The 72,089-nt window shown below is 35.2% G+C and overlaps 1 protein-coding gene across 1 annotated transcript; it reads left to right on the top strand.

Moving 5' to 3' along the window:
* Positions 1-15,239: 15,239 nt before the first annotated feature.
* Positions 15,240-57,743, top strand: PPP1R3A (protein phosphatase 1 regulatory subunit 3A). The gene is made up of 4 exons (XM_032753501.2): positions 15,240-16,034; positions 52,182-52,240; positions 52,336-52,460; positions 54,372-57,743. The coding sequence occupies exons 1-4, from the start codon at positions 15,253-15,255 to the stop codon at positions 56,769-56,771; spliced, it is 3,366 nt and encodes a 1,121-aa protein (XP_032609392.1). The 5' UTR covers positions 15,240-15,252; the 3' UTR covers positions 56,772-57,743.
* The last annotated feature ends 14,346 nt before the right edge of the window (positions 57,744-72,089 follow it).

Here is a 72,089-nt window from a genome sequence, read left to right as displayed (position 1 = left end):
AAAATTAACAAAGATATTTAGGACTTGAACTCAGCACTGGTTCAAATGAACCTGATAGATATCTACAGAACTCTCCACCACAAAACAGCAGAATATACATTCTTCTCCTCACCACAGGGAACATACTCTAAAATAGAACACATAATCAGACAAAATGCTCCTCAGCAAATGCAAAAGAACTGAAATAACAACCACTCTCTTAGACCACAGCACAATAAAAGTAGAAATCAGGACTAAGAAATTCACTCAAAACCGTACAATTACTTGGGATTCAATAAACTGTCCCTGAATGACTTTTGAGTACACAATGAGATTAAGAAAGAAATCAAGAAGTTCTCTGAAACTAGTGAGACAAGACGTACAACATGCCAGAATCTATGGGACAAAGCTAAGGCAGCGTTAAAAGGGAAACTTGTAGCACTAAATGCTCACATTAAAATGTTAGAAAGATCTCAATTTAACAACCTAAAATCACAACTAAAATAACTATAGAACTGATTTGATTTGGCTGTCTCCCCTCCCAAATCTCATTTTGAATTGTAGCTCCAATAATTTCCATGTGTTGTAGGAGGTACCCTGTGGGAGATAACTGAATCATGGGGCCAGTTTGCCCCATACTGTTCTTGTGGTAGTGAATAAGTCTCACAATATTTGATGGCTTTATAAGGGGTTTCCCCTTTCACTTGGCTCCCATTCTGTCTTGTCTGCCACCATGTAAGACAAAACTTTTGCCTTCCATCATGATTGTGGAGCCTCCCCAGTCATGGTTTTTCTTTATAAACTACCCAGTCTCAGTTATGCCTTTATAAGCAGCATGAAAATGGACTAATACAGTAAATTGGTACAAGGAGTGGGTGCTGCTGTAAAGATACCTGAAAATGTGGAAATGACTTAGAACTAGGAAACAGGCACAAGGTGGAACAGTTTGGAGAGCTCAGAAGAAGACAGGAAAATGTGGAAAAGTTTGGAACTTCCTAGAGACTTGTTGAATGGCTTTGATCAAAATGCTGATAATGATATGGACAATTAAATCCAGGCTGCGGTGGTCTCAGATGAAGATGAGGTACTTGTTGGGAACTGGAGTAAAAGTGACTCTTGCTATGTTTTAGCAAAGAGACTGGCAGCATTTTGCCCTTGCCCTAGAGATTCGTGGAACTTTAAACTTGAGGGAGAGGATTTGGGTTATCTGGTGGAAGAAATATCTAAGCAGAAAATCATTTGAGAGGTGACTTTGGGGTCAGGCACGGTGGCTCATGCCTATAATCCCAGCACTTTGGGAGGCTGAGGTGAGCAGATTATGAGTTCAAGAGATCGAGACCATCCTGGCCAACATGGTGAAACCCCGTCTCTACTAAAAATACAAAAATTAGCTGGTTGTGGTGGCATGCACCTATAATCCCAGCTACTCAGGAGCCTGAAGCAGGAGAATCACTTGACCCAGGAGTCGGAGGTTGCAATGAGCCAAGATTGCCATTGCATGCCAGCCTGGCGACAGGGCAAGACTCTGTCTCAAAAAAAAAAAAAAGTTCAGAAAATTTGCACCCTGATAATGTGATAGAAAAGAAAAACACATTTCATGAGGAGAAATTCAAGTTGGCTACAGAAATTTGTATAACTAATAGGAAGCCAAATGTTAATCACTAAAACAATGGAGAAAATGTCTCCAGGGCATGTCAGAGACCTTTGTGGCAGCACCTTCCATCACAGGCCTGGAGGCCTAGGAGAAAAAAAATGATTTCATGAACCAGGGCAGTGCCCCCCTGTGGTTTGCAGCCTAGGAACTCGGTGCCCTGCATCCCAGTTGCTCTAGGCATGGCTTACAAGGGGCGAAGGTACAGCTTAGGCCATGGCTTCAGAGGGTACAAGTCTAAAGCCTTGGCATCTTCCATGTGGTGTTGAGCCTGTGGGTCCACAGAAGTCAATAATTGAGTTTTGGGAACCTTTGTCTAGATTTCAGAGGATGTACGGAATTGCCTGGATGTCCAGGCAGAAGTTTGCTGCAGGGGAGAGGCCATCATGGAATACCATTGCTAGAGCAGTGTGGAAGGGAAATGTGGGATCAGAGCCCCCACAAAGAGTCCCCACTGGGGCACTGTCTAGTGGAGCTGTGAGAATAGGGCCACTATCCACCAGACCCCAGAATGATAGAGCCACCAACAGCTTGCACCATGCACCTGGAAAAGCCACAGACACTCAACTCCAGCCCATGAAAGCAGCCAGGAGGGAGGGCTATACCTTGGAAAGCCACAAGGACGGAGATGCCCAAGACCAAGGGAATCCACCTCTTGGAACAATGCGACCTGGATGTGAGACATGAAGTCAAAGGGGATCATTTCAGAGCTTTAAGATTTAGCTGCCTCACTGGATTTTGGAATTGCATGGAGCCTGTAGCCTGTTAAATTTTGGCCAATTTCTCCCATTTGCAATGGGTGTATTTACCCAATGCTTGTAACCCCTTTGTATCTTGTGAGTAACTAACTTGCTTTTGATTTTACAGGCTCATAGGTGGAATGGACTTGTCTTGTCCGAGATGAGACTTTGGACTGTGGACTTTTGAGTTAGTATTGAAATGAGTTAAGACTTTAGGAGACTGTTGGGAAGACATGACTGGTTTCAAAATGTGAGGACATGAGATTTGGGAGGGGCCAGGGCAGAATGATATGGTTTGGCTGTGTCCCTACCCAAATCTCATCTTGATTGTAGCTCCCATAATTCACACATGTCATGGGAGGGACCCCATGGGAGATAATTGAATAATGAAGGTGATTCACTACTGCTGTCCTTATAGTAGTGAATTAGTCTCATTAGATCTATTTATTAGTCTGATGGTTTTATAAGGGGTTTCCTCTTTGCTTGGCTCTCATTCTCTTTTGTCTGCCACCATTTAAGATGCTTTTCACCTTCCACCAAGACTGAGGCCTAACTAGCATGTGGAGCTGTGGGTCCATTAAATCTCTTTTTCTTGATAAATTACTCAGTCTTTGGTATGTTTTTATTAGCAACATGAAAATGGACTATTACAAGAACCAAGAGCAAACTAACTCCAAAGCTAGCAGAAGATAAAAAATGACCAAAATCAGAGCTGAACTGAAGGAGATTGATACATGAAAAACCATTAAAAAGATCAACAAATCCGGTTGGATTTTTGAAGAAAATAATAAAATAGACAACTATCTGGAAAAATAAAGAAGAAAAGAGAGAGGATACAAAGAAACAGAACAGAAATGATGAAGGGGATATTACCATTGACCACACAGAAATACAAATAACCATTAGAGAATATTGTGAACACCTCTATGCTCACAAACTAGAAAACAGAAGAAATTGATAAATTCCTGGACACATACACCCTCCCAAGACTGAACCAGGAAGAAATTGAATCCCTGAATGGACCAACAATGAGCTCCAAAATTAAATCAGTAATACATAGCCTGCCAACCAAAAAAGTCCATGACCAGATGTGTATTAGTCAGTTTTCATGTTGATGATAAAGATGTACACAAGACTGAGATGAAAAAGAGGTTTAATTGGACTTACAGTTCTGCATGGCTGACGAGGTCTCAGAATCATGGAGGGAGGTGAATGGAACTTCTTACATGGCAGCAGCACAAGAAAAATTAGGAAGAACCAAAAGCAGAAACTCCGGATATACCCATTAAATCTAGTGAGACTTATTCACTATTACGAGAATAATATGGGTAAGACTAGCTCCTATGATTCAATAACCTCCTCCTGGGTCCCTCCCAGTGGGAATTCCAGGAGATACAATTCAAGTTGAAATTTGGATAGGGAGACAGCCAAACCGTATCATTTTGCCCCTGGGCCCTCCAAATCTCATGTCTTCACATTTCAAACCAATCATGCCTTCCCAACAGTCCCCCAAAGTCTTAACTAATTTCAGCATTAACCCAAAAGTCCACAGTCCAAAGTCTCATATGAGACAAAGCAAGTCCCTTCCACCTATGAGCCCATAAAATGAAAAGCAAGCTAGTTAGTTCCTAGATACACTGGGGATACAAGTACTGGGTAAATACTGCTATTACGAATGGGAGAAATTGGTCAAAACAAAGGGGTTACAGAGCCCATGCAAGTCTGAAATCCAGTGGGGCCATCAAATTTTAAGCTCCAAAATGCTCCCCTTTGATTTCAGGTCTTACATCCAGGTCACACTGATGCAAGAGGTGGATTCCCATGGTATTGGGTGGCTCTGCTGCTGTTGCTATGTAGGGTACAGCCCCCCTCCAGGCTGCTTTCACAGGCTGATATTGAGTGTCTGTGGCTTTTCCAGGTGCACAGTACAAGCTGTCAGTGGATCTATCATTCTGGGGTCTGGAAGACAGTGGCCCTCTTCTCACAGCTCCACGAGGCAGTGCCCCAGTGGGGACTCTGTGTGGAGTCTCCAAACCTACATTTCCCTTCTGCACTGCCCTAGCAGTGGGTCTCCATGAGGGCCCTGCCCCTGCAGCAAACTTTTGCTTGGGCATCCAGGCATTTCCATACATCTTCTGAGATTTAGGCAAAGGTTCCCAAACCTCAATTATTGACTTCTGTGTACCCACAGGTTCAACGCCACATGGAAGCTGCCAAGGCTTGGGGCTTCTACCCTCTGAAGCTGCAGCCCAGGCTGTATGTTGGCCCCTTTCATCCATGGCTGGAGTGGCTGGGACACAGAGCACCAAGTCCCTAGGCTGCACACAGCAAGGGGACCCTGGGCCCAGCCCACCAAACCACTTCTTTCTCCTTGGCCTCTGGGGCTATGATGGAAGGGGTGCTGTGAGGGTCTCTGACATGGCCTGGAGACATTTTCCCCATAGTCTTGGGGATTAACATTAGGCTCCTTGCTACTTATGCAAATTCCTCAGCTGCCTTGAATTTCTCTCCAGAAAATGGTTTTTATCTTTTCTGTTGCATAGTCAGGCTGCAAATTTTCCAAACTTTTATCTTCTGCTTCCCTTATAAAACTGAATATCTTTAACAGCACCCAAGTCACCTCTTCAATGCTTTGCTGCTTAGAAATTTCTTCTGCCAGATACCCTAAATCATCACTCTCAAGTTCAAAGTTCCACCCCTCTCTAAGGCAGGGGCAATATGCTGCCAGTCTCTTCACTAAAACATAGCAAGAGTCACCTTTGCTCCAGTTTGCAACACGTTTCTCGTCTTTGTCTGGGACCAACTCAGCCTGGACCTTATTGTTTGTATTGCTATCAGCACTTTGGGCAAAGCCATTCAGCAAGTCTCAAGGAAGTTCTGAATTTTCCCACATTTTCCTGTCTTCTTCCAAGCCCCCCAATCTGTTCCAACCAGTTGCAAAGTCACTTCCACATTTTAGGGTATATTTCAGCAATGCCCCACTCAACTGGTACCAATTTACTATATTAGTCCCTTTTCACACTGCTGATATAGACATACCTGAGACTGGGAAGAAAAAGAGGTTTAATTGGACTTACAGTTCCACATGGATGGGGAGTTCTCAGAATCATGGTAGGAGATGAAAGGCACTTCTTACACGGAGGTAGCAAGAGAAAAATAAGGAAGAAACAAAAGCAGAAACCCCTGATAAACACATCAGATCTCGTGAGACTTATTCACTATCATGAGAATAGCACTGGAAAGACTGGCCCCCATAATTCAATTTACCTCCCGCTGGGTCCCTCCCACAACACGTGGGAATTCTGGGAGATACAATCCAAGTTGAGATTTGGTTGGGGAAATAGCCAAACCATATCAAGATGGTTTCACAGCTGAATTCTACCAGACGTACAAAGAAGAAATTGTACCATTCCTGCTGAAACTATCCAAAACAATTGAAGAGGAAGGACTCCCCCCAAATTCATTCTATGAGGCCAGCATTATCCTGATACCACAACCTTGCAGAGATACAACAATAAAAGAAAACTTCAGGCCAATATTCTTGATGAATATTGTTGCAAAACTTCTCAAAAAATACTGGCAAAGCAAATCCGGCAGCACACCAAAAATCTTATCCACCATGATTGAGTAGGCTTTATTCCTGAGACACAAAGTTGGCTCAACATCTACAAATCAATAAATGTGATCCAAACAGAACTAAAGTCAAAAACACATAATTATCTCAATAGATGCAGAAAAGACTTTCAATAAAATTTAACATCCCTTCATGTTAAAAACGATCAATAACATAGGTATTGAAGGAATAAACCTCAAAATAATAAGAACCATCTATGACAAACCCACAGCCAACATCACACTGAATGGGCATAAGCTGGAAGCATTCTTCTTGAAAACTGGCACAAGGCAAGGATGCCGTCTCTTGTCACTCCTATTCAATGTAGTATTGGAAGTCCTGGCCAGGGCAATCAGGCAAGGGAGAGAAATAAAAGGCATCCAAATAGGAAGAGAAAAAGTCAAACTATCACTGTTTGCAGATGACATAACTCCATATCTAGAAAACCCCATAGTCTTGGCTCAAAAGTTCCTTCAGTTGATAAACAACTTTAGCAAAGATTCAGGATATGAAATCAACAAACAATAATCACTAGTATTCCTATACACCAACAACAGTCACGATGAGAGCCAAATCAGAAATGTGATCCCATTCACAATGGCCATGAAAAGAATCAAATACCTAGGAATACAGCTAACCAGAGAAGTGAAAGGTCTCTATAATGAGAACTAAAAACCACTGCTCAAAGAAATCAGAGATGACAGAAACAAACAGAAAAACATTCCATGCTCATGGACAGGAAGAATCAATATTGTAAAAATGGCTGTATTGCCCAAAACAATTTACAGATTCAATGATATTTCTATCAACCTACCAATTATATTATTCACAGAATGAGAAAAAAACTATTTTAAAATTCATGTGCAACCAAAACAAAGCTCAAATAACCAAGGAAATCCTAAGTGAAAAGAACAAAGCTGGAGGCACCATGCTACCTGAAACTCTAGTATAGGGTCAAACTCTAGTATAGGGTTACAGTAACCAAAACAGCATGGTACTGGTACAAAAACAGACACATAGACCAATGGAACAGAAGAGAGCAGCCAGAAATAAGGCTGTACACCTAAAACCATCTGATATTTGACAAAGCAGACAAAACAAGCAAGGGGGAAAGGACTATCTACTCAATAAACGGTGCTGGGATAACCGGCTAGCCATATATGGAAGTTTGAAACTGGACCCCCTTCCTTACACCATATAAAACAATTGACTCAAGATGGATTAAAGACTTAAATATAAAACCCCAAAGTATAAAAACCATGGAAGACAACCTAGGAAATACCATTCTGAACATAGAAACACTCTGTACATTTGTTTAAGTTCCTTATAGATGCTGAATGTTAGATCTTTATCAGATGAATAGTTTGAAAATATTTTCTCCCATTCTGTAGGTTACTCTGTTGATAGTTTCTTTTGCTGTGCAGAAGCTCTTAAGTTTAATTAGGTCCCATCTGTCAATTGTTGCTTTTGTTGCAATTACTTTTGGTGTCCACTCTGAACAAAGATTTCATGACAAAGACACCAAAAGTAATTGCAACAAAAGCAACAGTTGACAAATGGGATCCAATTAAACTAAAGAGCTTCTGCATAGCAAAAGAAACCATAACAGAGTAAACAGACAATCTACAGAATGGGAGAAAATATTTTCAAACTATGCATCTGACAAAGGTCTAATAAAGAACTTAAACAAATATACAGAATAAAAGCAAACAACCCCATTAAAAAGTGGGCAAAGGACCTGAACAGACACTTTTTAAAAGAAGACATAACATGCAGCCAAGAAGAATATGAACAAAAGCTTAATATCACTGATCGTTAGAGAAATAAACATCAAACCCACAATAAGAGAGCATCTCACACCAGTCAGAATGACTATTATTAAAAAGTAAAAAATAAAAGGTGCTGGCAAGGCTGTGGAGCAAAGGAAATACTTATATACTGTTGGTGGGAGTGTAAATTAGTTCAACTATTGTGGAAAACAGTGTGGCAATTCCTCAAAGACCCAGAAACAGAAACACTATTCAACCCAGCAATACCATTACTGGGTACATATCCAAAGGAATATAAATTGTTCTATTACAATGATACATGCACACATATGTTTATTGCAGCACTGTTCACAATAGCAAAGACATGGGATCAGCATAAGTGCCCATCAATGGTAGACTGGATAAAGAAAATGTGGTACATATACATGATGGAATACTATGTAGCCATAGAAGAGAATGAGATCATGTCCTTTGCAGGAACATGGATAGAGCTGGAGGCCATTCTCCTTAGCAAACTAATTCAGGTATAGAAAACCAAATACTGCATGTAGTCACTTGTAAGTGGGAGCTAAACAATGAGAACACATGGACACATAGAGGGAACAACACACACTGGGGCCTACCAGAGGGTGGGGTTTTAGAGGAAGGAGAAGATCAGGAAAAATAACTAGTGAGTGCTAGGCTTAATACCTGGGTGACTAAAATCTGTATAACAAATCCCTATGATATGAGTTTACCTGTATAACAAACCTGCACATGTACCCATGAACTTAAAATAAAAGTTAAGAAAAGACATATGCATGCAGAAAATGAGTGAAAATATACATTGTCTAAATGTAACTATTAGAAATAATAAGTTTAAGTTTAAATTTAAAATGATCTTTTGATAATTCATATTAACATAAATAGAACTTTAAATTTTGCCTTTCCCCCTAATTGCACAAACCAATGATTCAAGGCTATCTGTATCATACCAAGGGATATTTGACTCTGGTATGGACTCCTTGGTATTTCTTGGCTGATGCCTTTTGACTAGGGTGAAAGTGTGGGGTAAAAAATCAGCAGAGTTTTTGATTAGCATACAAGCACTTGAGTCCCTGCCACTGAATGGTTAACAAAATCAACAAAGTCAATAGTCACAAAAGTCATTATTTGCAGGTTTTCAAGTCCAGACTTCTTTGAAATAGTGATGGATGGTCCCTTGCTGCTAAAAAAAAATTGTAAAAATCTGTCTATGATACAAGAGTCCAATTCTAACATAATAAAGGGGAGACTATGGGCAGAACACCTAAAGCCAAGTTTATGATTTCCCAATCAATAACCAAAGCTATTAGCACAAGGAAGTGAGATCCATAATGACGGAGAATTTCTGTTGTTCCCTCTCTCCATTAGATGCTAGGGTATTGAGAACAGATTCTATATTTTATAACTTACTTTGTAATCTTAGGATCTAACACAGTGCCTGATGGAGTAGAAGTCAATATACGTTTGCTTCACAAATAAATGACAACTTTCATGATAAAATGTTCATGTGTCTGCAGATTTCACAGTTTTGAAGAGATTTTCAGTAATATTCAGACATTTATACAAAGAACTTAAATGATTTCCAAGGTCACAGTTTCTTAATAATAAGCATGGCTCTAGAACTTAGGCCTACTTACTCCTAATACAGTGTGCTTAGCTATATTTTTAAATATCAAAATGCATATACTATGAGCATAAATTTTATGGGTCAATTAAAAATTTGCTAACATATTATTAGATGGTATCTGTCTTTAAGCTTATAATATATTTTCCTTCTAGGGTTAATGCTGGAATCACACGTCAAGGGAGAATCCAGTTGACCGCTGAAATTTCAATTTTCTTAAGTGTAAAATGAAGAGGTTATCTCTGATGTGTGCTTGCTAAACACCTTACAGATCTAGATTTCTGACTATATATTTGTATGTCTTTATTTTGGTCAAAATTTAAAGCACATTATACAATTCCTGTAAAATAAGCCCTTGGTGCTTGAGTATTATACTAGTTTATCTTTGATAAATTAAGCTAAACAATCTGAATACTGCCTTTGGTGGCCAAACTCTTCTGCTATAACATGATCAATTAACTATATTGAATAATTAAACTCTTCAAGAAATAAATGACACATCCCTTTACAAAGGTAGTGACCAGCCTGGGCAACATAGTGAGACCCCCATCTCTCCAAAAAAAAAATAGCTGGATGTGGTGGCATGTTCTTGTAGTCCCAGCTTCTAGGGAGGCTAAGACAGGAGAATTTCTTGAACCCAGGAGGCTGAGGCTGCAGTGAGCCATGGTCACGCCACTGCACTCCAGCCTGGGCAACAGAACTAGACCATGTCTCAAAAAAAAGAAAAAATTACCTATATCTTGCAAAGTTTCCATTCTGTTCTGACTTAACTGTGCATGCCCTATTGGTATATATGAACATTTTCAAAGAAAACTTTTCAGTGACTGACATCTGAAGAACAAATCTGTGTCTCAAACTATATTTGAAGTGATATCCTTTCACTAGTAGTCTTTTAAAATACTAAATATCAAATTTAGTTCTAAGAAATTACATAATTCATTTTTATAACTTAGATCAGTAATTCTCAAATAGAAATATAGCAGTGTCTCTGAGGGAGAGAGAGAACAGTATAAGATATTAAATTTATTAAAGGGGACATAAGCTGGAAAAGGTTGAGAGAGCTTGTCACAAAGAAAAATTATCTGGACACCCCTGGAGATCTTTCATCAAATGGAAAAAAGAAAGTTCACAAAAGTTAATTGATTTTAAAAACATAAATGAAATCTAGAACAAATTAATTTTAATGACTATTTTCAAAGAATGATTAATTTGTTAATTATGAATTCTAAAACTAGAAGTTGGCATATGTATGGAATAATATGGACAATATTGGACTGAGAGCAAGAGAGAGCTGAGTTCAAGTCAGCTCTCTGCTATTAAATAATGGAGTCCTTCATTGTTCTGAATTTATGTTTTCTTATGTGAGTATGAAGGTTCTAGCCTAGATGATTGCTAAGTGACATTAAAGTTCTACCCAATTCTTGTTATTTTTTTTTGTAAAAGCATTTTATAGCCCACACACACACTAAAATAGCACATAGTACATATGTAGAGGGATAATAGCTACAATTGTTTCCATAACTAGAACTTAAGTCCCTGACTATGGCAGACAGACTAGGAGATCATGCATTTTTTTTTTTTTGAGACCTAGTTTCACTTTGTCTCCAGGCTGGAGGGCAATGGAGCAATCTCCACTCACTGCAACATCCGCCTCCTGGGTTCAAGCAATTCTCCTGCCTCAGCCTCCCAAGTAGCTGGGACTACAGGTGCACACCACCATGCCCAGCTAATTTTTGTATTTTTAGTAGAGATGGGGTTTCACCATGTTGGCCAGGATGGTCTCGATCTCTTGACCTGGTGATCCGCCCGCCTTGGCCTCCCAAAGTGGTGGGATTACAGGCATGAGCCACTGTGCCCAGCCAGAGATCATGCATCTTAACCAAGTCTATATATCAGAATCACTTGTGAACCATCATCCTCTTGGAAAATCTTATTTGAACATCTCTCCCAGTGACTTTTGACATCTATCTCTGGTTTTAAAAACTACAGTTCTACACTCTCTCTTGACAAAACTTTTCTTTGGGTTGCAAAAACCTATGCTAACATGGGAAACAAATGCAAAATCATAATTAATTTCAAAATAGATCATTTCTTTCCTACCCATTTGTGGATAAACACAATATCTCTTATTTGTGATTCTCACTGGATCAGAGCTGATCAGACCTTAGATATTTAACTTTTTCTTCTTGAACCCATGAGAGTAGAAGATCAGGTAATAGAAACTCAGTTGGCATTGAGATAGAGTATGTATAAATAAAGAGGAACACACATATGTATTTTAAGTTATATATGTATGTATGTTATATATATAATTATATCTGCATATATTTCATACCTCATATCTTCTGTTTGCTCCTCCAAATCCACTTACCACCCTTTCCACCATCTTCCTCCCTGTTTTCTGCTGCGGGAGACTGACCTGAATGAACTGTAATAGTTCCCATGCCCTCTGGCCAATAGGTAGCTCTAGTAGGACATCATAAAAAGGGAGAATGAATTCAGTTTATTTATGCTCCCGGATCACTCCTGGCAAAGTCGTCTTCAACTGGCTGTGTCCCTTGACCAGGTCTCCAGTTGGTAAGCTCTTTATGGCACTCTTTGCTTTCAAGTTCTAATAAGTGTTCCCTTCCCTTATCCCTTGAGGATGGTAAAAGCTCTGATGCAACTGACCCCAGTTTGTCATACTAGTTCTTGTGGCTTCTCTGCCTTTACACTTTATAAATAGACCCTTGTAAATAAATCCTCCTGGAATTATCTTATTTGAGCATGCCATCTATTTCCTATTTACTGGGTTCCTGACTGATACTGTTTTTTATGTTAATGGTGCCTTTGAGAATATTTGATTAATACCAAAAATTGTGGAATGCATGGAGACTTGAGCTTTAGTTTGTAAAAAAAAAAAAAAAAAAAAAAAAAAAAAAGAAAGAAAGAAAAAGCTCTAATTCTTCTAAAAACAATATACCTTAGCAGCTGAAGAAGAGTGTGATAAATTGTGTTGAAATTGAGGTAGTGGTGGATATGAGAAAATGGGACGTTGGTCTGATCTGTGATATGGAAATAAAGCAAGGAAATGTGAATTTTAACTGAATGCAAACACCAAGTCACAAGGCTGAGGCTGTTAGTATTTCTTTTCATGCTCCAGAGACACTTGATCTGTAATATTGCATTCATCTGGGGGCAGCTCATTAACAGAAAAATATAGGCAAGCTGGAAGGAGTTCATAGAGGAGTAACAAAATGGTAAAAAGCACTGGAGGATTGACATGTGAGAAGAGATTAAAAAGATGAAATCACTCTGCTTTAGCTAAGTGGTGACTAAGGGGGAACATGTCAACTGTCTACAATTATGTGAAGGTTATAAATTCCAAAAGAAAGGCAGTGATTACTACAAATCAAGGTAGTGCTCTCTGTAAAGAGACACATTAACAAGGGAAAAGTTTAGATCAAATAACAGGACCATTTTCTAATGTAGAGCTATATTATGTCTTATAAAGCTAAGTGTTACACACTATAGCCTTTGAAAAAGACAAAAATGAAACAAATTACAAATCATTTCTTAATGATATATATGAATTCTCTGTAGCTAGATAGATTACATATCTATCCATCTATCTATTGATATATCTTAGAAATCAGCCTTTTACAAACATATGTCGGAATTAAAATAGTGACTGGTGCTATTACTATAGGTTTTGTGCTAGACATTTAACAAGAATCTTGTTTAATTTTTAACATTGTACTTTGACAATTAAGGCAACTGTGGGTTAGAACATCTGAGTAACATTCGGAAGGTCATCCAGCTAGTAAGCAGCAGAGCCAAGAAATGGACCCAGGGGTCTTCATGTCAATTCCTTTGCTAACTAACTCCTGGATAGTTAAAATATTTCAATACATTATTACATCTTAAATTTTCATTATCCCATTATTTACATGGCTATATGAACTATTTTACTAATTTCCATAAAGCATTTTGTTGCTGATTTCCTTGACTACATAGCAATGTATTTCAGGTACCTTGAAATATAGCTACTTATGGTCATCAAATCTGCAAGGCACAGACATTTCCACAGCCATTACCCATTCTTGAGCAATCCATGTGGTCACCACCCATTCTAGCTATGTGGAGGTGATAAAGCTCAAATAATTTCATTTCTTTATCCTTCTAGACACTAATCACTTATAATTTTAGAAAATAATTTCTCCATCCACTACTTTATGCAATTCAAATTACCTAATAAGTTATACCATATTAATGAGGTTTTCACTTGAAAGAAATTATGCTATTGGGCTCTTTTTTAAAAGAAAAACTAATCACATTTCACACTCTATATATTTTTTCAGTTTAATTAATAGATATTTTGCAAGAAAACCATGCTCATGTATAATATTTCAAACAATACAGCAGACCATAAAGTAAAATGAATACAGCCCCCATTCCTCTGCCATCTTTAAGTTCTGTGGATAGAAGTAAATACTGCTAACATTGTCTTTTGTATCCTTCCAGGAATTTTCTATGCACATATCTGTACACATTTTCTTTTTTTTTCACTTAGCCATTTATCTTGGTTATCTTTCCATATTAGCACATAAAGTGCTACTTTATCCTTCTAAAACATTCTATTGTATGGGTTATTTATCCAGTGCTCTTTCGAGAGGGACATTTAACAGGTTTGTAGAGATTGTTAAACACACAATTCTGTTATGAACATAGATCTGTATTTATCTCTGTATACTTTCCCATACTGATAGAGCAAATTTCTAGCTGGGGCATTTCTGGGTCAAATTGTGTGCAGTTAAAATTTTTATAGGTTTTTACCAAAATTATCATCCCCCAACTTGAGTTTTATGACATAAAAAGATGTGACAGTTTAAGCAGGCTGTTCATACTTTAAAACTCATATCAAATTTCAAGGTGTGATGGTATCAACTTCTGCTTTGTGGGCATAAAATGGCCATTTGCAAAAGAACATTTTATTCTACATAAATGTATTAGTCCTGGGTCAGGCTTACCTTTGCCCACTTATATTTGCAAGTCAGTAACACGTGTCTTATCTGTATTTTCCCATGGCTTAATTAAAATAAATGTACTAATGTTTAAAATAATGAATTTGATTACTTCCTTGTTCTAGGCTTTTGCTCAGGCTATTTCTTCTACCTGGACAATCTGCCTTGTTCCAAGCTTGCATGTCTAAATTCCACCTACCCCTTCATGCTTTATTTAAAATGATACCTTCCCCATCTGAATCATGTTTCCTTCCTCAGAACTTTCAGCACCTCTATTTAACCCTTTTGTAATAAAACTATACATTTATAAATCCCTGAAAATGATAGCTGTCATTATTAGTAGGCTCTGGATCTCTTCAGTTCTATAAATGTTCTTATCTTTTCCTGTTTGCACTTACCTGCTCCATGGATTAATTTAGTCCAAACTACATATTCAGTATTGTGATACTACTTTTATTTTATTTAAAAAAATCCACATTTCCATTTTTAACATCAACTAATTAAAATAATATTTTTATCCTAAAGTTCCAGGATTTCCAATACAGCAGAACATTATTTAAAAATATCTGTGTGGAACTTAGCTCATAAGCAAATACAACTTTAAAAACTGCCAGTTAAATCTGAAACATACTGGCGGGAGTAGCATGGATGCTATCATATTCAAGGCCTTTAGAGGGAGGCTAGCAGGGTTGCAGGCTAGCATAGTTGACACGCCATTGGACCTATTTATAGAGCTGACTTCTTTTTGCAGTGTCAACTGTAACGTTATACTTATTTTAAGCCTCAGTATCTCAAGTGTCAGCCTCTACTAGTTGTACATTTCTCTCTTATTTAATATCAGAGAGCCCAATGGAGCCTTCTGAAGTACCTAGTCAGATTAGCAAAGATAATTTTTTAGAAGTTCCTAATTTATGTGACTCTCTTTGTGAAGATGAAGAAGTTACTTTCAAACCTGGTTTCTCCCCTCAACCGAGTAGACGAGGTTCTGATTCTTCTGAAGACATATACCTGGATACCCCATCTTCAGGTACTAGAAGAGTTTCATTTGCTGATTCCTTTGGATTCAATCTCGTGTCTGTTAAAGAATTTGATTGCTGGGAATTACCGAGTGCTTCAACTACTTTTGACTTAGGGACGGACATTTTCCACACAGAAGAATATGTTTTAGCCCCACTGTTTGACTTGCCTTCTTCAAAAGAAGATCTTATGCAACAACTCCAAATACAGAAAGCAATACTGGAGTCAACTGAGTCTCCTCCTGGGTCTACAAGTATCAAGGGTATTATTCGAGTTTTGAATGTTTCTTTTGAGAAGTTAGTATATGTAAGAATGTCTTTAGATGACTGGCAGACACATTATGACATTTTAGCAGAATATGTTCCTAATTCATGTGATGGTGAAACTGACCAGTTCTCCTTTAAGATTTCATTGGTTCCTCCTTACCAAAAAGATGGCAGTAAAGTTGAGTTTTGTATACGTTATGAAACTTCTGTTGGTACATTTTGGTCAAATAATAATGGCACAAATTATACATTCATTTGTCAAAAGAAAGAACAAGAGCCAGAGCCTGTAAAACCATGGAAGGAAGTTCCTAACAGACAAATAAAAGGCTGCTTAAAGGTAAAACCAAGGTGAGGATATATCTTACAAATTTTGTTATTCGTAATCTTAAAGTTTTTATGTCATTCTTTATTTCATGTGTTGTAAGAAAGTCACTCTATTTAAAAATATACTGCTTGCTATGTAAAAAACAATGATGCCAGGCTTTAACAAGGTCAAAGCTATTCAAATAATAGCACTGTGTTATCCTTTCTACAAATGTGAGAAAAAATATGGCTATAATGCAATAGGTTGGGAGAGAAGTGCACTGTGTATACTACTTGCCTAATGAGTTATAAATTATTCCTGTTCAAACCATGAAATCTAGGTTATTCACATATAAAATTATTTACTTTGACATTTAAAGTACTTTTATTTTCAGTCGTTTTTAAATGTCTATGCTTTCCTTTGAAACAATTTTGACTAACGTAAAACTATATTTCAATATGTATCTAGTTCTCAGAAATTTGTAAACTTCTCCCAAAAGCTGCAAAGAACTTCTTAATAACTGTTTGAGCTATACAGGGATGTTTGAAGTGATACATGTTAATTTAAATTATAAAAGAAATGACCTTAATGATTAACAGAAGGACATAAGTACATCAGTTATATATGAGTTACACACAAAATTTCATTAATTATAACCAAGAATAACATTATGGAACACAAATTAGTATAATTTAGTAAAAGTCAATGGAGCAGAACAAAAAATGACCCAAATATAAATAGGGATATTCAGCTATATAGATTAGAGATTTGGGATGTGACCCCTCATTAGTAACCTTGCTGTCTTGTTAATGTGAAAAATAAGAAAAACTGGCATTCAGCTGTCTCGATAGTACATAGCTGGCTAATTTCTGTGACACTAGGTAAGTAGAGAAAACATTCAGGAGAAGTGAGACCCCTTCTGCTCCTCAGTATCCCAGAAGGAAAGTCTACATTGCTTCAGCCACAGGCAAATGTTTGATCATCCTCTGAGTGCTCCATCCTAACTGTCCCTAAACCCAAGGATTTTGGTAACTGTACCAGAAATAGTGTAGTATAGGAAATAGGAAAGATAGGAAATAGGGAAGGGAACTGTTTTGGAAACAAGACACCCAGATTTAATTCTCTAAGGGGAATTTAATACAAAGCATAAGATATTATATTGGGAAATTTTTTAAAAAATTATGCTTTAAAGGATAAATAATAACCACTAAATGCATTGTTCCAATGTATTAATAAACTAAATGCAGTATAGATGGAAGCAATTCAAACATATACATTATGTTTATTTTCATTTTCCTTTAAAGTCATTTGAAATACCGGCTTAATCAACTTCATGAATTAGGCCAACTTTCTTGGTCTAAATCAAACTTTCTTTGATTTTAACTGATGCTGTTAGGACAGAGAGTATAATAATAATCTCTACATAGGCTAAAATAATAATTTGGATGTTTATGAAATTAACACATTAGCTACACTAACAAAATAAGTTCAACATTATTTAGCAAACTAATTTATATGCATAAATACATACATATTAAATACTTTAAAAAGAGATAATCATTAGTGAATATCTGTTAAACACACTGCAACTTGCTCTATATGTTAGAGAAAACAAAATTTAGAAAATGCGCAGCATTATTGTCTAAAAGCTCATAAAAGAGGCAGTGTTGAACTCAGCGGATTTTTCTGCAATTTAATGCAGTTTTAAAATTCAAGCAATACCTGCTGAACTGTGGTTTGGATAGGGGATTCCTTTGATTCCTTTGATAGGCCAAACTTGACTGATACCAAGACAAAGATTAGCCAACTGATAGGCCTCATCTTCTACCTTGGTCATAATATTTTTGGAACTTCTCCTAGTTGAAGATAATGTAGAACTATATGTATCCACACATACATTTGTATTCAGAACAGTAATCACTGGATTCACAGCGGACACCATTCAAGTTTTAATATTGCTTTGGGGAAAAACCTGAGAAGAACTAAACCACAAAATGGTCTGAAGGCCTGTAAAGTTTCCTAATGAGTTATAAAAATGGAAAAAATCTCTCTCCCTCAAAACCACAAGTACATTTTCTGCACTTCTGTAACTTAAAAATGACCAACATAATTCAAACCACATTTTGAAAAAAGCATTTGCCTCTGGAGGAGGCATTTTATGCTGAATTTCAGTCCAACATGAATTTTTACATCTGATTTATATACCACTCAAAATGGAGTGCATAAAGGAAATCCTGACAGATCCTTAGAACAGCATGTGCCATAATAGAATATTTATACAGCTTTTCCATGATATAATTTATATGCAATGAGGTTTCAAATATTCCTAAAACTCACACAAGAGAGCATTATCAAATTTCTAAATGAATATTGCAGTTGGATTTTATTGTGAAGAGTTTGGTTAGAGAAAAACAGCACACCTTATTGGTGTTATTTTACAAAATATGTACTTGACTAAAATAAAAATGAACTAATACTTATTTGATCAAAAAATTATAGATCCTAAAATCTCCTCCTCTCTCCAAATAGTTACAGAATCTAAATGGGTCATTTCTGAGCATTTCTACACTTCCTATGTAGCTTAATTTGGAGGTTATTTCTTTCAGAAGGTAAAAACAGAATATATATATATGTATATATTTGTATGTGTATATACGTATATACACATATGTATGTATATGTATATACGTATATATACATATGTATGTATATGTATATACGTATATATACATATGTATGTATATGTGTATATACGTATATACACATGTATGTATATGTGTATATACGTATATATACATATGTATGTATGTGTGTATATATGTATATATATGTGTATATATATGTATGTACATATACATACATATATATGATTTTTTTCTTTATACCTGCAAATAGATTAGTAATAGTGTGTAATATCATAGTTAAAATGAAAATCAGGCTGCCCTAGTGTAGAGAATAACAGCTAACTTCAATTATTCTTAATACAAAAGTTAATTTGCTATCAGGGTCCCTGAGATTGTATCTTCTGAAAGTGTCAATAATCCCTTCTAATAAGTATGGAATGAACGAATGTGGAAATACATTTAGGTAGGATTTCTGTTAAGTCAATCACCCACCCAGGCATTATGTTTTCTCTATGGAGATTTTTCTTATGTTAAGAGTTTGCAAATCTCCACATTGGTGTGGGTTGTCTATTTTCTTTTGATGCCTGATAGTCTATACACTTTGGACAGAAAGAACTATGTAGAGAGAGGAGGAGGCAGAGCTTGTAACTCATAGGCATGTGGTTGAGAGTGACCCAAAGATATTTAATTGCACCGAAAGGCATGCATCATGAGGTACTTGTTAAGTATCACCACATATGCTAGCAAACTAAGCAGATTTCTGATATATCTGATGGGTTTTATTTTAAAATCAATGACAAAAATGACATTGATATAAATCACATTAAATGTACATAGACAAATAAGCTAAAATAGCATGCACAACAATATAACCCCAAAGTTAAGTTTGTAGGCTTCAGAGTTAAAGATATCTGAGTTTGAATCCAAGCTCTCCTACTTGCTAGCAATGTGAACTTGGGCAAGTTAAGCTTGTTTTTCTGGTATGTTAATTGAGAATAACCACAGCTCTATCTCATAGGAGTTGAGATTTTGGTGAAGTAATACATATAAATTTTTAGCACAGTGTCTGCACATAATAAGTTATCAGTAAATGTTAACTGCTGTAAAAAGGCAATGGTAACTTCAGGTTTAGGTGTATCTGAAAAACTGCAAGGCTCAAGCTGCACCAAATTTCTTCTCCTCTTTCCTTCCAGAGCTTCTAAATTTTCAGCTTTGGAGAGCCATTCCTTTGTCTCTTGCAAGATTTTGATCAACAAGGAAAACTAACTGAACTATAAATTTTCTTGAGATATGTGTCACTTTATATATGAATTATCTTAAAGCTGGAAGAGAACTTAGTGAATGTTAAAATTTCCACATTTAATAGATGAAAAAAATGAAGAACTAGACCAAAAGAGATAAAAAGGCATTCATTTAGGATTGAACAGACATGCATATTAATTTCAGTAAAGTTTACACTTAGTAGCCATGTGGCTGTGGGCATATTACTTCAGAGCTCAAAGCCTCAGTTTATTCACCTGTCAAATAAGGGTCATGATGTCTAGTGCCACATTGATTAAAATAAGTTTATATATTTAAAGCTTTTAATATAGCATGTTAGACACACATAAGGATATCATCAAAAGCCCTTCATCACAATTGTCCCTATTATTATCGAATCTTGTTCAGCTAATGTCCTGACTCTTGAACTTGCATTATTTCTCCATACATCATAGGTTTCCTTGTTTCAGGCTCCAAAACTTATTCAACAAATGTTTACTAAAGAACTGTATGTCAGGTTCTGAGTTGTTAGGCAGCAGTATCTAACTGAGAAATGTGGCTGGAGACAGGTGCCTGTGAAGACAAGAGGCCCCAAGGGAAAAGGCCTTGAAAAGCAGAGAGAAATGAAGGGGAGAGAGAAAACACCAAAACCAAGTTCAGATTCTCTGGGTATACAATAGAAGCCATAGATAAAAAATGAAATAAGAATTATTTCCACTTGAGGTTTTCTAGAGTATGTGACCTAGAGCTGACATTGTGTACTTACTGGCCTGGGGGGTGGTCTCCCTTCTCAGCATCTTGGCTTTTTTTCCCCACTGCTTGCTAAATGTATGTTCCTAATGGCTGGGTACACCGGTTGAGTTCATCTGGTTTTGTATTTTATTAAGTGAAACCAATTTATTATTTTAAGTAAAGAAACTGCATGATATAGGTGTTTGATGGTATTTATAACTTGGCCAGGTGAATGCAAATAAAGTCCTAAATGACTTTAATGCCAAAGAAGAAAATTGATTAGTCCTTAATTTTTGTACTGTAGGAAAAAAAACCAGGTACGTTCAGGAATAGGAAAGGGAGAACTCCTTTCTAAAACATAATTTTAAGAATACAGAGGGTTTATCTTTCAGGGTGGTAAAACTGTGATAATGAGGCCAAGAAAAGCATTGGGAAATGGGGTCTAAGATATGGCTACATTGTGTTTCAGTCAGAGCTGTTGGATTGTGAGACTTCCTTAATTTACACGTACAGTATAATCTGGGGTCCTGGAAATAGTCCAAAGAGGTGTAAATAGCCCCAGGAGGCCTTTGGGACCTCATGTATGCCATAACTAACTCGTTTGGAGTCCACACTAATTGTGGAAGCTGGGTCTGTTTAAGGAGGGACCTCTGGCAAGGCCACGTGGAAACATAAAACACAGCTGTGCAGGGCCCATCAGGAGGGTGTTTGGAAGCAGCCAGCTGGTTGACAGCGAGGCGCCAACTGGCTTCGAGTTTCCTTGGAGGTCCACCAAGGCTTCATGGTTTCCTGGTTTTGTGGAAATCCATACCCCATCCTAGACTTTCCCTAGAGTGGTTTTGAAACTTTTCTGAGAGAAGAGGAACAAAAGGGTATCCTCCTTCGGGGTGTCTCTCATGCTGTGGCTGAAAGGAGTCACTATGAATGCCATGCCTCAAATGGATCCTCTGGGATCTCTGAGATCCTATCCCTCCCCACCTGAAGCCCATCTGTGGCCTGTAAAAATAAAGCAGGGCCCACTATTTCTGAGCCAAAAATGCTCTTGGCAAAAAAAAAAAAAAAAAAGAAAAAAAAAAAGGAAGAAAAAAAAGATGGCACCGTTACGAAGTAGGCCAACTTAGTTTTTCACCTTCCTCCACTTCTGCTAACTGTGACTCTCATCCCTATTCCAGGTTTTTACCCCTACCCCTCAGCAGGAAATAACACAGGGGAAAAGACCTCAAGGGCAGATATCTGAAGTGGATCCGATTGCCCAGGGCCCTATCAAACTTTAAAAATCCTCTATAATCTGACACCTCATTTTGTAACCCTGCCTAAAATTTACATATATGTGTTTGTGTATATATATATATATATATATATGTGTGTGTGTGTGTGTGTGTGTTGTATGTTTATATATGTATGTACACACGCACACACGTATGAGATTTTCCTTCTTAAATGCAGACCCCTCGAGCGTGGCAGGAGCTATTTCAATCTTATACCCATTGAGGTCAGTTGCGCGGAGGCACTTTGAGTTTGGATTGAGAAAATGGAAATGTCTGATTTTAGAGCAGAGAGCACTACAGAATACAAGGTAGATTTAAGTACATTGTGATAGGGTTCCATAGTAGTATAAGACTCATGGGGTCTGGAGTACATGTGTATATGGAGGGTGGAGAATTCCAAAAACATTGAAGCATAATGGAAACAGCAAGAGCTTTAAAGTAAGACAAGGCCTTGAGGCTTTAATTCTAACTAATTACTATCTGCTTGTACTTGGATAAATTATATTTTGTATCTATTTTATTCAAGTGTAAAATAGGGATAATAATTTCTACTTGGCAGAGTTGCTATGAGGAATACATTAGCTAACACATACAAGTATCTATTCCAGTTGCTGACATTTTGTAGATACTCAAAATGGTAGTATTAATGACATTGGTGATAAATTCCACATTTTCCAATCTTGTGTATGGCTAGTACTATGCCCGAGATTAATGGAGAAATGCTGTTTTCCCTCATTATCATTCCTGCTACCAGGACCCAGCCTAAAACAAATAGTTTCAAAATTAATCACGTTATGGTTCAATAAGTCTTGGGGGACTAGCCAGGGAGACGAGTATTTATAGCATTGCTTCTATGGGAAAATGATTTCCAAATTTTAGCAACTTCTGGGTTACAAAAAAAAAAAAAAAAAACTTTGGAACATCACCTGTTCATAAATTGGAAACTGAGGACATGTTTTTTCTTAAGGTAGCTCTTCTGAAGATGGTTCTTTTGGACTAAATAACTGAGTTGATTGCACACAATTCACCTTATTATCCCTTTATGCCTATGAATAGAAGATGAAATTGAAGTTTATATAATTCTCTTCTTCTAAGAAAATATATTATGCAACATCAAATTTCGGTCATTCCTCTGTTTTAAAGCATTCTGTGTACCCCAAAACTATAAGAAAAGGAATATATCTCTTTTCAGAGTATTATCTCTCAAATCTTTGCCGGTGTCCATTCTGCTGCTTTAATAGCTTTACTAGGTTAACTAGCATGGTAGTGTTATTATCTGTTAAATAAAAATAACAGCTGGTTTTGAAGCCTTAATCATGCAATCCTGCTGTTTAAAGATCTTATGATAAAAAGATGAAAACAATGAAGTCGCTAAATTTAACTGTTATACTGCATTGCTCAGGGACAGAGACCAATTAAACAAACCTGTCTTAGGAAATTCTAAAATTCCCTCCACACCAAGTTACTCTGAAAATGATCTGTCTGTGTTGTACATCAGCACTATTCAAGTCACAACTATAAATTGAATTTTAATATTGTAATGGTTGTCCTATGTGTAGTCATGGTTTTGATTTTTATTTACACCTTTTGAAATTTGCAGTAGTAAAAAGGATTCAAGTACCCTCCCCATTGATATTTGTAAATTATACTGAATAGTGAAAATGCTTTTCCTAATTATGTGAAAACATTTCTTAGCCCATTGACACCATCAGAATACCATCCGTGGTATTTGGAGAATTAAGCCATGGTACAAACCTAACCTATTGACTCTAAAGCTGTATGAATAACCTCCAGCTGATTTTCATTTTTAAAAATTACTGTGGATGTGTTAACACAATTACAAATCACATAGAATTGCTAAGATAAATTTCAGTTTCACAAACTATATTTGAAATACAAAATATAGTCTATCAACCTCACCTTTTGAAGATTAATATTTATAAATAATTTTATAATATGTTAAAACAACTTAAATCTTGTAAGTACTTACCAATAGAAAAATTGAAGTTTTAAAAAGTCACATTTAGCTGCAGCAGAAAATAGATTATATTGTTTACATATAATCTTAAGTAGGTGCATAAGATTACTGTGTTTATTGTGTTTAGTATTTAGTGTAAATATAGTTATAATTATTGTTTCCAATGTTAATACAGTCCTTGATTTCTGAACAGTTTATGTTGAATCCTTTTGTAGAAGAGACCATCTAATTCTGTCCTTTGCTTTTAGCAGTATTCAGAAAACACTCAGGTTAAATTGTTATATAGTTTCTTCTTAATCATCTTGATATGGTTTGGCTGTGTCCTCATCCAAATCTTACCTTGAATTGTAATAATCCCCACCTGTTAAAGGTGGGGCCAGGTGGAGATAATTGAATCATGGGTTTGATTCAATTATCTCCACCTGGGGCGGTTTCCCCGCCCTACTGTTCTCGCGGTAGTGAATAAATCTCATGAGATCTGATGGTTTTATAAATGGGAATTCACCTGCACAAGCTCTCTTGCCTGCTGTCATGTAAGACCTGCCTTCGCTTCTCCTTTGTCTTCCGTCGTGATTGTGAGGCCTCCCCAGCCAAGTGGAACTGTAAGTCCATTAAACCTCTTTCCTTTATAAGTTACCTAGTCTTAGAGATACCAGGTATCTCTTTATTAGCAGTGTGAGAACAAACTAATACGTATCTCTTGGGAAGATTATGTTCTTCATTAATGTGTTCTATCAGAAAAGTTCCATGACTTTAATGTAGCCACTTATACTGTTCTGTCTTTAGTCATTTATTTACTGTTTCAGTTGAATTAAATGTTGGAATCCCTATCCTTATACATTAAAATCAAGCAAAATTATATTGTTTCTCTCACAGACTTCTATTTTCCATGTCAAATAACCTCAATAACTTTGTTTTTGCCTTGAGGTCTGAATTAGTTAACTAGAAAACAAGTTTGTAGTGTTTTAATGCATATGCCAGAGAAGAAAAAACCCCATCATCAACTGAATTCTCATACGGGGTGAATGGTGTCACTATTACCAGGACCATACATTGCCAATACTGATGGATCAGGAATAGCCCAGTTGGTCAACAGTAGTTTAACTAAGACGATCTCCAAGTCCTGCCTTCTTTGAATTCTCAGTGTTGGAGGTACTATTATTACAGCATTTCTTCTGGGAGTCAGAGAAGGAAAGGAAACTTTATTTTATAAAATTAGAAAGTTAAAAGTACTTCAGAAGATCGCTTCATTTATTCTTCTATCTTACCTAAAAAGATAGCTATATTAGAATTCTTGAAAACTGGACAAATAATGAGCAATTAAGAATTAAAGTTACACTATTTTCTAGATACCTAATTTTAAAATAACATTTCTTTCCAGAATGTAACTGTATAAATAAGATGCTGAACATAACTTTTTAGCCGTTATAAATTTCTTTTTTACATTTTTATTTTATTTTAGATTCAAAGATGTGTGCAGGTTTGTTACATGGGTTTATTGCATAAGGCTGGGGTTTGGACTTCCATTACTCGTATCGTAAATGTAGTAACCATGAGGTGGTTTTTCAAACCTTGCTCCCCTCTTTCTCTTCACAATTCTATCATCCCCCGTGTCTATTGTTTCCATCTTTATGGCCGTATGTACCAATTATTTATCGCTCACTTATAAGTGAGAACATGCAGTATTTGAGTTTCTGTTTCTATGTTGATTCACTTAGAATAATGGCCTCCAGTTAGATCCATGTTGTTGTGAAGGACATAATTTCATTATTTTTAAGAGATGCATTGTATTCCATAGTGTATATATACTTTTTCTTTATATAATCCACCCTCAATGGACACTTAGGTTCATTCCATGACTTTGCTATTGTGAACAGTGCTACAATAACATCTACGAGTGTGTCTGGAAAACAAACGTTGAATAAATTTATAAAAATAAAATGCAGTTTAGACCCAGTGAAATTTAAAGTGGTTTAGATTGTATCCCTTTGTTTTAAAAAGGTTAATATTGTGTCTACAAGCAGAAATTATTTGAATATATGCTAAATTTCTTGACTTTGTGTGTATATATAATTTTAACTAAAAGCTATTCTATCAATGAATATATACAGAATATTGGTACAGCCATTCCAGTTGTTTATTTAGGAAATTAAACATGGGGATCAGTGTAATACTGCCCAGTTACACTCAACTCATCCTTGATGCACCACTTTTTTCTGTGGAAAAAATACACACACACACACACACACGTGCGCACACACATGAGCTTTTCACTTAACCTGATCTCTTTCTTATGTGTGTGTGTAATCCCTATAATAAAGACATTCTTCAGAGAGTTCGTATGTTAATTGGTATTTTATATTTTCTATATCGGTAATATCTCATTCCAAGTTAACGTTGGTAAACCGAGTTAAGTTTTTAGACGTTGGCAATTATGTGAACATTCAAGGCATTTGCTTGCAAATCTCATAAAACCCATTTAGTTCAACAGGACCCCTAGTGCTACTGTCTATCCATATTATGGAACTTGCTTTGACCTCTGATTACTGTTTTTACTTCCTTTAATTTACCAGTATTTCTAGCAACATTTTCCCATGAAAAAGCTAATTCTAGAGCACAACTTTTCCTAAATAAAAAGTTGCTGTTTGTCACTATTACATCTGATGCAATTTATTTATAGGCGAAGAAATTAACACCTAGCAAAAGACTTACCAGATATTTTTGTGTCTGGAAGAAATAGAACCTTTGCCACACTGCCCTCTATATCTGTTTAGTCAGCATGTTTACAATGGTGGCATTTCTAGGCAGCCTCCAGGTATGGTCTATTTTTTTTCAAACCATAACATTATATTTTATCATTCATAATTTTTATATTTTAATAAGTAGTTTTATTCCCTTGTGAAAAATTCAAAAATTATTTTATTGTAAAACACTTCAGTTAATTCTTAGGCTACTTTCAAAGGTCATTTATTACATTTACACCATTTAAAAAAAAAACCAATTACGAAACTACATCTTGCTGGCCATAATATAGGCAGGGTGATGGGAACAAATATGTTGATTTTTTTTGGTTAAATTCTGGAAATGTATTCCCTTAATCCCATGAGGTAGTTATAGATGAAGAAACTGAAACTCAGACTTTTCAAGGTAACTCTTGATGAAACTGGGATTACAGCCGCTTTTGATGTCAAAACCACCTTCCCCTTCACTACTAATGCTGCCTCATTAGGTAGCCATTTGTGAACAGTAAAGGATATTAAATCTCAATAAAGTAGTATACCCTCAATATGCTGAAATGTAAATATTTAGAAAGCTCCTCCAAATTTATGAATACAATGTGATTGTAATAGGACTTTCCTGGTTTCTGATGCTATTCATGAGCAGTAGTGATAAAAATAATACATTATGGGGTTTAACAATCCTATTAATAATAAAAGATTCTGACTTACAGGTAAACATGAATACAGCCAAAAGTATGTTTTTAGAGCTTTCTGTTATGCAGACACTAGCTCTTCCACTTGTGTTCACTGTTTCTATTCAAGCCACTTGCGTGCTTTGAAAACATTTTTTTCCTTGTCTCTTTCTATTCCATTTCCACCTTCCACAAGAACCAGTTTGATTTTCCCTCTTACTTGAGGCTTTCCTAACGTCTCTAATTTATCCAGATCCTTCCTTTCTCTAGGCTCAGCATTTAATGCCTACATCATTCATCTGGTAAATGTTAAATATTACCTATTTCTGCACTTAAGAACTTGTACGTGTGACCTTTTCCCCAAGTTCTTTGAGGTCGGGAATGGTATATTAGTCTAAGTATTCGTCCCCATGTGACTAACAAAAACCTTTGAAAAACTATTAATGGCAAATAGTTTTCTCATAGATAACTCTGAGGCATAATAAAATCCAAAAAGACTTCTGAATAGTTAAATAATGAATTATGTTTATTATAGTTCAAATGATGAATGCATTTATTGTTTTCATGATTTTTAAAAATCAGATGCCCCCTATGCATCTCCATCTGGATCTCCAAGTTGCAAATTACTTTATGTCCCAAGTCAAAGTTACATTTATCCCTCAATCCTATTTCTTCATCTTATATTTTATATTTTGTTTAAGTCATAGTCATCATTCCTATCATTCAAATAAGAAACTTTAATATCATACCTCATTTACCTTTGCCAACTCCTATTCTACATCCATATTATATTATATGGCCATGGCGGTGATGATTGTTCCTTTGATCAAAAATACAAATTATTTTAAAAATTAAGAATGCAGTAGAATATACAGGCTATATTTACATATGTTAAAAACAACAGATAGAAGGGGATTTGTCCCTGCAATAACTACATGTTTGTTGTCTAAATTGAATAAAAATTAATAGATAATTGAACACATTAATCATTGTAACATCTTGTAGACAGTCTAAATTTAGATGGTTTCTTTCAGTTACAAGGATATCAACGAAAAATTGAATTGAGAAATAATATAATCTCCTACAGCATACTCTAATTGTTCAACACTTTCCTCTTTTCTATGACTTCTAAATAAATGATTAATTGTGCCATCATAATTTTACTTTTCTATAAGTTCAAGTAATTCTAACATCTCAAAAGAAATATTTATTGGTCAGCCTTTGGCCTTCTTTATGATTCATACCAGTGGGACCAGAACAAGAAACATCCAATAGGCTGAATAACAAAAGACCAAAGGTAGAAATTCTATGTTCACCGATCAGAAATGATTTACTTACCTTTTTCTTCTTGACAGGGCCACTGCTCATATTAGTGCTGACGCTTATGTGGTCCTCACTGATGCTGGCATCCCTAGACATTCTACTGGTTGTATTCCACTGACATTTCTATCTTGAGATTGCGGAGTCTTGGTCCTTCCCTAAATGAAACAAAGAGCAAAACAAAAACCTAGAACCAGTAAGAGTAATGCAATGCATCTGAATGTTTAAACTGAAGACCTACAAAAATTTAGTGTGATGTGTCTGCTACACTCTATTGTATACTACTTAAAAGGTTTTTAAAAATGACTTTTGATAAAATTTTAGATTTATAGAAAAGTTACAGGAAGAATAGAAACAATTCCCATATTCATGTATATAAATATTTTAAACTGTGTAACAGAGGGGTCTAGTTGCATTGATTCTTGTAGGCAAGGGCTTTTACTTTTGTAAACTTTAAGCAATGGGAATTTTTAGTTTGTAGCTGATTGCTGATTTTACTGAATATAAAACATTTTAAATATTTTGTGAAAATATTGACACACTCAAACAGAATAGTACTATCAGGCATATTATGACACTCATAACTCTTAAAATTATAGTATTTTTATGACAATTGGAAACATATTTTAGGAAATTAAGGTGAAGTCTAAATAATTATGTATTTTATATAGCAAAAATAATCCATCTATTATACATCAATTAATTCTTACATTACTGTCTTTAATCCTCATAGTTTTCATTAAGAATTCTAGTATAATTTTTCCTAATACTCTTGCGAACTTCATTGTACAAAACCTGAAGTCTCCACCCAAAGTAAAAATGTGTTATGGAGGTAGGTAATATGTGGTATTTGTAAGTATTTTGCTTTCCACTTTCTCAGAATAATTGTTTCCGTGAAAGTGGCTAAAAGGTAAAATTTTATTGATACATTTTGTTGTTTTCCTATTAGCTTCAATATACAAATATGGGTCCCAGTGAAAACATTGTGAGATTGAATTAAACATATTTTTGAGAAAGAATTAGCTGTTGACTGAACAATATGGAGGGATACTGTTTTTAGTACAATAGAATATACTTGTCTGTACAAACTGTGACTTATGAAGCAATTAATTTTTGAAACCCTTTATATAATTTTGCTGACATAATTATTTTGTATTTCCTATATACGTTTCCTATATACATAACTATATATACATACTATATATATATATACTATATACTACATACATACTATATATATACTATATACATAACTATATTGTATTTCCTCAATTTCTGGGTAATTCTTTGACCACTTATGATGATTTTGGACCAATTTCCTTTTATTCTTTTAATTTTGTATTTGAGGGTCTGTAACATTTGTTAGAACTTGGCTACAAAACCAGGTAAGAATCTCATCTCGTGTATAGTGAACTGTAGTGTATTGAGAACTTGAGATTTATGGTGTTTTTACCATGTTAATAAGTTAGCTTGTTCTTCATCAATTTAGAATTTGCTATTACATAAAATTATATTTTTTAAATCTCTCTATTATGACTTCTTAGGTGATATAACATTATCTCCCATTACTTCACAGTTACATTGTAGTAAGCAGAGCCAGTCCCATTTCACATAAGAAGAAATTTGTCAAAGGAGATTTATTTGATCAAGTCCAGGAAATATGTAACAGGCAAAGCTGGGTTTGGGATTTAAGGTCTTTAACTCCCTATAGCTCTGAGGCATAGTGCTTCCATAAACTAATTATTCATAAAGAATTTATAGTCCCTAATTTACATAGAACTCTTTTAGGTAGCTTCTGTCTCTAAGCAAAGATTTGGTTTAGTGATAATATTTGTACACATGAGAAGTTAGCTATCGACATGGTATTTACCAAATAGAGTGAAACATACTTGGACGAATTCATAGGAGATAAAGAGCAATAGGCATTAGAAAAACGATTATACTGCAGGCTACCACGATTAGAGACAGCACCACAGAGGAATTGAATTTGACCTGCAAATGGTAAAATTTGTGAAGGTGGAGAAGGAACAGAAGAATATTTACATACAGTATAAATATGCTTATGGAGATGAATGTACAGAAAGTAAGTTGAAGATGTTATTAATCACACTGCCTGAAATGAAAGGAATTGTGGGAGTCAATCTTGAAAAGCAAGATTGAAAAAGAGTTGTACAGTCTTGCTAGGCTGAAGATTTTGTGCTTTAGTCTCTATGCTCAAGAACAAAGTATTTTTGGTTATATTAATCCAGAAAGAGTTTGGAGGGCACATTAGAATGGAGAAAAATGTATGATTCAGTTTGCTAACTGTAAGGAAGAGAATTGAATGTAATCGTATTGAGTATGATTTCCCAACTTTTTTCTCCTTAGAGGTTTTGCATTGATGATGTTATACGAATGGTCCTTCATTGCCTTCTGCTGAAGGAATTTATGAACACCATGATACTTACAGGGCATATTTTGGGGACGTCATAGTTTAAATAATTGTTTCTGTGTTCATAAGCATTTTTATTTACTTGTCTATACTTGTTGCTATGTTTAAAACATGGGTTTCATCCTTTTCCCATTATCAATATTAAGTACTCAATTCTTCTATAGGTCATTTTTTATATAAATAAGATACATATTGCACAGATTTTAGCTATTTCTATACCTATTTCATGGGTGATTCATCTTACTACTCTGGCGGTGCTTAAGGGAATTTTCTTATTGTAATTAGTTTAATCCAAATTATTCCTTAAAAATCTAAAGTTTACACTTTTACCTAATGAAAAGGATTAATCTAGGCACCTCAATCTTTATCCTCTTAGATGGATATATGGGAACTACTCTACTATGGTTTCTTCTGTAATACCAGTGACTTCAAGGTTGAGAGGGTATGGATCTTGGTTAACATTAAAGAAAAAAATACACAAATATCTAGCAAAACTCTTACTATGCTCTTAGCTTGTGTATTGATGGAAAGTAAAAAAAAAAACAATCAGTGACTGGAAGAAATGAATGATGAAGGACCATCAGTCATTCAATAAATATTATTGAAAACATACTATGTGCCAATATTGTTCTAAGCACTGAGGATACATTAGCAAAAAGACAATGCTATTCTTATGTAGCTTACATCCTAATGGAAAGAAAACTAATAATAAGTTATAAGTATAAAGAACAACTAAAGTTACCAGATAAATGCAATTGAGAAGCATAAGCAGAATGAGTGTTCTTCCTTCACTTTCTCAAAAGAATGCACTTCATCGAGAAGGTGACAATTGATCAGAGACTTGAAAAGAGTCAGTGACGACTCTGTTCTACGCTGAAGGAACCACCCGGTACAAATTCTCTAAGAAGGGAGTGAACAGGAATGTCTGCAGACTAGCAAGAAGGCCAGTGTGGCTAAAGCAGAGTGAGTGAAGGTGAACACAGCAGGAGATGCGGAGAGCTCACAGAGAGGCAAGCTGACTCTGACTGCATGGATTGCATTAAAGTGCATTGTAAGTCTTTATCCAAGTGGAGATGTAGAGTGGACAATTAGATGTAGTCTGCCATTTGGGAGAGAGTTCTGGGCTAGTACAAATTTAGGAGTCTTCAGGCTATAAACGGTATATTAAAATGTAAGACTAGAAGTCATCACCAAGAATATATCATACATAAAGAAGATAACAGGCCAGGCGCTGTGGTTTGTGCCTATAGTCCCATATACTTGGGAGGCTGAGGCTGGAGTATCACTTGAGTTCAGGAGTTGGAGTCTGCAGTGAATAATGATTGTGCCCCTCCACTCCAGCCTGGGTGACAAGGTGAGACTCCATCTCTTAAAAAAAAAACACACACACACAAAGAGAAAAGAGGAACAGGACTGAGTTCTCAGAGATTCCAACATTAAGAGGCCAGGAAAAAAGATAAGGAAGAAAACAAAGATCGTTAAAATTAGGAGCCAAGTTATACAACATGCTTCTTGTTTTCTAAAAGTTATGACTAAAATTGTATATACGAAATGACTTCAGTTATAAACTTAAAAATCCCTGTTTTGATGCTCGTAGTTTGCAAAAGGTGGCATTTGTTTATGATCTTTTTTCAACAACCCTGTGATGTAGGTCAGGCTGATGTTATTATCTCCATTGTGACAATTGCAGAAAGAGGATTAAAGAGGCTTGCAATACCTTTTGAGGTCACAGAATGAGTATGTTGGTTTTGAGGGTAATTGAAAAGAATACTTTTGACACCACTGCATATGATCTTTCTACTGTGTCCTGCCACATGACCCCTTACCACTCGCAGCTAACCCTGGACCAGTTTGCTTAGTTAGAAAGAGTTCTGTCACGAAGATCGTTGGCAAGGAGGGTTAAGAATATTAAAATGAAAAAAGCAAAACACATTCTTTATTTCATAATTTTTTCTGTGACATTCCTACTTTAACCCATTCACAATTTTATTTCATTGAGGAGAAATTAATTTGGAATATAAACTTCCAGGTTTTTTCCTAGGTTGATGCAAATGTATATACACACTGTTGCCATGTTTTAAATAGAAGTGAAATTATGCAATGCCTGTGTATTGGACTACGACCTGCTTTTTTCTGCTCATCAATATATTAGGTACACTGTCGTGGGCCAGCTATAGAGTTGGAGAGTCTAATTTAGAAGGGGGATGGTGTCTATGTTTGGAAAATGTTCAGGTAATGGACCTTCTCCATCTGTTTTCATTGGGTTTTAATGCTCCTTGGGGCTCCTATACCCTCTTTGGATTATTTCACACAGAAATGTCACTACCCATAGTGAGGGAGAGTGCAGGAAAAGTGCGGATGAACACATGCAATTGGTGGCTTGTCTTTGAACTCTTTGGGGATCCCTTTTACCTTTACTCTAGCTGCCTTCTTGCTGTCCAGATCTTCAAATTCTATCCTTCAGGTTCATCTTCTCCCACTGAAGGACCCAGTTGCTAATTCTGAGTGGAAGTAGAATTGTGTTACAGTAAATCTCTTCAAAGAAGAAATTCTACATCTGCATTATTTAAAAAAAATACTTAATCATTGTAACTATCATTTTTTGTTTCAAAATATCTTAACTTGAATATTAATTTCTAGTACTGTGCAAGTTGGATAAGTTTATGTAAATTAGTACTTAGAAAATATTTTTTATAAAATTAGTATATATACATGTATACTATTTACCATTATACATACTTAGATATATCATGTATAGCACTGTATGTATATATAAAAATCACTATATATACACATAAAGTGCTATATATAATATGTAAATATACATTTTTAATATGTCATATATACAATAAGAGTATATACATACTATATATGTATGATATATATCAATATTTTATGTATAATGACATATATAATGATGTCTGTATAAATCAAGCAAACCATTGGAAAGCGATGATTCTGAAAGACTGCAAGTGTAATCTTGCAAGTGCCTTCACTTATATACCATATTAGGAAGAAAGAAAAAGACCAGAATATATATGGTTATGGTATTTTTATATGAAATATTCTCTTACACATAATAAACTCCTAATACATTAAACTACCAACATTATCCATGAACTTGCATTTAAACCATTATATTGCAGTTCTACCTTCTTCAATAACTGCCACTTTATTATTTTCACCTCAAGACTCTATTTATTTTATGAGATATACTTTGTGGTACTTGCATTTATAGTAATTGCACTATTCACTACATAGTGCGACAACTGGAAAACATTTTGCTAGCCCAAGTCTAAATCTTCATAAACATGATCAAGTTTGTAATAAGCAGAAGTTGTTAACATAGAAATGATAAATGTTTCCTACCTAAAACATCATCTAGGCTTCCTTTCAGTTAAAAAAAAAAGTAAATTTAAATGCATTGAAGTATGGAGAGATAATCCTCATGATGAGTGAAAATTAATTGTTTTATAGACTTAGTAGCAGAAGTGCAATCCATATACAATTTACATTAATGCTAGCATGTTTGATTATGCATGCCCCTCTCGTCCTCACTCCTCTAGAAAACCTTAATAGCAGAATATTTTTACTAAAGGGCTTAATTTCACATTAACCATACCTTCATATAGTAAAAGCCGATGTAGAATAGCAGTATAAACCAGTGCTTCTCAAAACTGGCTGCACATAGCAAAGAGAAAAATAAGGCACCCACACCCAGATCCAACTACAAAGACTGTAAGTTAATTGGTCTGGGGTGGTTTCAGGCTTGGTATTTTTAAAAGGTCTCCAGACTACTCTAATGTGCACAAAGATTGAGAATGACTGATGTAAACAAAGGACATAAATACTGGTGTTTTGAGTTATAATTTAAAAAATAATGAAGATCTTGTAACTAGTCACACTATCCACCAAAAGAATAATGCTATTTAAACAAATAAAAATTAGTAAATCCAAATAAAACAACACTTTAGAAAATGTGGCATGAAGTATTTTTAAGTATTAGAAACAATATTAAGGATGTGGGACATTCAGATACAAAGATAAGCTTTATATATTTATTAAAGATACTTTGCTGCCTCAGTGATGACTTGGAAAAAAAGAGAACATTTCTTTGGGAGAAAAGGTACATCACACAGCGTGGCAAAGTTAATTTTCATTTAGAATGAAGTAAACTTTTAGAAAGTATTCATTTTTCTTTTTAAAGACATTGGATGAAGTGGTAAGCACAGATTTTAATCAATAATACACTACTGAAATAAGGAAGTGGGGTACATCATGAACTGAACTCAGCTTGAATTGGTACAGAGGTGACTGGGCATTTTTAGGGGAGAATTTTTAAGTAGAGAAGGGGCAAATAGTGTCCGGGTGAGTTCCTGACTCTTAGTAGAGTCAGGAAACTGAAAAATTGCAAAGGACTGGTCTTTATAAATGCTGATTAGGCCAGTCAGTCTGTTAGCTTGAAATTCTAGTTAGGATTCTGTCCTTCCATAGACTGGGAAATAGAGACCCTATCCTTCCGGATGATTACATTTTAATGAAATGGCTTTCAGGCCCTGGAAAAAGACAATACTGAATTGTAGGACACACATATACATCTTAACACACAGAGAAAGGATTTACACTTGTGCGCCCTTTTTAGTAAAACTCTAAGAAATGGTGGCCGGGGCCTTATCTTCAGGTGTTGGCTGGAACGAACAATAAATTCTTTTGGCAGCCTTGAGCTTTCTCAAGCAGGCGCTTTAAGTATGGCTAGGGTCATCCTAGAAATATGGCCTTGAGCTTTAGAAAAGATGTTAGTATTTGCTTAAGTCTTTTATTGTGGGGAAAGGAGGAGGACAAAACCATTTGTGTTGAGAGGCTGTAGTTTGTGTAGGCCAGGGTTGAGGCCTAGTCAAGAATATGGGCCTGAAGAGCCTGGCTAGAGTTTGGTCAAAGAGAAAATTTTTATCATTATCTTTGTCACTAAGATCTAATTGTACTCATCTTTTAGTTGTTTTTGTTGGACACATATCTCTCTCACTACCATGCCCCATGATATTCCATCTGCCTGGAATATTCTGCTCTGTCTTCTTCATCTCAGTAGTGATACTAAGCCCTCAGGACTCAAACAAAATGTTCCCTCTGCCAGGAGGCCTTCCCTGGCCACCTCTGTTCTCTGAGTTTGACTTAGTTCTCTTATTATTTTCTTCTATTGAACTCCATGCTACCCCAGTCATTAAGCTTACAGCTGTGATTTTAAAGTGCTGTTTTGTGTTATCCTTCATTAGACTGTAAACTTTATAAAGGCAGAATTTGATGTCAACCTGAGCTAGGGGTTTAGCTTCTAGCCCAGTACAAATTAAATATTTGTTGAATGAACACATGTTGAATTTTATCCAACATTACTCTGAATTGGTATCATATGCAATAGACGGATTGAGTCCTTTAAACTCACTGGGTAGCAGTGTCCTTCCAAGTGTCGACTATAATGTCCTGTGCTGCTTTGTTAAAAGTGTGACAGAGATCCCCATCCTTATCAACATAACTGCATCTCAGCAGAGTTTGGCTCTTGCACTTCACTCCTTTAGCAATCCCCGTGCGTGGTCCATTTCCTCAGTCACCTGCTGTTTGCCTTTCTCGTTTTATCTGGTTCTCAACTTGACCTTTCCAGAACACCATATTGCTCTTATACTAATTTTCAACAGTAGTCATCTTAGTGAACGCTTCTCACTTCATGTTAGGATTTTCTGGTAATAAATTCTACTCATTTAATCAGGGACCCAAAAGCCTTCAATGGGGCAAGTTGTCTTGGCACTTATAAGCTCATCCTGACCTCCTTCATCCCCTCCAGTGAGTGGCTCCAGCGAATATAAGATGGTGTCTATGCTGTAAACTTCTAAGCTTCCTACATAATTTGCATAACTTTTTTTTTTTTCTTTTAAGGGACAGGGCCTCATTCTGCTGCTCAGGCTGGATTGCAGTGGTGCAATCATAGCTCACTGCAGCTTCGAACTCCAGTAACTATTTGATGTTTTCTGGCATTCAATATTGAAATCAATGTTAGCCAGAATAAGAAGTGTAATTAGCTGCTTGTGATAATCATGTTAATTAGCATAATTTATTGTAAAACATATTACCTCATATTTAAAGAGTTTTAATCAAATAAAATCTATGTAGGATCTCCTCAAGATAGTGAGGACCTTAAAGCTAACTTAAAAATTATACAAATTAATTTATATATATGGAGATATAATTATTTTATACTCAATAAATATAGACTTCTGTAGACCCACTGCAGTGCTTAGGATATATGGAGTTTATAAGTAAAGAACTAAGGGTCTGTATCTCCCGAAATTTAGGAGAGAAATAGTAATGAAAGATTGTGTTGTACTTTAGATCAGGCTAGAATAATAAAGTGTCAAGAAAGTGAATATAAGCAATATTTAAAGTCTCATATGAAAAGTTATACTGTAACATATTTTCCATAACATGGCATATGAATAGGCTTCAAAAAATACTTGAATACCTTTCCATGGATTCTGTAGCTAATTCTCTTGCAGGAATGTAAGTTTGATTCCCTTCTTCATAGACTGTTAGTTCAAAGACTGAACAACTTTTACTCCATATGTTTTTTTCATAAGGGAATGTGTTAATTTTTTTGCATAAATGCAAAATGCCAATATAATAATAATAGGTGATGCTTCCTGCTTGCTTGCTGTATGCCAGACATTGAGTGGCTTACATCTGTTTCCTCATTTATTGTGTTACATTGGTATCAAATACTCTTACTTGATTTAATTGCATTCTTTTGTCTGGTGTCCTCTCTTGGGCCTTTCTCTGCTCTCTTTTTCGGTATTCCATTCCACTGTGTTTTCCCCACCCACCTTCAGTCCAAATTATTCAACTGCTAATTATGCTACTCATGTTTCATTTTTAAAAACAAGTGCTTTCTTCACTTTGATATGTCTTTAGCCAAAAACCAATTTCACATTGGAGAAAAATATAAAAGCAGCTTTTGTACTGAATTTTGACTGGTTTAGTCAAAACGGTGCAAGCAAGTGGTTTGTATGTATAAACTAGCCTTAAGTAAAAAACAACAGAAACCCAAAACTAAAAAAAAAAAAAAAAAAAACCCATGAACTGAAGAGGAGTTCTCTGAATGTGAAGTGGTAGATTCCATATCAGTATAGGCTCTTTTATGAAGAAATCTGTGACAGAGGATGGAAGAAACAAAATAGTTCACAAAAGGTGTGGGTGAGGGGTTGACAAAGAAAATGTGTAACACAAAATATGGGCATTTGTGAGGTATGCCTCAGTGCTTGGCATTCATAATTTGCATATTAAGAAGTCACGCGTCTGCACGTTAATGAATCCCCAACTAGTCTCTGACACAATAGACTGATAGTCCCTGGAGGAGTCATTATGGCCTATCATGTCAATGATCCGCATATTAATGACTGTCTTATACACTCATCAACAGGTAGCCTAATAGGCTTCCATTGAGTTCTTTTTCATTTGCTTTATAAATATATCCTCTCTTCTCTTCCTTTTGTAATACTATTGTGAAGAATTGACAAAAAGGTGCATTAAGATGATTTTAATGTGTGACGTAAGTTCATCAAAGCATTAAATTTAGAAATAATGCTTTAAGACTTACTGAGTCTGCATAGAAAACTTTTCAAATGCTGTTAAATACAAATCCAGTTTAATAATAGGGTTCTTGTTTGGATTTTAATGCAAACTAACCCAATTTACTGTATTTCTATTTTCCCTGATACATTAATTTATGGCATGATTAGCATAAGTAGAATAACTGATTTGAAAATATGTTTGTAAAATGGAATTGCTTGAAAATAGATATAAATTCCAACAGATTTCATATCATAGAGACATCTAACCACTTATAAAAACTATAAAGCAGTAACTGATAATATAAACAAAAACATAGAGGAAATACTAGACATATATTTGATTGCATAGCAATCCAGAAACATGCCCAGGATCTAAAAAATGACTTCATAGCTTTTAAAGTTAATATTTAAATAAGATATTCACTTCATTGTTGTGACTACTTTTAACATTCTAACTTGCTTTGGCATGCTTTAATTTTATTAGTCCAAATTATTTAAGATATCTGGTTTTTTTTTTAACAAATGTAAAATCTATGATTTACCATAAAACATATTGAAGCATTGCTTTTCCAGTATTTTTATTGAGTTATGCATCATTTCACATGATTTATTCTCCAGATAATGGGAGGGCTGTTGACACACATTTGAAATTCGTTGTCAAGAGCCAGGAATGAGATAGAAGCTGGGAAAAAAAGTTGAAGTTTGGTACTTTGTTCTCCTTAAAAAATAAACAAACCGCATGAAAACATCCTATCTTGGGGAACATTAGAGGCCACACATGTTCAGATGAGTGGCTGCAGTTTGATGCTCTGAGGTCACACCTGCCACCCTATTGGGTAAGATATTCCTCTCCTGAGAGCTGTCACTTCTGAATGATTTGACTTCAAAGTTTGGAAGTCTCATGTCCTGCTGTATTCGTTCCTTCTCCAAACCCTTCCAAACATATACTGAGAATATTGGTTTACGTTTAAGATCACCTTTTCTTAACAACAGTTTTCAAAATAATATATTAATTCAAATACTGTAGAGTTTGGAGGTTAGAGCTCAATATTTAACAAATCAAGTGACTTAGGTGAAGTTTACTGTAGATTCCATGGAGGAAACAGGTTTTGTTGAAATGGAATTAGTTGACTCAGTGGTCATGACTCTAATAATGATTTTTTATACAATCACAAAAAATTAGCATCATTATGAAGAAAATAATGCCTGAAATTTAGTATCCCTAGGAAAAAAACACACATGACAATACACTGATTATTTTTGAAGGCTGTAGGTAGTATAAAGCTGTCAGCAGTTATGTTGTGAGGAAATTGTGGAGACAGAATTGTGGAGATAAGACTTCTGAGGTAGCAAGACTCTCAGCTGGACAATCGCTACTTTCTTGCTACCCACCTGTTCCAAGGGTGACTATTGTTTAAGAACGCAGGTAAGATAAGGACTTTAGGCCAATAAATTTGAGATTTTTTTAATGGTATCTCTCTGAAGTATATTCAGTTGTTCCAGTATCCGTCACTGAAAAACATTTGTATTTTTCTCTCAATTGAATATGATTGGCAGGTTATAATGGAGTTCTTTGGGCCAGCTTTATCTGTAAGTCTTCTTCCGCTTACAATTTATGAATGCTGCTTGTAATTACATCTCATTCCAAAGCAACCTGAATGTTTTTTGGTTCGCACTTGGACCTCCCAGATTCTACTTAGTTATGCGTTAGATCCTGACAATTGAGTGCCTCTTTGGAGAGTACATAGCTCTACAGAATCACACATGGTGCCCAAACCAATCAGAGAATTAAGTCTAAAATGTCTTTTCTCCCTACTTCCTTTGGGGTAAGCTAGAAAAAAACACCACCCCCTACCACTTTGTCAGGACAAAGTAAATTTAGACCTGTTATCCTTGGTAGGAACTGAAGAGTTAACAAAATGAAGAAACTTTTGAAGAGAGATTTAGCAAACAATTCTCCAATAAGATTGTTTTTCAGTTGCTTTTCTGTCTGCTGTTGAAATTTCCTGGATCAATAAGGCAAAGTACCTCTTGTTTTCAGTAAGATCAAGCTCCGAGGTACTGGGCAGTGTTCTAACTTAGATATTGAAATAGAGAAGATTTTTAGAAATGCAACAACTCAGTTTTAGGCAAAGAGGAAGATAATTCAATGAAACAATCTGGTCACAAACATACTGGTATGTTCTAACTTACTAAAATGCTTGAGCAGTTTAGTACAATTTCCCCAATGGACTTGTGGTTTTCCATGGTTTATAGTCACATTTTAAAATTAATAAATTAGCTTATATAATAGGTATATTCAAAGTATTTTTCTTAATCAATTATACATATTGGTAATGTTTTAATTTTAAAAAGGTTTTCTTTGCCAGTAAATAAAATATCATGGAAATAAACCATTCCATTACATGTAGTAGAAATAATATAAGACTAGCTCACAAACTATGCAGGTGAGATTTCTGTGGCATTAAATTTAAATTAATAATACCGATCATATGATTTAATTGACAATTTATCCTTGGCTATATTGCAATTTTAGGTTAGCAGTTACTTCTATTGATTCTACCAGCATTTTTGTTTTTGAAAAATATTAAGAATTTGTTCAATTAAATACCTCTAAATGATACTCAGAATATTCCTATTAGTTATGCAGATGTAGAGCTCTTAAACTGCAAGGCATGGTTATTTAATATTAAAGCTGAGAAGTGAAATTGGTTCCATTTTGAGCAATGAAGGGGTTGATGGGTAGTGGCTGCCTGGCTGTGTAAAAGAAAGGTAGGGGGGCTCAATATGGCCACAGCAAGGAAGTCCCTTTATCTGTTATCAGTGCTTGCCATGAGGGTTAGAGAGAAAGGTCAGCATGACTGTATTGTATTTGTGGCCTTCTAATCTAATCCAGAGCTTTCACTTTACAGATAAGAAATGTGATGCCTACAAAAAAACAATGTGTCTGTCAAAACCAAAACAAAACGATGTGCCTTACTGTGTCAGTTATTAGTCCCCAGATTCAGCATAGAAGAATATAAAGACATTTTTAAAATTCTCACTTTTTTTCTTGAGATTATTTTTGCTTCTTTCAATGCCTGTTAATCATGCCCAACTGTATTCATTTCGTTTTCATTTCTGGCATTATCATCAAGAAACTGAACCTAATGCATCTTTCCATCCTTAATTCCTTCTGCATAGTTCCATAAATTTGTTTTTCCTCAGGTGCTTCTCTTCACAATTAGACACTGATCCCTCTTTTAATCAAATGTTTCTCTTCTGCTTTTGGTTTTATTCCTGATCAAGAGAAGATTAGCCAGTACTGTAACACCAAAGGAAAATATGTTAAGCTGTAGTAGTTGGCTAATGTATTATGAATTTTGCCTATTGTTAAGTCTTTACAATAGGCATATTGAATATTCCTTTCTTCAATATATGAGTGGCTATGAAATGGCAGAATTCTAGAAAGTCAATTTTTAGAGAAACTGCAACATAACATTATGAAAAGAAACAGTCCACAATACACTATATAATTATTTACCCTTGGAAAACCTGTTCGACATTTCTGTTTGTGTCCACTTAGTGCCAACGTGATATACTATTCTTGAGTGACTTTTTAAAAAATCTCAAAGGAGGCTCATATTTCTGACTTTAAAGGTTATTTATTTTCCTTTCTTTTGTGGAGAGAAGGAGAGTGAAAGAAACGAGATCACAAGCTTTGAACGAGGAGGGCTGGTCTGAACTTGAGTAGTTTCACATTTACTTTTTAGCTGTTTATCATAGAGTGAGAGGTGATGCCCAAGAATTCCAAGTGGGTCCTATTTAGAAAATTCTGAGCACTTTCAGGCTGAGTGTTAAGGAGACACAAATACAATATTCATGATTCACTTTGGAAATGATCCCTTTTCATGCCAACATTTTCATTCCTCTTGGAGCAGAGTTAGACTTTGCTGTTTACAACCTAATCCTGCCATTCACCTTAACTGGTTGGGTAATTCAATCACATCAGACTTAGACTTTGTGGCATAGATCTTTAAGAGGTTTTGCTCGTTTTTTAAGAGACATATGGGGTTTTAGCACAACGGCATTATAGGACCTTTGGAAAAACCATATTATTATACTAAAAATGACTACATTTTGACAATGTTAAAATTAATTGTAATTCCAAAAGCAAAAGTGCAACATATCCAGAAACTGCAGTAATATTAACATGGTGCCTAAATCCTGGCACTGAATACATCAATTGGGTAATGAAAGAAGGTGCAAATTACCATGCCAGTGTACATTGTATTTAGAGAGGATACTTTCAGACAAAAGGTTACTGTCACTGAAGATCTAATGATTTTTCTTTGAAGGGTGCTCTTCTGATAATAAGGGTATATTTACATGGCTGAGCAAGTATGCTATCATAGACTGCAAATTTTACTCTTAGAAGTACCTTGAATATTAAAGATATGAGAGAATTTGGTAAACATTAAAAATATAGATAACTCAGAGTAAAAGAAGCAGCATACAAATTGGTTTTTGTGATAATGTAGAATTAATGATCAGTGTGCCATTTACTACATTTCCTAATAACAATAATAATTTATTAAACACTTTCATGTGTTGGAAACTATGCTAAATAATTACTCTGTGTTAGGAGGAGGCAAGATTTTGGAGAAAAATGAGGTGCAGAGAGGTTGATTAAGTATCTTGACTGAAGTCACATGGTGAGTAATTGAGTTAGTAAGTGTTAAGTAACCGGAAAGACCGAGATTTGCATGCAGGTTTTTTTTTGTTGTTGTTGTTGTTGTTTTTTTTTTTGCTTTTTTTCACCACAGACTGACCCTTTATGGAAAGAACACTAACATAATGACTAAGAAACTTGGAGCTAGTTATGGATTTTCCACTAGTTGGTTGGTATGACTTCTGCCATATTGTTTAACTGGGCTTTAGTTTTCTTTTCTCTATAAAATGATGGGATGAGACAATCCAAGTATGAGGTCTCTTACAAATCTGAGAGGAATTTGGCATAAAAAGTAAAATAAACTTTCTGTAAGTTGCATGGGGCTCAGAGGTAGAGTCTGTAGAACTCACATTTTTGAATGATCAATAGCTGACTTAGAAACACAAATTATTTTTTGCTTACTTGTTAGATAGGTTGAAAATGTCCTTCAATTTCTATCCCATTGATGTTTCATTATTTTATTCTGTAAGTCACAGAAGATGATTGGTCTATTCTTCAATGTGTTTCTTCTTTCCTGGGTATGTATGAGATACACATTTATTCTTTTGTGTGTAGAGCTATGGCATAATTGTGTGTAACTTGCTGGAAAAGTTTGAGACGTAAAGAGGCACTTCATGTACCAAATTCCTGGAGTCTTGAGTGTCTGCCTGCAGATATTCTTTTTTAATATATGTAGTTAGACAAGCACTAGTGCACCTCAGCTAACTCTGAGGTTCCAGTTAAAAATGCAGATTCCCACTGCCCACTCAGAGATGCTGATTCAGTAGATCCAATTTTAGTGCACTTCAGCTAACTCTGAGGTTCCAGTTAAAAATACAGATTCCCACTGCCCACTCAGAGATGCTGATGCAGTAGATCCGATTTCTGGCCCCTGAAGCAGCATTTGTTATAAGTACCAGGTCATTTTCATATAGGAGGTCTGTGAACCATATTTTGAGAGGCACTGTTTGGGTTTGAATTTGTGCCTCTTAAGCTAGTTGACTACAAATTGGTTGATGCCCTGGGCCTTTAGTCTTTCATTTTTGCTAAATTGTATCTTGGATTACTTGACATGTTGAGAATAATTCTTTTTTTTTTACTTATAAGATTTTTATAAGCTTGGAATTGCTTCTCTCCTTTTCTCTAGCTAAGGCTTCTTATTTAGGTTTCAGCTTACAGGCCATGTCCTTCTAGAAGGTATTCCTACCCCACTCTGTTCCTCACGGAGCACAGTTATCATACCCTGGGGCTGTACTTGTCCACTCTCCCCATTAGCTTGTGAGCCTTTTGAGGGCAGGGACTCTGTCTTGCTTTTTGTGGTAATCTAGCACATTTCACAATTGTTGGGTACTCACTAAATATTTGTTAAATGGTGATGGATTGAATGAATAAATACAGATTGCTATAAATTTAAAATTGCTACTACATTTTACAAGTGTAACTATTGCCTGGAAAACATTCATTTCTTATGTTCAGCACATATTTATTTAATGTCTACTAGAAGTCATCACATAAAATTTCAATATTATGTCTCATTTCTTTGAAGTGAGGGAAAATTTACCTCAACTTATAAAGATAGTGCAAACCTTTGTGCAATGATATTGTAAGGGAAAAAGGAAAAAATGTCAGTCTGGGCATTTTCCATTAAACAAACACTAGTTTTCACTTCCCATTTGGTTAAAGAGTTTACAAGTTTAACGTATTTCCTTCAATAAAGCTTATCCTCTTTCTTTCACCCATGCTTTTCCTTTTAAATCTCCATGTCAAGTAATGGTGGTTCCATCCTTTTAGATCTCCAAGTTAGAAACCTCTGCATAATTCTTTATTTCTTGATTATCTTAAGAGTTAGGTAAACAGTAGCAAAGCATGCTTTAAACTCATATGGAACTAGTAAGAAGCAGGGGAACTGGGTTTGAGGCCAGGAATTGCAACTAAAGGAATGACTCTCCCATCTGCCTATCATCTAGGGAGGAGCAGTCTGCATAGCTAAATCCAGTGGGGCAGTGAGATGCATTGTTGTCCATACTAGGAGTTTGCAAATCTGGCCTCACATCAAAATCATTTTAGGAAATTTTTAGCACCATCATTCTCTATTCCCCATCTTCACCTCCATATACAGGTCTAAATTAATTTAGATTTTACAGAGGTAGGGCCTGAAGTTTCTGACATGAAAGGCAATTCTGGGAACTATTGTTATATTTGAGATCTATTGTATTTATGAGAGAGGGGAGAGACAAGGTAACAGGGCTTCTAAACAACTGAGAAGTTTAAAGTTCCTTTGTGAACTTGATTTCTAGTTCCTTAGAAATTCATCTAGTAGAATGCCCAAGGGGGCATTCTAAATGTTGGTAAGAACTCCATAGAATGTTATAGACCCAGGTGACTAGTGTGAATGAGAAAACATTTTATTTTCCTCAGTGAACAACTGGAATCAGAAACCTAGAAATAACTTGCTGGTTCACCATCTAGATATGTGTGCCAGAGGTTGGGGAGTAACCCTGAAAAAGGTGTCCACATAAACTCCTGGGAAGCAAGTCTCCCAGCACGTAAAACATGAAAACCAACCTGCAGACTAGTTCAGGATCTTGCTGACTTGTAGTGCAGGACCCCTCAGTTAACTGTCTTTGCCTAGGTCTTGGAAGGGGCAACAATGTAGATTTCTAATTCTGATGAATGCGACTGAGGTTGGGTAGAGAAGGGCATTAAAAAATCTATGTACAGCATATTGATCAAATCACATTGATGCTACATCAAAAATTAAAACTCATATTTGATTCTTTTTCTCTTTCTTCATTAATAGTACCCTTCGCCCTTATCATTTTGTGCCTGAAATGTTTCAGGAGCCTCTGATTAGTCTTTCTGCTCCATTGTGGCTCATCCCATCCAGTTTCTCCTGTACATTACCTCCAGAAATAGGTTGGTAAATGTAAATCTGACCACGTCTCTCTCCTGTTTAGCCCTAATCCCCATGCCACTGGTGAAAAAGTACCTAAATAATTCAACCTCATTTTGCCTGCTATGCTATGCCCTTTACAATCTGGCTTGAACTAACTCTCATTCTTCCCCTTGGCATTCTTTCCCCAAACAGAGTCCAGCCCTCTGAACATTTCATTGTTTCTAGATGTGACTTTTTCTTTTGTGCCTTTTTTTTTTTTTTCTTGAGACAGAGTCTCGCTCTGTTGCCCAGGCTGGAGTGCAATGGCACGATCTCTGCTCACTGCAACCTCCTCTTCCCAGGTTCACGTGATTCTCCTGCCTCAGCCTCCCGAGTAGCTGGGATTACAGGTGCCTGCCACCACGCCCAGCTAATTTTTTGTATTTTTAGTAGAGATGGGGTTTCATTATGTTGGCCAGGCTGGTCTCAAACTCCTGACCTCATGATCCACCCTCCTCGGCTTCCCAAAGTGCTGGGATTACAGGCGTGAGCCACCACACCCTGCCGTTTTGTGTTTTTTTAGTCTTGTCTTTGGCCACCTGTTGTTCTCTCTGCCTACAATGGCTGTATTCTTCTCTAATTGGGAAGCTTCTAGTTATCCCTAAAACCTAAATCAGAATGTTGGGAACTTTGAGATAAACTTCCTGATTCCTCCAACAGTCTCCTGATGACTTCTGTCCTTTCTTCTTATTTCTAAGAGAATATCTATCATATCCCATTGTTTATTATAATACTTATCACTTATAGTAATTATAATTACCTGTTGATATGTCTATTTCCATCTTCACATTACAGCTTCCTTGAGATAAGAAACTAGGGCATGTTTATTTTCAATTTCTCAGTGTTTGTTATAATTCATGACACACAGATATTTTAAAATATCTGTTAGAAAAAAGACCATGATTAAATAATATAGATGACTATTATCTAATTTAAGGTACACTGGAAACAAAGTATTGTTCCATTAATTAATTTCTTTTTTACTTTTTAATTTCTAAAATTATAATAATTTTTAAATTATGCTTAAATCTTGACTCATTATTAACTCCATAATTGAAAACATTGTCCTGAACTCCAAAGGGGTAATACTTTGTCTTAGAAGATAAACAAAAATATACATATTTTAAAATATCATATTATTTTCTGAAATTAGATGAGGAAATAAGAGAACACTGTCATAGTAATGTTGGCAAAAGGTAGAGAGAAGGGAGGGTGGAAGGGATGCTGTGCATTTATTCACTCAACAGCATTTCTTATGCCACTACTATGTGTCAGGCACTGTGTTAGCCACTGAGAATACAGAAAAATATGAAACTTTCCTTTATCAAAAAGAACTCAAGGAACATAAAGGGGAAATGAGAGATATTCAAAAGTGTACTTTCTTCATGTCACAATTGTCATAGTTCTGGGCCCTATCATCATCAACCATCAAGTTCTTTGTCGTTTTTCCCAAATGTTCTAAAGCTCTTGAATTCATCTCTTTAGATGTAATTGGTCATATGGCTAGTACTTTGAATTTCAGAGTGGTATTTTATTAATAGGCATCCTCTAATGTGGGCCAGACAGTAATCCATCTATCTGCATAACTTATTTGAAACTAGAATTGAACTATTTAGATATTTCAAATTATTAATAAGCACCTGCAAAACAGTCACCCAAAACAGTGACTGAATTCTACCCATTTCATTTCCTGATTCCTTCCCCCTAATTTGACCCACCTATATTAGTCTGTTTTCATGCTGCTGATAAAGACATACCCAAGACTGGGCAATTTACAAAAGAAAGAGGTTTAATGGACTCACAGTTCCACATCTCACAATCATGGCAGAAGGCAAGGAGGAGCAAGTCACATCTTACGTGGGTGGCAGCAGGCAAAGAGAGAGCTTGTGCAGGGAAACTCCTGTTTTTAAAACATCAAATCTCACGAGAGTCATTTACTATCATGAGAATGGTGCAGAAAAGACTCACTGCCATAATTCAATCACCTCCCTCCGGGTTCTTCCCATGACACGTGGGAATTGTGGGAGTTACAGTTCAATATGAAATTTGGGTGGGGACACAGCCAAACCATATCACCACCTGATATAACCATAATATCTTGAAAATCAAGTTATTTTTAGTGTAACTATTTATTATATATAGCAAGTGATAAGTAATTTAATATGTAATTTATATAACAAACCACAGAGACATACAACAGTATGTATAAATCTTACCAATATAATATTAAATGAACAGTTCCAAAATATTAGAGGACATTCTTATTAAGCTAAAAACTACACATATGTAAATAAAATTACTTATCCCTTGCCATATATATTATAAATTAAAGTTACATAACTATATGTAACTCTGTAATTTATATTATATAAATATATTAAATATTATATATAGGTATATATAGCTATAACTGTATAATTTCTATATAACTATGTATATAGCAAGGGACAAGTAATTTTATTTACATATATAGGTAGTTTTTAGCTTAATAAAAAGAATGTCCTCTGTTATACTTTGGAATGGTTCATTTAATATTATATTGCTAAGATTTATCCATATTGTTTCTGTGGTGTGTTAATTTTGAGTGTTGTATAATACTCCTTTTTGTGATGTTAATAATTTTGTATCTATTCTTCTGTTGATTTGGGTTGATTCAAGACTTATACAGCTAACAATGACACCATGAACATTCCAGTTAACAATGACACCATCAACATTCCTTTAGATATCTCAGGTAATATATGCAAGAGCTTCTCTTGGGTATACACCTGGGAGTGGAAGGTAGTGGTCATCATTTATGTAAATGTTGAATTTTGAAGATAATATCAGTCAAACTGTTTTTCAAAGTGGTTTTACCTATTTATTCTTCCACCAGCAATGTACAAGAAAGCCTGGGGGCCAGGTGCGGTGGCTCATGCCTGTAATCCTAGCACTTTGGGAGGCTCACGCGGGTGGATTGCCTGAGCTTAGTAGTTCAAGGCTAGCCTGGGCAACATGGTGAAACCTCGTCTCTACTAAAATACAAATTAGCAGGATGTGGTGTCACGTGTCTGTGCCTGTAATCTCAGCTACTTGGGAGGCTGAGGCACAAGAATCTGGGAGGCGGAATTTGCAGTGAGCTAAGATTGCGCACTGGACTCTAGCCTGGATGTCAGAGCAAAACGTTGTCTCCAAAAAAATTTAAAAAAAAGCCTGCAGCTTCAACCATCTTCAACTCTTGGTATTAATAGACTTTTAATTTTGTATCAATTAAATGAGTATAAAATTATAACTCTTTGTGATCTTGATTTCATTTATTTTCTAATAATGCTGACCGTCCCATTATATACTTATTGGCTATGCGTTTTCTCTTCTCTGAAATGTCTGCACCCTTGCCCCCCTACACACAATGAATTGTTTGTACTTTCTTGTTGATTTGTAAGAGTTCATTGTGTATTCTTGATGCTTATTTGTGTTGATTTTGTGTAATGAAAGCATCTTCTCCTACTTTGTAACTTCTATTTTTACTGCATAGTCTCTTAATAAACATTTTAAATTTTACTACAGTTAAACTGACCAATTTTTTTAATCTTTTTTTTTTCTTAAGAAAATATTTCCTCTTAGGCCCAGAAGATATTCACATATATTTTCTACTAAGAATTTCAAGGTTTTTGACATTTAAGATCTAAATCCAATTGGTAGCCATTTTCTCTATCTCAATTTACTGAAAAGTACCATATTTCCTATTCTCTGATACCATATTTCCTATTCTCTGACATGCTATGTTTGTCATATACCAATGTTCTGGATATACCATTTGTCATATACCAAAGTTTCTAAGCTCTCAATGTTGTCTTATTAGTTTGCCTGACTCTGAACCAATATAACACTATCTTAATAAATAAATCTTCATTAAAAATACTTAATCTGATAAAGTTCCCCCTCCCTGCTATTTCTCAGAAACATTTTAGCCATCATTTGCCCTTTATTTTTCTGTTTAGAGTAATATTTTCAAATTCTATAAAAAATGTTTTGGTGTTTTGGTTAGTATTGAATTTGCAGATCAATATGTGAGAGAATTGACATCTTCATAATATTTTCTATCTATGAACATGGTATGTTTATCAACTTTTTGAGGATCGTTAACATTCTTTGATATAATTTTATTACTTTCCCCATAGAAATCTTACATATTTTCTGTTTTTGTTTATAGATTATTTCATATGTTTAAATTTCATTTATTTCTACTTTTATTTGTACTTGTTCCTGAATTTGAAGTTTTTCTCATATATTTCTATGTTTACATTTTAAGACACTAACATAAGAATACATAGTCGAATACTTATTTTGTCCCCAAATAAGTTAAAGCAGGCTCCTGTCCTTTTGACTCTATCATTTTTTAAGAATTAAACTATATTAGAGAATTGAATTAGAGAAGTGATTGATAGCATTTTGATTAGATAAAAACAAAAATCTTTGACTATTTTTCTTCTACAAATAATACTTTCAGTATTGTTATGGGAATAGAGACGAAGCAGGAATAAATAAATGCTGTTTAATGGCTTATATATTTTAAAGCACATAAACATTATGTACATGGAGAAGGAAAGGTGTGTCAGCCTGCAGTTGGACTTCGTAAAAATAAACGTTGGCATAGTTTTTGACCTCATTAAGCAATATAGATTTATAGATTAAGTCAGTATCAATTATGCAAGCAGTATATTTTTCTAATAAAATTGTATAGAAGCATTATTTTCTATATGTGGGCCCACTAAAGATACCAAATGTTTTTATTAAAGTTAAAATTATTAATCATAAAAATATATAAAACTGAATTATCTTCTTGCGTGGTCAGGATGGAAGAATTTTCAATTTCTCATGATTTGTGGATATAAAATTGGCCTTGCTGGGATTTGGATCAGAATTGCTCATGCAATGAAGTCTAGACTCTTATTACACAAATTTGTCAGCCATTGCCAACTTTCCAGATTTCTTTTGTTGCAGAAAAGTCCTTGAGAATAGTCACCAAAAGTAAATTCAGTTGAAGACAGTACAAGAAAATGTGTATATTGGGCCAAGTATTTCTTATAAATTGACTTGTGACATAACTATACACAAAGTGGGCTTTTTTACCAACATTTTTCCTACTGAGTTTCATGGACAAATCTAAATTCTAATGACTCCACAAAGATAACTACAAATAGATTCCATTTGAAAGAAAAAGGTATTTGTCTTTTGCAATCAGTATGCAGGGTATGCTAGAAAAGGAAATGTAACCCAAATCATTTTAAAGAAGGAAAGTATATGCTTGCATATAAATGATCCAAAGTCTTGCTTATAAAATTGGCCTGTGGCAATACATATATAAAGTCTTTTAACTGAGTATAAATTCAGCTGCCTTTCAGTTTTTTAGTTAGCTTGTTTCTTTCTTTTACTTTTTGTGGGTTTTTTTTTTTTTTTTTTTTTGCTTTTCTGGAGAGAGAGTTAATGTTAGTCTAACTGGAATAATTTTGGTAAAATGGAACACAAAAAATTAATTGAAATGCTAGCAATTTCCATGACCACAAATGGACTGTCAGTTCATAAAATTTTATCATTAAGCCATGAGAAAAACATTCTCACTTGAAAAGATGAAATTTATTGAAGATAGAATAATCTACATTTACATATATTTTTACTTTGGTTATATAAGTTTTAACATGAGAAATACACTGTTTAGAAATATGGCATTGTTTGAATTACTTTTAAATTTTTCTACAACCAATACTTACTATTGCATCATTCCAAAAAGATAATTTTTATTTCAAAAAATCCCAAGTAATATAGGAAAATAAGAAAGGCTACATAATGTTTATTTGGCTTGTTACTGACTGAATTTCCCCCTGTGTAAAAATACTTAGAAGATGCAGTCCCAGAAAAATATATAACATTTTCCTTTAAATTTAACAGTAAAGAAGAATCATCAGTAACATCAGAAGAAAATAACTTTGAGAATCCAAAGAGTACAGGTAATATTCATTAATTTTAAAACCAAATTTGTCTCTTTCGTTAAAGTCTACAATTAAAACAATCTTACATAGGCACAATTATATTAACTTTACAGATACCTATATCCCAACGATCGTTTGTTCTCATGAGGACAAGGAAGATTTGGAAGCCAGTAATCAAAATGTAAAAGATGTAAACAGAGAACATGATGAACATAATGAAAAAGAATTAGAGTTGATGGTAAGTGTTCTGGTTGCCACGGTATTAGAGAAGATGAATCCATTTCTGCTTCAAAGATGCTGCAATGCCTGCCTCTCAATAGCTTCAACTAATATAATTTGCAAATGTGAAAGCACAGCCTATTCTGTCCTTGCATCTCTAGCTTGATCAACAAGGCACTTTGATTTCTGTATGTTACTTCTGGTCTGTGCAGTGGTAAATTAATGACATTCATTTCTTATCTCTTTACCAGTGGCTCTGAGTAATAGTTTTAGGAATTACAGGAGAGGTAACACTATCCTGATGTGCATTTCTAATCTTTGTGACAAGTGTATACTTAGCATAAACTCGTCTATAAAATGAGAGGGCTGGACTAGAGGATTGTTAGTGTCCTGTCCTACTCTACAAGCTATGATTCTCACATGTAACAGCATTTTCAAAAAAATTCCATCCTTGTGAGAATCTCCAAGTTCTATATCATTGTAGAGTATTAAATTACCAAGTAAAAAAAAAATACCCTGTGCCATAATTTTAAAAGAGGAAACAAATTCAGTACTATACAACTTAGTATTAAATTTGTTATAAATTTCATATTTGGTGAGCATTCAGTCTATTTGGAATTTTTGGGGGGATGGTTTAGACAGCACTTTTATCACAAAGGAAAAAATAGGAGTAAATGAGTCACATAATGCAATTTATCCTTTACTGTATTTGGATGGAGCTCCTATCATTGGAATACATGGATTCATAATCATCTAAGATTAAAATGACATTTGCCTCTTCAAGTGTCAGTGCTGAAACAGGAAAGAAATAGAGCTCATCTATTTCCCCGCATATTCCACCTTTTCTATAGTGATCTGGGAGCTGCATCACTAAAGTATGCAATTTACTTTGCTCCAACTTTAAGAAACTACAAAGTTGTCACCCATTGTGAGAATTCTCACCAGCTGAAAGTTAACATGGCCATTTTTTTCAAACCACAGAATATAATGAAAGGGCCCTGAAAAATCACATACTTCACCAATACATCTCATTACGATGAGCAGGCTCAAATATAAAAGTTTGTTTAGAAGTTACTGAGATTGTACATCCAATAAATGAACAAGGAGCTGTAATTTAGATGCTAATTTGCTCCATGCTGACGTTAATGCATAAAACAATGAAGCTCTATAATAGATGGAAATACAACCAAATCTGTGGAACCCACAGGCATTGGCTTACAAGACAGCTGTGCAGTTGACAAGTAACATGAGCCTTATGTGAGAAGAAGGGGAAAACGTAAGATTTGCATATAATTATTGAGATCATGCAAATGTCAGTTATGAGGAGGAAAAAAAAAAAACACAGGCATCTCACTGTTAAATCCTGACAGTTGCCATCACTGAAGAGCTCAAATAACATTTGAGTACTAGTTGGCAGAGGGTCATTAAAACAGAATTTGCAGAGACATTAACTCCCTCACTTTTCTTTGAGTGACGTTTTGCTATTAATAGTTTGCAGAGGCTTTGCAGAAAACATATTAATAAGAGAAACTGTAATGGGGGCACCTACAGCAAGTGTAAATGCGGCAAGGGGCACCCAGGAAGCTGCTCTCTAATTGATTAGCATGGAGCTATCAATGTGTATAGCCTAAGTGAGGAGAAAGTGCAATGACAAGCAAGAACAGTTGAATAATACAATGTGATATTTGGAAGCTGGGAAGGAGAGTGATTAATTTGGGCCCCCTTTCTTACTAATCTTGTTCCCCAGTCATAGCCTGCAAGGATCTCCCCAAAACATCTGGCTTCAAGAGTTTATATGAAATCCACAAATGAAATCAGTCAAAGAAATCTACCAGATAATTACTAGCCGAGTTAATAAAACCTATCTAATTCACTGTATATTTAAAAAGATCTTATGGTCATTATTTCTTTGTTGTTTTTATCCCATAAGATAAATCAACACTTAATAAGAACCAGAAGTACTGCTTCCAGAGATGAAAGGAATACATTTTCAACAGATCCAGTCAATTTTCCAAATAAAGCAGAGGGGTTAGAGAAGAAGCAAATCCATGGTGAAATATGTACTGACTTGTTCCAAAGGTCTCTGTCTCCAAGTTCATCAGCAGAAAGCTCAGTAAAGGGAGATTTTTACTGCAATGAAAGATATTCCTCAGGAAATGACTGTATGCATCAACCTTCAGAGGAAATTACTTCAAATATGGGAGAAATCAAGCCATCGTTGGGAGATACTAGTAGTGATGAACTAGTGCAATTACACACTGGCAGCAAAGAAGTCCTGGATGATAATGCTAATCCAGCCCATAGCAATGGCGCAATGCAAATACCTTGCCCCTCTTCAGATCAACTAATGGCAGGAAACCTTAATAAAAAACATGAAGGAGGAGCTAAAAAAATTGAAATAAAAGATTTGGGATGTTTACGAAGAGATTTCCATTCAGATACATCTGCATGTCTCAAAGAATCAACAGAAGAAGGATCTTCTAAGGAAGATTATGGCAATGGTAAGGATGATGAAGAACAAAGAAGATATTTATGTGTTAATGAAAAACAAAGAAAAACTTTCCAAACGATCTTACATGACCAAGAAAGGAAGATGGGCAACCCTAAAATAAGTGTGGAAGGGATTGGAGCTAGTAACAGAGACCTGACTGCTCTTCTGAGCGAAGATACTGCAATCCCCACTCGGGCAATCACAGCAGACATGTCTCATTCACCAAGGACAAATTTAAGTTGGGAAGAAACTATGTTATCCCCAGAGCATCATCGTTTGACCAGTGAAGGCAGCGCTTTAGGAGGGATAACTGGTCAAGTTTGTTCATCAAAAACTGGAAATGTTTTGAGGAATGATTATCTTTTCCAAGTTGAAGAAAAATCAGATGGGATTAATTCTGAAGATCAGGATAATGGCCCACAGCATAAACAAAGTTGGAGTGTTCTGGAAAGTCAGGGAAAATCAAGAGAGAATAAGACAAACATAACAGAACATATCAAAGAACAAACAGATTGGGAAGATGTGTGGGGAAAAAGAGATAATACGAGGAGTTTGAAAGCTACTACAGAAGAATTGTTTACCTGCCAAGAAACAGTGTGCTGTGAACTGTCTTCTCTAGCTGATCATGGTATTACTGAGAAAGCAGAAGCTGGCACAGCCTATATAATTAAGACAACATCAGAAAGTACTCCAGAAAGCATGTCTGCTAGAGAAAAAGCAATAATTGCTAAGCTACCTCAAGAGACAGCACGAAGTGACAGGCCCATCGAGGTAAAGGAAACAGCGTTTGATCCACATGAAGGGAGAAGTGATGATTCACATTATACCCTTTGTCAACGAGCTACAGTAGGTGTAATCTATGACAATGATTTTGAAAAGGAATCACGTTTAGGTATTTGTAATGTACGTGTAGATGAAATGGAGAAGGAAGAAACCATGTCTATGTACAATCCTAGGAAGACACATGACAGGGAGAAGTGTGGCACTGGAAATATAACATCTGTGGAAGAATCCTCACGGGTCATTACAGAATATCAAAAAGCAACTTCAAAACTGGATTTACAGTTGGGAATGTTACCAACAGACAAAACGGTATTTTTGGAAAACAGAGATCACAGGCAGGTTCAAGAATTATCAAAGAAAACAGACTTGGATGCCATTGTGCATTCTGCTTTTAACTCAGACACTAATAGAGCTCCTCAGAGTAGCTCTCCTTTTTCCAAACATCATACTGAAATTTCAGTGTCAACTAATGAGCAGGCAATTGCTGTAGAGCATGCAGTTACTACCATGGCTAGCCAACCTATTTCTATGAAATCAGAAAATATTTGTAATTCAACAGGAGAAATCCAGGGTATTGAGAAGCACCCTTATCCTGAGTCTAAACCTGAAGTAGTTTCCAGAAGTTCAGGAATAGTGACATCAGGTAGTAGAAAAGAAAGATGCATAGGCCAGTTTTTCCAAACAGAAGAGTGTAGTGTGGAAAAATCTCTAGGGCCAATGATTTTAATCAGCAAACCTCTTGAGAATATGGAAGAAGCAAGGCATGAAAATGAAGGATTAGTAAGCTCTGGGCAATCACTATGCTCTTCAGGTGAAAAGGAATCTGAGACCTCTGCTTCTGCTAGTCTTCCTGTCCAGGAAAGTCAAGCTCAAAGCAATGAATCTTTGTTTTCAAAATATACCAACTCTAAAATACCTTATTTCCTTTTGTTTCTGATATTTCTTGTAACTGTCTACCATTATGACTTAATGATTGGCTTGGCATTCTACCTTTTGTCATTGTCCTGGCTATCCTGGGAAGAAGGTAGACAAAAAGAGTCTGTCAAAAAGAAGTGACCCCAGCACTACTATTCTCTCTTAAAAGATAAGCTATTTAACCCCAAACATTTGGATTGGTGAATGGGACTATTCATTGTTGAAAGATCCAGTGCAGTTTTTCTCTTGAAGGATCATTTAAAAAGGAACGCGAATAAGTTTGCTCCTTCATATAAGTAATTATTCTATATAGGACCATTATGTTTGGATCATTAAATACCTATATGAATATGAGATCTGAAGCACGTCAAGTTGAAATTAGGTACAGCTGTTGCTCCTTAGCAGGCTATGAAGTTGCAATGCTTCACATCTCGTCACTACTTAAAGTGCTATTTCTTGAATTCATTTCTCTTGCAATAAAGCTTCATTTTTTTTCCCCTGAGAGTATATATTTTCCCCTACGGTTTTAAAAAAACAGATAAAATATGGACAATGGCAGAGGACCTTTTTGGTCTTTTAGTATTGAACATGAATTTTGTATTTGACACTGTATCATTTATCAGGATTCATTGATAAAATATTTCAACCTTTCATATTTTTAAGAAAACACCCATATATATTGAAATGTAAACTTAAACATATTCTGTTCACTTGAGTGTAATACTTGATGTGCATACACACACACACACATCTTATACCTTTTTTATAGCTACGAAGTCAGGGCGTTCATAAGCAAAATCTCACAAGACTGAAACAATTGGGAGATTATCTTTCAATTCTGCAAAATTCTGTGGGTGGCCTGTCTTTAAGCAATGCTTTTCTCTTGTGAGGGAAGACTGTAACACAGCTGAACTATTTCAATGTCAACTATTCAGAATTGAAAATGTAAATTAAAATTTCCACAAGCATTGCTTCAGAATGAATTTGTACCTATAAAGCATAAGGCAGTAAATGACAATAAAAATTCCAAATGGACTATTTGTTCCACATTGTAGTATTTTTGCCTTCAAACAAAGTTTTGATATTTTCTCCTAAGACAATGAATTATCCCCCAAAGTGCATTTAGAAAACAGTCTTTGGTGATATTTATTATGTGATTATCAGGTTGTTAGATGATAACTCAAAATTTTCAGTAGTCAAATAGGTAATGTGGAAATCTGAAGAAGAAATGAATATCCAGTATAGCAGTGACTTTGACTGCTGTTATTACCTATAGCTAAGTGTGTATGATAATGAAACTCATCATTTTAATCAAGTAGAGGCAATGTGAAGATTCGCATAGTTTATTTCAACTATTTATTGAATGACTACTATAGGCAATACTCTGTGCTCTGTTCTGTGGCATAGCACTTCCTTTGATATGCTGTATAGATAGTTCCAGGCAAAGGTACGTAGTGTGCCACTTTTGACTTCACTGAAATTATGGAAGAAAGTCACCCAGAGGGGGCCTCTTTGGCTGGTTCTTTTTTCATAGGAAATTCTTTCATAAAACATGTAACACTGATCTTCAGATAGAAAAAGCAATCAGTTTATTTACCTGTAAGGGCAAAGTCAATGTGTAAAACTTGCATATGTCATCCCATATAGCTAAGACATATGCATTTATGGGAAGACAAAATAAGAATGAAACACTTATACTGACTTTCATCTGGTAGTAAATGATTTCCTTAATTTTTATTAGGTACACAACTATTTCCAAATCCTCTAATTGCATACTACTCTCAAGTCCCATTGAAAATGAATGCTTGACTTCAACTTTTTAGTTGACCAAATACAAACATCCTAAAGTAGAGCTTAGGGCAAATATTTGATTGAGAGGGCACAATTTAATTCAATACAAGAGAAGTACTGTAGGCAGTACTTAGAAATAATCTCTAAAATTGCTATCCTGATAATTTTGTTGACAGGTCTAAATTACAATGAAGTTAAGGTTAGGATTTCCTTAGTTCTTAATGTCTCAGTTTTTGAATTCTACCTTTAAGGGTTTTAGTCAACATGCCATATCATTATTGCAGAGAACACTACATTACTTTATGAACACAGGTGTCTGAACTAGAATTATTCTCTTAAAAGACAACATTTTATGTCTTTTATTTACTTTTTGGTAATATTAACTTACCAAATCTTCTCCTATACATTTTTAATATGACAAAACAAATTTAAAAAGATTTGAAATAATTGTACTTCTCTGAATTCAATGAAGAAATAATTCATGATTCAACTGCATCTCCAAACATTACTTATGACCTTGAAATAAAGTAAGAACCTATGAAACTATTGATGTGTGAAGAGATGGGTTATTGCAACCTGTTTTGGTCACATCACTATGCCGAGCAAGAAAAGTGGATCTCAGGGGAGGACTAGCAGCCCCTGGTTAATGGAGATCTGGCTGTGAGTCATGATGTTAAGGGTAATCTTCATAAGCATAGCTGCCTGCACTCTGTCTCTCCAAGTACCCGTTAAGGCCCAAACGAGGGCATGTCAGGAGAGTTAGAGGTGCATCACACATCTGCTTCATATGTTGGGTAAGAAACATAACCTAGTCTTTATTTTGCTGGGCTTCTGACTTTTAGAAACAAAATTCTAAAAATTTGCAAGTCAAGTAAGTATGGGTAGCAAAAACAATTATCTTTAAAAAAAAATCACAGCAGTATAGGCCATCAATATCACAATAGATTTCTCAAGGTAAGAAAATAAGCTCATGAGATGACATTCACCCTTCAACATAAAAGAACATTGGGTTAATGCAGCCATGGTTTCCTGCTGAGCTCCAGTATTTTGATAGTGAATTATTTCAAATAATGTATCTATCTCTATATCATCTATCAATTTATTAAGCAGGCCTATCTTTAATTTGTTATCTCAAACCAGTCTGCTGGGGAAATGGAAACTTAAAAATATCCATGGCAAGCTTTGTATATAAATGAACCAAAAAAGCAAACAAAACAAACTAGCAGAAGAACTAGTAAAAATACAAGCAGATTCCTCTACTGATTTCTGTTTTTGTGATCTCTGACTTTCCTTTCAAATTTTTACTGAAAACATAGAAATTGAATTATGCAATAGGATCTTATTTAGTTATTTGAATCTGTCTTAGCCAGTTCCTGTAGAACTGAGAAATAGGATTGACTTTGATTCTGCAACAAGATCTGAAATAAATGAGAAGCCAAGCTCTTCAAGCACCTCTATCTGTACTCCCATATGAAGAGAACAGTAAAAAAAATTACTGGTATTTATTTGGTTAAATTCATTTGCTTATTTTTTCTGTTTTTGGAAATAATTTATAATAAAAATCATGGCAACATAATTCACTTTTCATCTTTTAAAAATAGATTTTGCCATTAATCCAATATGTTTCCACCACTTTGCCAAAACCTATTTAAAACAACGAATTAAATTTTCACTAGGTTTGAATGATCATGTTTTATAAGAAATGTCTTTATTTTAGTGTGTTAAAACCTTATTAAACAACTCTTTAAAAAGCATAACATTTTTATTTTGTGTCACTTCTATATTTGAAATGCATTCATATTATGTTCATTTTTCAAATATGAAACAAATGTGAAAATTTGATGAACTCCCTTTTTCCTAACATACTGAATTCTTTGTATTAATGGTAAAGAGAGGCGTGGGTAAAGCAATAGATTATAGAGAAATTACCTTTATTTAGCTGTGATGCCTCCAACATAGGATTTGCAGCAGATTTCAATGCCTAATTAAACTGGCCTTGGTTACAATTGATGCATCTTCCTACTCATACCCCTACTGGAACCATTCAACCTTATTTCTCACTGCTCCCTGTCTCAAGCCCTTAGTCAGTGACATCATCCCCAGAACATGCCATAGGAATCTGTTCCTCCATGACTGTTCATGTATGCCTCCCTGCCTAAAGGATGCTTTCGGTTATCTCTACTTCTCTCTTCCTATCCAGTTCTGCACACTTTGCTATGGAAATTCAAGTCCCTGTCTTTTGGAAGTATCCTGTTTCAGTCAGTAGGATCTCTCCACTTTCATATCTCTGACCAACCTTCTTCTTGCATGCACTAGGGATTTGACTCATTATTCTAACTGGACTGTCTGCTTGTTCAAGACGGACAAGGTTTTCTATCACACTGCAAGGTCTAGTTTGTAGGAACGTTCAGTCAATACTTGTGGATAGAATTGAATTGCAGTGAGGTCTTTATTATCCTTAAAATGAAGACAGGATACTCTGAGGTCTGATTTAAAAAGGAATAAATTTAACCGAATCAAAACTAGAATGCTTTAGTAAACTACCAAACACAAGGTTGAAAAAGGCAGAGACATTGAGAAAAAAAGGACAGAATGGTACAATGGATTTGGGAGGTAGGGAGGAAAGAAACATCCCCTTTCTCTCCATTTCTCTTAAGAATTAAGTTGATTTATTATATTTATAATTTTTTTCTAGCACATGAATCATTCCCTTTATTTCATGGAGAATAAAATACCAATTATATGTTAAAAGAACAATAATGCAAACTTAATTCACTGGCTAAGGTGAAAATAGAACAAGACATGTTTTCAAATAAGGTAGCTCAGTAGCTTAAAAACCAACAAACATCACAAGACATAAAGTGTAAGAAACTCAATCTTCTTAACTGCTGCCATGCCCTTTGAAAATGGCTGATCTTTCAGTTTTGCACCTGTTCTGCATGTCAACTTTTAGGGTAAACAAACAGAACAACTAGAAAAAATAATCAGTGGATTTTTTTTAAAAAGAAAGCATTTGCTTGATTAATATATGAGTACCCACCCACCAGCATACACATGATTTTAACATTCAATCAGTGACAAATGGCAGTGAATACAGTCTACTAATACTTCGTGTAATGATGCATGTAATGTGTGGAGGTTCATTCTTTACGAGATTCATCGTATCAAACTCAGATATGAAATTAAAATGTTAATACAAAGACATGTCTAATTTTGAGGCAGAGTCCAAAGGAAAGAAATGTAGCCTAGAAATGTAGCATGTCACGTAACAGCTTAAGACTATCGGCATCTAGTATCTGAAGGCTCAAAGCCAGATACATGTCTATCATATGGTAGAATTCAATAATCCTGTATATGATTGACTTGGTTCTGAGTGGAAACAGACTTAAAATTTCCTTAAAGACAAACTCTATAAAACATAATATCAAACACTAGAGAGACGGTGCTTAAAAATCATTATGAGTTTAGAAATTCTCTTTGTAAACACTTAACCCATAACCTACTTTTAGTAATTTTATGTAGGAAGCTTTTATGTTAGAATTTGTAAACATTTTTAGCATAAAGTGTTTATAGAAATATACATTTAAATCATTTTATACATACACACTAAAAAGATTATATTTTCAACACATTAAATTGACTTCCCAATTAATAAATATTTGGAAAAGCCAATTGTCCTTTTTTCTTGATGCAAATACAATTCCTTTGTTTTTAAGTGAAATGGTGGAGTCCTACCTAAAGAAGGGAATAAAGAAAAGATTATTTCCTATCTTCATAAATATATGAAAATATTTTAAATACGTTTCTACTCTTTGAAATTTGGAAAAGAAAATAGAAAGTAAAGGTAATGTTTTACATATTTTCATAATCTTTTGCTTTTATTATTTTTAATTGACATAATTGTGCATATTTATGAGTACAGTGATATTTTGATATATTTTTACAATGTGTAATGACAAAATCAGGGCAATTAACATATTCATCACCTCAAACATTTATCATTTCTTTGTGTTGAGAATATTCCAAATCCACTCTTCTATTTGAAAATAAACAATAAATTGTTGTAAATTCTGTTCTACTCACCGTAAGCACTGTAGAATGATAGAATGTATTCCTCCTATCTAGATGTAATTTTGTGTCCATTAGCCAAAATCTCTGACAATTTCTATCTATCCCATCCATTCAAACTCCTAGTAGCCACTATTCTAGTACCCTCTACTTCTATAAGCTCAACTTTTTAAACTTCCACATATGAGTGAGACTATATGGTATTTGTCTTTCTGTGCCTGGGTTATTTCACTTAACATCATGTTCTCCAAGCTCATCCATATCGCTACAAATAACAGGATTTCTTTTTTTTCATGGCTGAATAGTATTCCATTGTGTATATATACCATATTTTCTTTATCCATTCATCTACTGATGAAAACTTAAGTTGATTCATATCTAGGGCTATTGTGAATAGTACTGCAATAAACATGCTTCAGTTCAGAGGTCTTTTTGACATACTGATTTCCTTTATTTTTCATAAATAGCCAGTAGTGGGATTGCTGGATCATATGGTAGTTCTACTTGTAGTTTTTGATGAAACTCCATATAGGTTTCCAAAATGGCTTTACTAATTTACATTCCCACCACAGTGTATCAGGGTCCTCCTTTCTCCACATTCTTGCCAACATTTGTTGTATTTTGTCTTTTTGTTGATAGCCATGCTAATTGGAATGAGGTGATGTTTTATTGTGGTTTTGATTTGCATTTCCCTGATGATTAGTGATGGTGAGCACTTTTTGTTAAATATACCTATTGGCCATTTATATTCCTATTTTGGAAATGTTTATTCAGCTCATTTGCTAATTTTTAATCAAGGTACTTGTTTATTGGCTGAGTTGTTTCAGTTCTTGTATATTCTGGCTACTAATTCCTTGTTGGATTATTACTTGCAGATATTTTTCTACTGATTTTCTGTTTACTCTGTTCATTGTTTACTTTGCTGTACAGAAGCTTTTTAGTTTGATATAGTCCCATTTGTCTATTTTCGCTTTTGTTGCCTGGGCTATTAAGGCCTTCTCCATAAAATCTTTGCCTAGACCAATGTCCTGAAACATTTCCCCTATGTTGTCCTCTAGTAGTTTCAAAATTTGGGGTCTTAAACCATTTATGTCTTTAATTCATTTTGAGTTGATTTTTTTAATATGATGAGGGAGGTCTAGTTTTATTCTTCTGCACGTGGAAATTCAGTTTTCCCACCACTATTTATTAAAGAGACAGTCTTTCCCAAAGACTGTTTTTGTTGCTTTTGTCAAAAATCAGTGGCTGTTTCTAGTTTCTCTATTTTGTTCCATCAGTCTATATGTCAGTTTTTATGCCACTACCAGGCTGTTTTGGTATAACTTTGTAGTATACTTTAAAGTCAGGTAGTGTGATGCCTCCAGTTTTGTTCTATTTCCTGAGAATTGCTTTGGCTTTTTGGGGGTCTTTTGTGGTTTCATATGAATTTTAGGGTTGTCCTTTTCTATTTTTGTAAGGAATTTCATTAGAATTGGGATAGAGATTGAACTGAATCTATAGATTGCTTTTGGCAGTATGGTTATTTTCACAATATTAATTATTTGAATCCATGAACACAGGATGTCTTTCCATTTGTGTTTTTTTCCAATTTTTTTTTCATCAGTGTTTTATAGTTTTTCTTATAGGGATCTTTCGCCTCTTTGGTTAAATCAATTCATAGGTATATTTCGTGGATATTATGAATATAATTGTTTTCTTAATTTCTTTTTTTTGCTAGTTGTTGGTGTAGAGAAATGCTATTCATTTTTGTATGTAGATTTTGTTGCCTGTATTTTTACCAAATATGTTTATCAGTTTTAAGGGTTTTTTGGTAGAGTTTTTAGGGTTTAAAAATATATATATAAGATAATGTCATCTTTAAATAGGAACAAATTGACTTCCCCCTTTCCAGTTTGGATGCCGTTTATTATTTTCTCCTGCCTGATTGTTCTAGCCAAGACTTTCAGTACTATGTTGAATAAGCGTGGTGAAAGTAGACATTACTGTCTTATTCCAGTTCTTAGAGGAAAAGCTTTTAACTTTTTCCTGTTAAGTATGATGTTAGCTGTGGGTTTGTCATATATGGCCTTTATTATGTTGGGGTATGTTCCTTCTATACCTAGTTTGTTGAGAGTCTTATTTATGCAGGGACATTAAATTTTATCAGATGCTTTTTCTGCATATATTGGGATGATTGTATTATTTTATTATATTAATGTAATGTATCATATTTATTGATTTTTGTATGTTGAACCATCCTTACAACCTTGGGATAAATCCTACCTGATCATGGTGAATGATTTTTTTAATGTGTTACCGGATTCAGTTTGCTAGAATTTTGTTGAGGATTTTTTAAAATCTGTATTCATCAGGCATATTGGCCTGTAGGTTTCTATTTTTGTGTTTGTATCCTTATCTGGTTTTGGTACAGGGTAATGCTAGCCTCATAGAATCAAACAAAGAATGAATTTGGAAGAATTACTTCCTTAAATTTTCCTTCCTTCCTTCCTTCCTTCCTTCCTTCCTTCCTTCCTTCCTTCCTTCCTTTCTTTCTACCTCTCTCTCTCTTTCTCTCCCCCATCTCCCTTTCTTCTCCCCTTCTCCCTTTCTCTCTCTCTCCACTCTTCTTTTCTCTTTTCTTTTCTTTCTTCTTTTCTTTTCTTTCTGTGTCTGTCTCACTCCATTGCCCAGGCTGGAGTGCAATGCCGTGTTCATAGCTCACTGCCATCTCAAACTCCTGGGCTCAAGCTATTCTCCTGCTTCAGTCTCCTGAGTAGCTAGAACTACAGGTACATGCCAGGCATGCCTGGCTAATTTATTTTTTATTTATTTATTTTATTTTTTAATTTTGCTATTATACTTTAAGTTGTAGGGTACATGTGCACAACGTGCAGGTTTGTTACATATGTATACATGTGCCATGTTGGTGTGCTGCACCCATTAACTCGCATTTAACATTAGGTATATCTCCTAATGCTATCCTTCCCCCCTCCCACCACCCCACAACAGGCCCTGGTGTGTGATGTTCCCCTTCCTGGGTCCATGTGTTCTCATTGTTCAATTCCCACCTATGAGTGAGAACATGTGGTGTTTGGTTTTTTGTCCTTGCGATAGTTTGCTGAGAATGATGGTTTCCAGCTTCATCCATGTTCCTACAAGGACATGAACTCATCATTTTTTATGGCTGCATAGTATTCCATGGTGTATATGTGCCACATTTTCTTGATCCAGTCTATCATTGTTGGACATCTGTGTTGGTTCCAAGTCTTTGCTATTGTGAGTAGTGTCGCAATAAATATACATGTGCATGTATCTTTATAGCAGCATGATTTGTAATCCTTTGGGTATATACCCAGTAATGGGATGGCTGGGTCAAATTGTATTTCTAGTTCTAGATCCCTGAGGAATCGCCACACTGACTTCCACAATGGTTGAACTAGTTTACAGTCCCACCAACAGTGTAAAAGTGTTCCTATTTCTCCACATCCTCTCCAGCACCTGTTGTTTCTTGACTTTTTAATGATCACCATTCTAACTGGTGTGAGATGGTATCTCATTGTGGTTTTGAGCTGCATTTCTCTGATGGCCAGTGATGATGAGCATTTTTTCATGTGTCTTTTGGCTGCATAAATGTCTTCTTTTGAGAAGTGTCTGTTCATATCCTTCGCCCACTTTTTGATGGGGTTGTTTGTTTTTTTCTTGTAAATTTGTTTGAGTTCATTGTAGATTCTGATTATTAGCCCTTTGTCAGATGAGTAGATTGCAAAAAAACTTTCTCCAATTCTGTAGGTTGCCTGTTCACTCTGATGGTAGTTTCTTTTGCTGTGCAGAAGCTCTTTCGTTTAATTAGATCCCATTTGTCAATTTTGGCTTTTGTTGCCATTGTTTTTGGTGTTTTAGACATGAAGTCCTTGCCCATGCCTATGTCCTGAATGGTATTGCCTAGCTGATAGGCAGCTTCAGCAAGTGTCAGGATACAAAATCAATGTGCAAAAATCACAAGCATTCTTATACACCAATAACAGACAAACAGAAAGCCAAATCATGAGTGATTCTCATTCACAATTGCTTCAAAGAGAATAAAATACCTAGGAATCCAACTTACAAGGGACGTGAAGGACCTCTTCAAGGAGAACTATTTTTATTTTTATTAGAGACAAGGTCTTGCTATATTACCCAGGTAGGTTTCAAACTATGGGGCTCAAGTAATCCTCCTGACTCGGCCTGTTAAAGGGCTAGGATTATTGGCATGAGCCACTGTACCTGGCCCAATTTTCTATAAAATTTTGAGAACTGACAAGCCACTAACTAGACTAACAAAGGAAAAAAAGACAAAAAAAAGATAACCAAATAAATCAAATAAAAATTAAAGGGGTACGTTACCACTGATACCACAGAACTAAAAAGGATCATTAGAGACTATTATGAACAACTGTAAACTAACAAATTGGAAAACCTAGGAAAAATAAGTAAATTCCTGGACGCACACAATCTACTAAGACTGAGCCAAAAATTAATAGAAATCTTGAACAGACTAATTATGAGTAATAAGATTAAATCAGTAATGAAAAATCTCCTCTCAAAGAAAAGCCCAGGACCTGATAGCTTCTCTGCTGAATTCTATTAAACATTTAGAGAAAAATGAATACCAATTCCTCTGAAACTCTTCCAGAAAATTGAAGAAGCGGGTATAGCCTTTAGCATGTTGGGTAAGCCTGTAGATTATAATTTAAGTCAGATTGGCTCTTCGCATGTGAATTCTTTGGCCTATTTAGTCCTATTCGCATCCTTAAATTACTATTTAATTTAAATCCAACAGTTGATTTTTTATTATATGAATAAACAAAGTATCAAGTTGTACTCTTAATCTTTGAGTATAACTTATACATATATATCCTACTGATCTGTGCATGTGAGGTTTCCATCTTTAATAATATCAACAATAAAAATAATAAATTTATGGCCAATTATTGAGTGTTTATAATAAATTGGGTAGTGTCTAAAACTCCTTATGGAAAATAACACATTTTATTTTTCACAACTGCATGAGAAAATTTTCTCATTTTATAGGTAGAAACAGATGCATAGATTAATTTTTCCAAGGTTACATAGCTAGTCAGAAGTAAAGTCTGGATTCAGATCCTTAGCAGTTTTTCTCCAGAGTTGATCCTCTTAACTATTTCACTGTATTGTACCTTAAATCCAGATACACTGAGCTATTCTTATAAATTGCACAGTTCTATGTCAGTGTGCTCTCTGGTACTATATTTACATACAAGTACACTACACGTAACACACTGTATCTTTTGCACAGCTAATTCTTTCTTTATTAATGCTCCTAATATGGAAAGTTCCTAAAACATTCTATTCTTTTCAATTCATTTTTATTCAAATGGGTTCAATTCAAAAAATACCCATTGAGCTCCTTCTAGGCTGCAAGCAATATATTAGTCCTACATCTTACCTGGCTTGAGCACAGCAATGGAGGTAGAGACATAAACCAATAATGGCAGTATCTGTCACCAGTTCAGTAATAGAGATAAAATTTAAGAGCAGAAGTGGCACAAAGTAAGGATTGTTTGGTTTTGTAAGCAATTTGCTTTACACATTTCAGAGATGTGCCATCTTTTTAACACTGTAATTTTAGGGATCAAGGAAATCACACACACAAAATACCCTCCAAATGCATTATTATATCTAACTTCTACTTGCATAATAACTGGGATGAGGATACATGTTGATGTAATTGTAGTAGTGCTTACTTATGCCTAATGTTCTAATGTAATTAATAATAGCACCCCTTTTAACTTTCATAAGTAACATGGTTTGGATGATAAATTGTAAGTTCAGCCTAAGAAATCTATGAAAATAACCTAGCCAATAGGTGTGAAGTACTCGTGTCACATGAATAAAAGAGGCAGCTTTCAATGCAACAGCCTTCTATTACCTAAAGACAGAATTCTTGTCCTTGGGATCATAGATTGTAATTCATATACAACAGCCCCTGATCAGCTTAGGTAAAGTAGAACAATATTTTTACATATTCAGTAATGCTGAGGACAATGTCAAAGAAAAAAAAAGGAGCAAAATGGTAGAAACATGTTAAAAAGAATGTGCTGGCCAAAATCCAAGAAAGAAATAATTTATATTACTGACATAAGGTAATTATACCATTGTGAAACCAGATACTGTAGGCCTACTCAGACGGTCCAGGACATGATAATTCCATCATCCGAGATAGCCAGCATGGCACAAGATGGAAGAAACTTTTGCAAAAGTTGTGGAGCCCACTGTGTGATACTCAAAATTATAATGGCTTATGGTGCTAGAAGCTGTATTATGGATATGCATTCTGCTCCTCATCAGTAAAAGGAACAAAAATTTGGGGGGAAGTAACTATATCCTATTACCAGGATTTAACAATCATAGGGTAAAACAACACTATTAAAACATCAAAAATAAATGAAAATGCGAACAAATGACCCAAGATATCCAATAAGAGACAAAGATTTTTTTTTTTATTTTTTGAGGCGGAGTCTCGCTCTGTCGCCCAGGCTGGAGTGCAGTGGCGTGATCTCGGCTTACTGCAAGCTCTGCCTCCCGAGTTCACGCCATTCTCCGGCCTCAGCCTCCCCAGTAGCTGGGACTACAGGCGCCCGCCACCACGCCTGGCTAATTTTTTTAAAATTATTTTTAGTAGAGACGAGGTTTCACCGTGTTAGCCAAGATGGTCTCGATCTCCTGACCTCGTGATCTGCCCACCTCGGTCTCCCAAAGTGCTGGGATTACAGGCGTGAGCCACCGCGCCCAGCCGACAAAGATATTTTAAGGCAGAACCAATGTCACTATATTTAGTTTTGGCCTTTGCAGTAACTTTAACTTTTGGCCGTACTTCATGCAGGTGATGCTATGCTGAGACTGAATAGCAGTGGATCTCTTTTCCTTCACTCTGCTTTAGGAATGTGTGTATTGGAAACATATCCAAGGAAGTACTATCATTATGTGAGACCACGGAATAAGTTCATACGGATATGCTAGCAAAAGACTGGCATAGTTGCTTTAAAAGCTTTTAGCTATGCTTCTACTAGCAGCATAACCTTACCCACATAAGACACAGAGGAATGGTTTTTGAAAACTGCTCTTTTTATATTGTCTCTTTGCTCAATTAAAAAAAATTAATGGGTCAATTTGCTGCATCTATAAAGCTGTTCTATCACTGGGGGTCAGAAAAGAAAAATACCTTAGAGCAGCCTGAGCTCTGTGAGTTACGCAAGCCCAGAGAGACATGAGGATGGGATTTCAGTCATGCCCTGCCCCCTCATGCCTGGGGGCAATTGTTTAAAGCAGGGGTCCCCAAGCCCTGGCCCGTGGACCAGTACTGTAGTCTGGTCTGTAGTCTGCTAGGAACTGGGCCATGATGTCATAGGCAATGTAGGGAATCTCCTTGTCTGTGGGTTGTGAAGACCATGGGAAAAGCATAGTATCTGGGCCGGAGTGCACCATTACTCACACACAGTCCCTCAGGGCTTCCCTTGGCTAGGGGATGGAGTTCTCCAACCCCTTGCGCTTTCTGGGTGAGGCAATGCCCCACTGTGCTTTGGCTCACCCTCCGTGGGCTGCATCCACTGCCTATCTAACCAGTCCCAGTGAGATGAGCTGGGTACCTGAGTTGGAAATGCAGAAATCACCCACTCTGTGTTGATCTCGCTGGGAGCTGCAGACTGGAGCTGTTCCTATTTGGCCATCTTGCCAGCCACAGAGTATTTCTTGATTCCTATTGTAATATAACATATGTTTTTTAACAGGATATTCATTTTTTAAATTTATTTTACTATTGATATCCATTTAGATTAGGATATTATCATAGACTATTGCTTATAGGTAATTATTTGTAACGTGATAATACTGCCTTTGTGACCTACTGCATTGTTAATTTGATTATTATTCCATGTATACCTATTTTCTTTTGGACACACAGTTCTAAAACATATTTGTTAGCTAAAGCTTTTTAAGTTTGTTGTTCAAAACAATATTGCAAGTAATATATAATATATAATAATATATAGTTCACTTTGGTCATTTAGTCTCTTACTAATATTATTGAGGTATCCATTTATCTTTGCAGTTGTGCCAGTTTTACTTTGTATATTTCAAGGCTCTTAGTTCATAGTTGCAAACAAGGTCATGGTTATTAGCATTACTTAGCAATTTTTCCCTTTTATTATTGTACATAATATGCTTATTAATGTTTTGCCTTAAATTCTATGCCATCTGATATTAATATTGCTGCATTCGTTTTCTTATAGTTACTATTCACATATTATCGCTTTCACCATCATTTTATCATGGCTCTTGCCAAAAATTTATAACTATAATAATAAAAATCCAGTCTGTAATCTTTTAGTAGACAAGTTTGAGCAATTTACACTATTTTGATTAGCTACTATGTTTGAACTTATTTTTATTATATTATTTTGAATTTTCTGTTAGTCATCTTTGTACATTATTTTTCTGTATTTATTAGTGCTTTAGGGAGTACAAATTTAAAAAAACTGCTTTATTTTCTCTGCTGCTTTAGAAATGACACAAGCTGACTATCACTAATCAAAAATTCCAAAATGTGAAATACTCCAAAATTCGAAACTTTTAAAGTGCTGACATGATGCTCAAAGGAAATGCTCACTGGGGCATTTCAGATTTCAGATTTTTGGATTAGAGATGCTGAACTGCTAAGTATAATGCAAATATCCCAAAATCCAAAAAAACTCCAAAATCTGAAAGAATTCTGTTTCCAAATGTTTTCAACAAAGGATATTCTCAACCTCTATATGTTCTTTCAATTCTGTTAGTAGTCACTTTTAATTTTTAAAATTTATGCTTAATGATTTTTCTTTAACAAAGTCATTTATGTTTTCTGTTCTGTCAAAAAAATAACAAAAATGAAGCCACAGTGTGTCTTGATTACACCATATTGCTATTGTTTTCTGAAGGTTTTAAACCAATATGACACAAATACAGTTTTTATATTTAAAATCAATTATTAAATTTACAGATACCTTATCCAGCTTGGTGTTAACTCTTGTTACTTGTATCTCATGCCACTTGTGTGGGTTTCCTCTTTTTCCTGTGGAAGTGCATCCAACTACCATTCTTTTACTGAGGGTCTGTTTATGAGTATTTCTTAGTCTTTGTAAACCTAAAAATGCCTTCTCAGGTGATGATTCTTTTGTGAGTGTGGCATTTGATGTGGATATTTTTTTTCTTAGCACTTTGAAGATATTCCATCATCTTCTGGCATCTGAGTAGATAATTTATGCTTCCTCTTGGGAAGCTTGTAAGATTTTTCCCTTTACATAAACATGGTAGAGTCAGAATAATTGTTAATTTTTCTGCTTCTTAAAACTTTATAAAAATGAGATTAAAAGGACAAAATAATATAAAGAGCTATAAAATAATATAAAAACTGAGGAAAGATGTTTTAACAACAAATTTTTGGAAGCCATAACACATACTGATGAGGATAATTTACTTAAAATACCAAATAAGGTTGAAATTTATTCTAGCATATGCAGAAGCTCAGAATCAATCCAATTGTGCCACACAACACCAGAAATGCTGAGA

Source organism: Hylobates moloch, unplaced genomic scaffold, assembly GCF_009828535.3.
Source record: "Hylobates moloch isolate HMO894 unplaced genomic scaffold, HMol_V3 SCAFFOLD_1, whole genome shotgun sequence".
NCBI lineage: Eukaryota > Metazoa > Chordata > Mammalia > Primates > Hylobatidae > Hylobates > Hylobates moloch.
The sequence above is the reverse complement of the archived record's forward strand: the minus strand, read 5'-3'. Positions and strand labels throughout refer to the sequence as shown.

Coding starts and splice junctions, on each gene's coding strand:
- PPP1R3A (XM_032753501.2), top strand. CDS start 15,253: ATGGAGCCTTCTGAAGTACCTAGTCAGATTAGCAAAGATAATTTTTTA. Junction 16,035..52,181: donor TGCTTAAAGGTAAAACCAAG/GTGAGGATATAT, acceptor TAAATTTAACAG/TAAAGAAGAATCATCAGTAA. Junction 52,461..54,371: donor AAAAAGAATTAGAGTTGATG/GTAAGTGTTCTG, acceptor TTATCCCATAAG/ATAAATCAACACTTAATAAG.